The sequence below is a fragment of the Hemiscyllium ocellatum genome, unplaced genomic scaffold, assembly GCF_020745735.1.
Source record: "Hemiscyllium ocellatum isolate sHemOce1 unplaced genomic scaffold, sHemOce1.pat.X.cur. scaffold_278_pat_ctg1, whole genome shotgun sequence".
Classification (NCBI taxonomy): Eukaryota; Metazoa; Chordata; class Chondrichthyes; order Orectolobiformes; family Hemiscylliidae; genus Hemiscyllium; species Hemiscyllium ocellatum.
This window is the reverse complement of record NW_026868201.1, coordinates 596,988-669,076: the sequence shown is the minus strand read 5'-3', so window position 1 is coordinate 669,076 and position 72,089 is coordinate 596,988.

The following is a 72,089-nucleotide window of genomic DNA, read 5'->3' as shown; positions in this document are numbered from 1 at the left end:
ATCAGCTAGCCACAAAACGACACGACCAGCTATCTCTAGTAGCCATACACTCAGACAACCAGCAACATGAATTTGACTGGGAAAACACCCCTATCATAGGACAAGCCAGACAGAGAACAGCCAGAGAATTCCTAGAAGCATGGCATTCATCCCCAAACTCCATCAACAGACACATTGACCTGGACACCATATACAAACTACTACAGCTGAAACTGACACCGGAAGCGGCAAGAACAAACCGATATAAATACCGGAAGAAACATCAAAGCAGCGCTTCACACGAGGCTCCAACAGCACTGATGATGTTCCTAGCCAGGGAACGAAACGTTTGCAGCAAAAACTTCCAGCTCGGCGAGCAGAACCACAACAATTGATCATAATACATTTGTGGGAAAAACTAAGAACAAAAATGCCAGATTGTTTAGATGGAGCTTGTTGTTGCGGCCATTCAATCTGACAATTGTGCATGTGGAAGGTCGCGAAAGAGTGAAAGCTGATGAGTTATTGAGACGCGAATGAAATACGGAGGTGTTCGGTGGGGGTATATCACGGCCTGAATTTGAAAGGGTTTGTGCATGTTTGAATGTTTACTGTTAGCATAGTGTATCTGTCTGTTTTGAGACTACTAACTGGGTTTGAAGGGTTAAAAATGCAGCTATCTTTTAGCATTGATGGTTTTTTTTTTAGTGGGGGGAGACATGTCACAAAGCAAGTCCCTTATTTGTCAAAAAGCTGTTCCTTGGCTCAAGGAGACTCTATCCTTGGTTTTTTTCGCAGGGACAATAAAACGTGGCCAAGCTCCTATCAGTCTGGTTTGGTACAGAGATGAAAAGGATTTTTAGTTACCTTTTGTTTATATGGAAACAGATGAGACTTCAGGCCAAAGGGGTCATGCTTTATAAGCGACCAGTATAATGAACGGAGAGTGGTGAGCTCTTTTAGCTGAACTTGCTGAGCTGAATTGAGCTGAGAAGTTTTCAGTTGAGTTTTGAACTAGGAAGTTCATCTGGGAGCTGTGTGGAAACTCTCTCTCTTTTCTGACCTTCAATTTCAACCTGGAAGTATTTGTTCCGTTTGTACTGGTTTTAATTGGCAGTTTGATTATTGGGACAGTTGTGTTTGCTCGGAACAGCATAATTAGGTATAGTTGAATTAGGTTGAATTCCATCGTGATTCTTTATTCTGTTCTTTGTGTTTCATTGTGTAATTTAATGACTAAAGTTTTTGTCTGTTTTAAAATGTAGTAGTCATCCTAGCTAAATTACTCCTATTTCAATTCTCTTTCCCAGTCCCTTTCCAACATGGCCATCCTTGGTGTCCTCCATTGCCACAATGAACCAAACCATGATTTGGAAGAACAAGATCTCATCTGTCTCCTCTGCAGCCTACACCCCGGGGACTAAACACTGAATTCTCCAATTGCAAATAACCTCCCTTCCAATTCCCCGACTCCCTTCCCAGACACTCCCCTCCATTCCATTCCTCTAAGCAAGCTTTTGTCCAGCTACCTACCAACTGGACTCAGCCATCCCATCACCAACCCGCTGATACCCTTGATCTGTGTTCACTTATCCCCCACATCGTCACTCTGCCTCCTCCTCCCTCACCCGCCACTTTATCTATAGACTCCATTACTCCCATCCACAGTCCTGATGAATGGTTATATCCAAGGCGTTCACTTCTCAAGTATTGATGCTGCCTTCCTTATTTTGTTCTTCCAGCTTCCTGCGTGTGTATTTTGTATTCCAACATCTACTGTCTTTTTTTGAATTGTTTTCTTGTGTAATAGGCAGGAGTGAGTGAACGCATTGCGCCTCTTGTTATCCAACAGATCAGATGGGCGGAATGGCTTTCTTATATTACTGTGAAACCAGCTAGAGTTGCTGAAGGAGTTCCTCGTTCTTTTAACCATGGTAATATTTAATGTCCAACAGTGCTTTTGATCAATGTTACCTTTACGTTGGCAGCACAATCTTGAATGTTGTCCAGATTTGATACCTGAGTGCGTTAGGAGGTGACTCATTGTTCTAAACACTGTATAATCTTCACAGAACATCCGCACCTCTGATCGTATGACAGAGGGAAAGACATTGATGACGCAGCTGAAGATGGTTATGCCGAAGAAGCTACCCTGAGGATTGCCCACAGGGATATCCAGGGACTGGGAGGATTGATGTCCACCAGCCCCATTGTGTTCTGAATGATTCAACCAGTGGGGAGTTTACAACTAATTCCCATTAAGTTAAATTTTGTTCAGTCTCCTTGACATCTCGCTCAATCAAATACTGCCATGATATCAGGGCCAGTCACTTTAAGCTGTGTTCATATCTTCTATCCATTTCAATGAGCCAAGGTATATGTGTGGGGAGTGTTTCCTTCTCTCAGAGGGTAGTGACGGTTAGGACCAGACAGTTGGGGAGGCCAAAGCACTGAAATGTTTGGGGGGTGCGAGTGGGTGTCAGTGGATTTTGACCCGTCAGAGAGTCGAGGGCTACAAAGAATTGGGCATAAAAGAGTAATTGCGGCCGAGTACAGATCAGCCCTGACTTCCTGAATGGAAGTGCAGGTCTGATGGGCTATGTAGCCTGGTTTTATTCCAGTAAACCACATAGTCCAGTCACTTGGCGGCGTCTTCCATTTCCTGTGTTACTGACTTCAAGTAGCTGAATAGACTGATCCTGTTGCGGTGTAACTGGATACTGGTGCTGCATGATCTGGTTACAGTTTTATAGGCCCGGGGGTTTATTGGCCTCCTGTAATTGTATATCAGGCTCCAGGGGCTGAAAGGCCTCATTCTGTTCTGGTGTAATTGAAATCCATATTGACTTAATCTCCCGCCCTTGGAGAAAGTGAGTACGGCAGTTGCTGGAGATCAGTGTCGAAAAGTGTGGTACTGGAAAAACACGGTGGGACAGGCAGCATCACAGGAGCAGGAGAATCGATGTATTGGACGTTCCTGATGAAGGGCCTATGTCCGAAAGATACATCTCTTGCCCCTCAAATGCTGCCTGACCTGCTGTGTTTTTACAATATCACGTGTTTCGACGTCTACTGCCGCACACAATTCAATCTTCCTGGTCACTTCATCCAATTACATTAAGAAAATTGTCAAGCACAAACTTTCTCGCACAAAGCCGCACTTACTATTCCTAATCAAAGCCTGTCTTTCTACATGCATGTACATCTTATCCCTCAGAACCTTCTCAAGTAACTTACCTACCACGGATGTTAAACCTACTGACCCGTAGTTCCAAGGCTTTTTTTGTGCAGTTCTCCTTGAATAAGGGCATGGCATTTGCTACCCTCCAGTCTTCCTGGACGTCCACTGTGTTCAGTGATGATCAACATTATAGTCCAGGGTCGCCGAAAATTCTTCTGGAGCCACTTGAGGTGTTCTTGGATATATCGGGTAAGGACCATGAGATTTATCCACTTTCAAACATTCTAGTACGTCCAAATCTCCTCTACTATGATATGGATTGTCCCTAAGATATCACGACTAACTTCCTCAAGTTCTCAAGTCATCATGTCTTTCTCCACGGTAAACATAGAGTAGAAATATTCGTCGAGGATTTCACCCATCTCTTATAGTTCCACACATACTTCTCCACATTTGTCTTTGATGGGTCCTATTTTCTCTCCAGTTATTGCTTTTTCTTTTAATATATTTAAGTACCTTTTTGGATTCATCCTAATCTTCTCAGCCGAGGCTTTTTCTTGCTCCCTTTTCACCCGACTGATGTCCTTCTTCAGTAAAATCCTGTATCTCTTATATACCTCCAGGGATTCCCTTGATCCCAGCGGCCTAAAACTGAGCCAAGCCAGAAGTTCGAACATGAACCTGTTGACCAGTTTTGTCCCTCTCCATAACTATATGAAAACTAATAGAACTATGGTTACTGGTCCCAAAGTGCTCCTCCACTATTAATTCAGTCACCTGTCCAGCCCTATTTCCTAAGAAAAGTTCGAGTTATGCCCCTTCCCGAGTAGGACACTCTATATACTGCTTGAGGAAACGTTCCTGATGCATTTAACTGATTCTATGTCATCAAATCCCTTAATGCTCTGGCCGTTCCAGTCTGTGTTAGAAAAATTAAAATCCCCTAGTATGATAACCCTATTGCTCCTGCAGGTCTCCCCTCTCTCCCTGCATATTTGTTACTCCCATTCCTGTTGACTCTTTGGGGGCCTATATTACAACCCTAACACCTCACCATTCCATTCCTATTTCTTAACTCCACCCACAAAGCCTCATTGAGTGATCCATCAGTTATTTTATCTCTGATTACTGCTGTGTTACTCCCCTTCATCAGAAATGCAACTCCCCCTCCCCTCCTTCCACCATCTCTGTCTCACCTAAAGCACCTGTTCCCTAGCACATTAAGCTGTCAGTCCTTTCCATCACTTAGCCATATTTCTGTAATGGCTATAATATCCCAGTCCCACCTACCTATCCACACCCTGAGTTCATCGGCCTTACCTGTCAGCCCTCGTATATCGAAACAGATGCAATTTAATCCAAAAGGCACTACTTACTCTGTCGTTTTCCAGCCTAACCTTACTATTTCTGATTATTGCATCTCCTTCCACTTGCCTCCCTGCCCTTGAGGATATGACCACTTGCTAATCTAGTTTAAACCCTCCCTTGTAACCCGAGCAAAACTGGCCACCAAGATATTGGAATCCCCTTCAGTGCAAGTCTCTGACGTTAATCTCCCTCTCTGGAGATTATCACTGTCAAGGTATTTTTAAAGAATGATTCTCCAAGCCCTCTGTAGTTATGCTGCAGGACCTCATCCCTATTTCTACGGATATCATTTGTGCCAACGTGCATAATGATTTCTTCTGCTCACCCTCCCCCTTGAGAATGTTCTGCAGCCAATTGGAGACATCCTGGACCCTAGCACCTGGGAGGTAACACACCACCCTGGATTCCCGTTTGCGACCACAGAATCTTTGATCTGTCCCATTAACAATCGACCCTCTTAACTTTAACGCCCTGTTTACCTTTACACTTTTCCGCGGTGCCCAAGAGCCAGTGGTCGTACCACCAACCTGGCAACTGTTGCTTTCCCCTGAACGGACATTGCGCCCAACAATCCAAAATGGTCTACTTGTTTTCGAGGGTAATAGCCACAGGGGATTCCTGCAATCCCTGCCTACTCCCTTTGTCATTCCTGGTGGTCGCCCATCTACTCTCTGCCTGGAACATGATAGGAAGCAAGGAACGCCTGTTAGATTAAATTGTGTTCATTTAAATACAACAGGACTGACATATAAGGCTAATGAACTCAGGACGATGAAAGTTGGACTGAAATATTACAGTCATTAAAGAAACATAACTAGGGGCGTGTCTATGAATTTGTCAGTATCTCGGATGATCCTCAGTGCATCCTAGATTAGATTACCTACAGTGTGTAAACAGGCCCTTCGGTCCAACAAGTTCACACCTACCCACCGAAGAGCAGCCCACCCAGACCCACTCCCCTACACGCAACACTACGGGTAATTAAGCATGACCAATTCACCTAACCTGCACATCTTTGGACTGTGGGAGGAAACCAATGCAGACACAGGGAGAATGTGCAAACTCCACGCAGACAGTTGCCCGAGGCGGGATTTGAACCTTGATCACTGGTGCTCTGAGGTAGCTGTGCTAACCCATGATCCACCTTGCCGCCCAGCGTCGCTCCCTAACACGGTCTCCCAGGAGCTGATGCTGGGTGCAGTGCCCACATGTGTAGCCATCAGGGACGGTAGAAATCTCCCTGAGCGACCACATCTCACAAGATGGAGCGTGCAACTGCCGTAAATGCCATCTCGACTGCTGTAACAATAAAGTTAAAAGGACTTTATTTGAGTTTACTTGTACATTCTCCTGAGCTGAGCTGTCCGAAACCTCTCATGTCAAAGGCTTACTGCTTACTCCGCTACCAACGGCATGTCTCTCTACCCCTCCAAATTTAATCTTGGTCAGGGAAGGAAGGAGACACCACAGCGATGTAGTGTTTAGGCCTTCAGCACTCCTTGACACCTGGCCCCAGATTACCTGCTCCCCAGTGCAGGTCTGCTCTTGGCCTTGGAGGGTGTCTTGCTGAGGTCTTTCTTCTGGTAGTGGTGATTGTGTCGACGCAAATCCTCACCCTAACAGGCAATCCGTGTTGTTACAGTCCTGTCGTACTTTCAGTCTATTTGTATTGCGTTTATGAATTCCTTGAATCCCTCGATTGCATTCCAAACCGTGTCTCACTCTATAGTGAGAGAGGTTGATGTTCTTGTGAATACAGGGTTATTGGAAAAGAACACCATTAGACGTAGGGGCAACAATATGTCTGTCCGCTCACTGAGTCTGCTTTTCCTTCGATTAGGTTATATTTATTTTGTTAATCCCCCATTCCACTTTCCTGTGATTTCCCCGTAACGCTTATATAAAAATCTGTCTGTCTCAGCCTTGAAGATATTTAATGATCCAGCCTCAACAGTCCTCCGAATTTTCTACAATTGTTTCCCTCTCACTGATGTGAGACTTGATGGTCTTTAATCTGGTGATATGCCCGCTCCAGCTTGCATAAAATTCCAACTCTTCCTCAACTCCTGTATCAGTTTGCTCAAGGGTCAAACGGTCACTCTCCCTGAATCCAGGAACTGCTTCTCCAAACTGAAGACCGATTCGTAGGATATGTTTAACATATTCTCTGGCACTGTTAACAGGCTGTTCCCTTAGTCTCTAATACTCCCATTCTTTCCCGCATTATCCTCTTCCCCTTAATAAACCAAAGGAAAATGCCTGTGGATTCTTGCTAATCTTACCCGTTAATGTTTTATCAACCCTCCTTCTGCTCTTTCACTGATATTTTAAGTTTAGCCCTCCACTTGCTTTTTTTTTAGGGCCTTCATTGACCTGCTCACTTGGTACCAGATTTAAGCTTCTCTTTCCCTTTTCATCCTGTTCCGAATTTGTGTCGACATCTGAGGTTCTCTGGGTTTGTGTTCCTAAATTTATCTTCGGTGTAACATGTTGGCCGACACTGTCATCAATTCCATTTTCAACAAATGATTCCCCCAACCACCGCCCCACCTTGTTCTGCTACAGTTTCACCCAGACACAACTGCACTTTGGCCGTTTCCTGTCATTTGTTTCCATAAAATCTGTCTCCCCAATGCAAAAAGCCATTATTTATCTAACATTTTTGGGGTCTTTTCCTTCGCAAAGTCAAAATGTGTGACATCACGGTCACTGGTCCTAAAATGCTCTCCCACCTCTGCCTGGAACAGCTGACTGGCTTTGTTTCCCACAGTGAGGCCCAGCACTGCACTGCCTATTGTTGTATCTGCTCTGTGTTGATATAAGAAGCTCTCTGGAATAAATTTCAAAACACCTGCCCCTCTTAAAAATTTATCACTGACCAAATGAATGTTTGGAATTGAAATGCTTGAATGTAATTTTCCTATTATTGTTTTACACACCTCAATAACTTGGTTATATACTTGCACTCGTACTTTCCTTTATTGGGGGTCTATAATATATACCTAGCAGTGTTTCTGTCATGGTTTTGCTCCTGAGTTCTAACCACCAAGCCTCTTTAGAAGATCCTTTCAATATATTGTCCCTTCTTACGCCAATAATTAACTCCATAATTAATAAGGCAACGTCACCTCCTCTTTTACCCTCTCTTCTGTCCTGACTCTTGTTCTGGTTCTACAGAATATTGAGTTGTTAGCCCCGACCTCCCTCAAACACATCTCTGTAATCGAAAAAATGTCACATTTCCACATGTCACCTCGTTTCCTTATCATATCTGTCTGATAATATTACCAGCATTGAGGTAAAGCACATCCAAGCTGGAATATATCACCTGTAATACTCTCTACCTCGGAGTTCTTCAGTCATTCACTGTTCGTTATCAACCTGTCCAATTCATGAACCAAAACTGTAACTCTGGGACTGAATGAATATTTGTTGAATTTGAAATTCGTTTTTAGTAAATGTGTTCATCAAATAGAACTTTCCAGAACTGACCAGTCAGCTCCAGATACAATGAGTTTCTGCTGATTAGTTCCCTGCTCAGTGTGCAGAGGGGACAGCCCTCAGTGATGGAGAAAGTGAGGACTGGTGATCAGAGTCGAAAATTGTGGCGCTGGAAAAGAACAGCAGTCAGGCTGCATCTGGGCAGCAGCAGAATCAAAGCTTCCCATGTTTTCCATTCCATAATACAAAGGATATTGGGAACCATACTTGCTCAGGAAGGCAGCACTGTACAGATCCCTGAAATGGAAAGCTGTCAATCATTTGGTTGGATTGGGAGTAAACAAGTTGAGGTGAAATACAAACATTAGGATAGATAAATCCCTCGGCCAGGCGGAAACACTCTAGGTTACTAAAGGAAGAGAGGGAAGAGATTTCTGTGCCTTTGCGCCTTCACTCTCCATTGGAGTAGCGTCCATTGATTGGAGGGTGGCAAATGTAATCCCTTGTTCAGGCAAAGAAACAGGGATTTTCCTGAGAATGACAGACAATTCAGTCTTACATCAGTACTGGGCAAATTATTGGAGAGGATTCTGGAAAAACAAGGTTTGATTAGAAATAGTCAGCATGGATTTATGAGGGGCAGGTCATACTTCACAAGTCTTATTGGATTATTTGAGGATGGGATTAAACACACTGAAAAAGGTAGAGCAGTGAATGCGGAGTGCATGGATTTTACCAAGGTGTTTGATAAACGTCCCCGTCGTAGTTTCATTCAGAATGTAAGGAAGCATCGTATACAGGGAGACCTATCTGCCTGGATACAGAATTGGTTAACCCATAGAATACAAAGGGTGGTGGTAAATGGGAAGTATTCAGTGTGGAACTAGGTGAGCAGTGGTGTTCCTTAAGGATCGGTTCTGGGACCTCTGCCGTTTGTGATTTTGATAATGACTTGGATGATGAAGTGGAAGGGTAAGTTCGTAAGTTTGATGATGTAACACAGGTTGGTGGAACTGTGGATAGAGTGGAGGGCTATTGTAGTTTGCAACAGGAACATTGACAGGATGCAGTACCCAGCTGCGAAGTGGCAGATGGTGTTCAATATGGAAAGTGGGATACGATTCATTATGGAAAATCGAATTTGAATGCAGAATACAGGGTTAAAGGCAGGATTCTTCCATTGTGGAGTAACAGGGGGATCATGTGGTTCATGACATAGCTCCCACAAAGTTGCTCCCCATGTTAATGAGATTGTTTCGGATGTGTTTGATGTGTTCATTAGCCGAGAGATTGAGTTTAACAGCTGCGAGGTTATGCTGCTACTCTATGGAGCCCTTGTGAGACCAACTTAGAATATTGTGATCAGCTCTGGTTGCCTTGTTGTAGGAAAGATGTGGAAGCTTTGATGACCGTGCTGAGGTGATTTATCAAGATGCTGTCTGGACTGGAGGGCATGTCATACAAAGAAAATTTGAGGGAGCTAAGGTGTTTTCCTGATTGGAATGAAGAAGAATGGAAAGTGACTTGACAGGGGCGTTCAAAATGATGAGACACATAGATAGAGTGGATAGCCATTTACTTTCTGCCAGGGTGGAAAAGACTCTCGATGGGGTATGATTTTAAGGTAATTGAAGGAAGGTTTAGGGGTGATGTCAGAGGTAGGTTCTTTCACAGAGGGGTGGGTGTGTACAATGAACAGCCAGCAGTTGTAGTAAAGTCAACTATATTACTGATATATAATTGGATAGGCACACAAATGATAGTAAAATGAAATGTATGGAGGTTAGTTTGATCTTAGAGTAGGATCAAAGGTCAACAGAATGTCAAAGACCGAACGGTCTGTAGAGTGCTGCGTTGTTCTGTGTTTCCAGTTCCACCCAGCTTGTGGATTGTCATCAATTGTTGAATGTGTGAGGCAGTGATGTGTGAGATCAGGAAGCTTTGGAGGGGTGCAAGGCCAAAATCTCCAGTTATAGTGTGCATTGTTACAGTCACCTGAAAGCCAGTATAATATGTGTGGTTACTTAGACCAGACAGAATCCGTCAAGTTCAGTTATTAATGTGATTTTTGGATTGCCGTTTGCTGCTGGTTACTTCACATACGTTCTACTGTGTGATCCATGTAGTAATCTCTGACCATTCACAGAGATGTACAATTTTATTTTGATACTGGAGAATGTGAAGGTGCCATTTATTGGATATGGATTTAGAGGATTCTTTCTGAGGCACAAGACACTGTAATAGATTGTCAACTTGTTTACGTCTTCACCCGGGGTGCAGGTGTATGGAATCTTGGAGGCAGGTCAGATTTCATCACCATAAGTAACTTGTATGGTGTGATTCTGGCTCTCCATGTCAACACGTCTGCTCTCTGGGCCAGGTTCTGGCTGAAGATGAATTTTAAAACTTGATTGCTGGTCAGCCATTAGTATTTAACCTGGACAACATTTGTACCTACACTGAGACCAGTGATAGTCTGTTGACGGGTTCTCCCTCTACCCAAGGTGGATTCCAAATTACTTGTTTTGAAGAATTGTTTGACCGAACCAGGTTAGAAACTCAATGTACAGATTTTGGAAAAGGCAACTGAGTCTCTGTGTATCTCAGGCAGCTGTGAGGTCCAATAACAGTGTAAATGATTTCAGATATATTTGAAGCAATTTTCAGCATAACTCATTGCAAGGTGGTGAGTTTACTGAGCCGAACAATAGTCGGATGTTTGCTATATTCCATGAATTGGGCAAAAATAAGATGTGAACGATAATCATTCAACTGAACTAGAATCTCTTCAATCAATTCTGTTGATTCTATATTTATGGAACTAAAATATAAACTCCTGTCAAGATTTTCTAAGACAGAAATAAAGTATGTACATTTTATTTTATCAAGAATGAACATAACTCTTGTGGTGATCAGAATTAGAGATTCAATGTCAGGATTCAAAGCAATGTTTTGCCACTCCAATATTTTTAAAGTGGTTGGCTTCTGAATGATTACATGTTCAGAGTGAGCAAACGACTGAACATACAAATAGAATTAGCGTTCTTATACATTGATATATAATCAATCAGTTTAATTCTCACTGAAATGTACGATCTTCAGCTATTTGCCAGCAATTTAAAAATTGCAATAATTCACCATGGACTGTGAACATTAAACTAAATAAATTATTTGTGTTATCAAATTTTAGTGAATAATAATTAGAAAACTTCCAATTTTTAGAATGAATGATGTTTATTATGAAACGTGGAGAGTGAAAAAAAGCAACGAACATAATATTGTCTCAGTGAAAAGTCAAAGCTTTCCAAAGAGGTTTGTGACAAAGCAATGATATATTTGTTTTAGTAATGGGAATACAACATGTAAAATATGCATGTTATGAGTAATAATTAAACTTCATAATGAAGCTGACCTTGCAGAACTTGCATTTTAAATGTTTATGCTGCACCAAGTAATCAGATATTTGCGAGCATTTACACAGTGAAATAATTGGATACTGACTTTTATTCACAGCTGACACATGATAGAGTTCAAAACTTGAAAGTACAGGAGGAAGCCTTTGGCCATTATGTATGCATCAGTTCCAAAAATATCTCCCAAGCACCTCCCATTTGCCAGCCCTCTCTCTGTTGCCCGTTAAATTCATAATTTCCACATATATATCCAGTTCTCTTTTGAATCTTTATCCACAACTTTCCCAGCCGGTCAATTCCAATTCGTAACAACTCTCTAAATAAAGACGTTTTTTCTTATTTCACTTCTAGCTCTTTTACTGACAACCTTGAAATTAGAATTCCTTGATGCTATAATGCCTACTAATACAGTATTCTTTTTCTACTCTGCAACTTTTTTCATACTTTTGAGCACCGCAATAAATTCACATCTTTGTCTGTTCTGCTCCAGGAACAATAAGCCTTGCAAGAACTGTAACAAACACTACAACGGAAAAACAAGCAGAAAACTAGTCTCCAGGATATATGAACATCAACTGGCTACAAAAGACATGATCCCAATACGGATATCTTACGTACTGATGAGGAAGTACGCCACTTTGACTAGGTCTGCATATCCATCCTAGGACAGGCCAATCAGAGACAAGCACAAGAATTCCTGGAAACATGGCATTCCAACCAGAACTCCATCAACAAACACAGCAATTTTGAGTCCATCTACCATCCTCTGAGAAAAAAGGGCAGGAAATGACATAATCGACAGCAGAAATTACATTACCAACTCAAGGAAACAGAAACATTTAAATAGAAAGTGGGAGATAACAGCAGAATATCACTGGAGGCACACTTACTGAGTACAGTCAATGGAACAAACTAGGAACTGCCATTAGCTATTGCTTCAGAATATATCTGAGTGTTCGTGGCTGCCAGCACATAGAATAATTGAATGAAAATGCGAGCTTGCATCTCCAAGTGCATATCCAAAGGCTTTTTTTAAAAGTTTGTGAAATTACCTGATCAATCACCCGAATAGGAAATGCATTCCAGACACATGTTATTAGGGGCAGAAATACGGCTCAGTGGTTAGCACGCCTGCCTTAGAGCGCTGGGGACCCAGGTTTGATTCCAGCTTTGGGTGACTGCCTGTATGAATTTTGCACATTCCCCCCATATCCGCGTGGGTTTCCTGTAGGTACTCCGATTTCCTCCCACAATCCAAAGATGTTCAGGATAAGTGAATTGGCCATGCTAAATTGCCCAAAGTGTTCAGAGACATGTAGGTTAGGTACATTAGTCAGGGGTAAATATAGGAGGAATGTGTTTGTGTGGGTTACTCTTTGGAGGATCAGTGTGGACTTTGTGGGCCGAAGGGCCCATGTCCACACATAGGAACTTTATATTCTATATCTGTGCCACCCTCTCAGTTCAGTACAGACTCCAGAAATCCCCTCTCAATCTCCTGCCTTTCACTTTAAATATGTTTCCTTTAGTTTTTGACCGTTGGAGTAAGGGAAACAGCTGCTGTCTGTTCATCCTCTCCATACCCCTTATGCTCGTGTACACCTGTACCCTGTTCCCTCTTCAACCTTCCCTGCTGCAAAGAAAAAAGGAACAAGTTTAGCCATCGCTCTTCAAAGTTTGAGTACTCACTTGTCTTGTTAATTCAGATGTACATCATCTCACATTTATCAGTGTTAAACTTCATCGGCCATTAATCTGGACATAGAAATCATCTGTTTATATCGGCCTTAGCCTAACCCTGTCCTCCTGACTGTGAAGCACCCAACTAATCTTTGTGTCATCCCCAACATTAGTTATCATTCCATTTCCATCCATCTTCCACATTCTCACCATCATCATTTATGAATATCACAAACAAACCTTGATTTCCTTCCAGTTCTCCACATGTTATTTACGAAGCAATAATTAAGAATTCCAGTCTCTTGTTCTTATTTTGGGGAATTTACAGAGTGATGTAGATAACACCTATTATGAGGGAGCAGCAAATACCATTTTTGACACAAAGTTAAATTCACCTTTACACTCTGTCCCTCAGCATGTCTTATTCATAAAGTGTGTACCTAATTTAGGGTGAATTTCGGTTTGGCACCTTGCACTGGAACATTAGCCTTTTGTGTGGCACTGTCCTTTGTAACAATAGTGAAAACTGAAGAAATTTTTCATCTGCAGGATGGACACAGACTCATTGCTTGAATCAGCTAATGTGATGAGGATAAATATTCAATTAAATTCCATGTTATGGACAAACGGCAGGAGATCAAATCATATTCTCATGTCTACCTTGAAGTGGAAGCAAATACATACTGTTAAAAAAAATATTCAAAAATGTTGAGACACAACACCGGGCCGGGGTGGGGGGGGGGGGGGCGGATATGGGAGAAAAACACGTCACCTGCATTTGATGGAGATACAAAACTACAGAGTGAAAGTACAATCTGATAAACTAGCAAGTGATAGAAAAAGAAGCACATCAAATTTTAATTTTCAATGGAATCCGATCCCAATTTTCCTGAGCATTGGTGGTTTTCACCCAACCTCACTTTTTCACAAACAAGCTTTACCCAGTTACTAAAACTTCATTAGCCATTCTTCCTCCCCTTCCTACTCTTTCTTTACGCTCCTACTTCCCTTGCACTACCCCTTCTGTTGCCACATGCTCTTCCGCTGATAATATCTCTTCACATCTTTCTTCTGCCATTCCCACTGTAAGTTACACCAGTTCCCTAGTTACTCCCACTTCCACTGGCCTTCCCTTACCCTTTTTGCTTTCCACTGGGGTGATGGGAGCTGCTGGCTTCTGTGTTGCTATTGGTCATCAGTGAATGATGAGATTGAGATGTTCAATGCCCAATAGGAACAGACAATAGTGTAGGTCTGTCACTGTGTAATGTACCGTGAATAGGGTGATTTTTTCCCCATATAGAGTGGAACTGTTTTCTGTCTCTCTGTCACAGCGCTTCACCAAACAGCCTCATCCCAAATAGGAAACACCTCTCCTCAAAATCAGAAGTCCCTGCATCTGTTTGTCCTTAAACGTTGCGAGATCAGTGACTACGTTGTTCAAGTATGCCGTGTTCTACCCCTTTTCTCTTTAGTATTTTAACTGATTTTCCATTGTCAGTTGAGGTGCCATCAAAGTAGTATTTGACTCATGTAGCATCATTGACCCTCAGGAAACTGCGGTCAACGGGAATCGGAGGAAATTCTGTGCTGGTAATTTCCTCAATGAATAATGACACCTTCCCTAAAGCTATTGGGAATGACAAATAAACTCTGCGCTTGCTAGTGCCTTCCAAAACCATGGATGAATTTGTCTTATTAATAACATCAAGATACATTCAGTTTTCACACTTTGGTCTAAAATCTCAGAAAAGTAAGACTTAGCTGGTTGAGTGTCACCCCAATGATATCAGAGCATTACAATAAGATAATGATTCCGATTATTTTCAATCACTTACTTTCTGAGGACTTGTTATGCGGTGCCGTTGCCACTGAGATCAACATTTTCTCTGTTCAACAGCATCACATCGCATTGGATCAAGGCTGCACCATTCCCCAATTCTACTTCATTCTCCAGCTCATTTGCCGTGCTCACCAGATACACGAGGCCCACAAGATGGAATAACTTAGATATGCCTATGAGCCTCTGCAACCTGCCACACACCCATACCCTGCAATCTGAGTCTATCCCCTTCCCCAAGCCCACCTCCTGTCATGTATTCACCAGCCCTCCTAACCTTCCACGCACTAATGCTGAATGTTCTGTACTCGGCAAAGGTCTCAGTTTTATCCCTCTGTGTCCCACTTTAATGAATTTCAGGCACGGCATAATGTTGAACTCCTCTTCCACCGTCTTCTCTCAGTGTCCATTTCTTTGTGCAAGAGTACACACCCCATCCCATATACCATTCGCCCAGCTCCAACACTTTCCCTCCACCTGGACCCAATCCTCTGGCGTTTACTTGAACTCAATCTGTTGATTGAGAACGCTCCATGTGATTTTGGCTGTCTTAAATTCTCTGTATCCCCCTCACCCTATCCAACCTATTACCCTGTACACTGTATGCTTCGTTCCAACCCTGACTATGTTATTCAGCCTGTGCCGATTAGGGTGGTGCTGCTGTAGTCTAGTGGACTCATCTCTGCATTTCAGAGGCTGAGTGCCAGCTCTCAGATACCTCCACATTTCACCTGCTGGTCCATAACCCTGCCATGGTACATCAGGGTATTTTATTAACTAAGTATGACCACATTTCATCTGGAGATTCACACTCACTCGCCCCCCCACCCCCACCAAAAACACACACACTCACCCCCACCTAACAGTCCCGAAGCTGAAGGTCCTCTGATAGCAGAGTTTTCTTTTATCTCCTCCTGAAAATCCACAAACTGAACTGCCTGGGCAGACCCATTGCTTTAGCCTGTTCCTGCCATACAGAGGGGGTGCATGGATACATACGTGGGCCCATGTTATACCTGTTCCTTCATGGGGTACGTAGACCATTCCTTGTTCCAGTTCTATTCCAGCGCCCATCCACAACTCTTTCTCCAATACGTAGATGATACCATCGCTGCTGCTCCTCTCTCTTGCCCAGAATTGGAGAAGATCATAATTTCCAATTTGCACCTCTCTCTCACTTTCACCTGCTCTACCTTTGACTCCTCTCTTCCTTTCCTCGACATATCTACTTCTATTTCTGGGGATAGACCGGTCACTGATATCCAGTATTAAACAACTAACTCCAAGTATACATCCTCACACCCTGTTTCCTGCAAAGACTCTAGTCCATTCTCTCAGTTCCTCCGTCTCCACCACATTGCTTCTGATGATGTCAACTACAAAAACGTGGCCTCTGAAATGTCCACCTTCTTCCTCACCCGAGAATTCCCCAACTCTGTTATCGACGGGACAGTTCCGACCAGTTCCGACCCACCTCCTGCACTTCTACCCTCAGCCTCGTTCTTACATCCTGCAACAGCGTTAGAGTTCCCCTTGTCCTTACCTATCATCCCACCAGCATTCATATGCAGAGGATCATCAGTCTGAATTCCCCCACCTCCAGCGCAATGCCACCACCAGACATATATTAGCCTCCTCTCCCTTTTCCGCCTTCTGAAGGACAATTTCCTCCAGGACACCCTGGTCCGCTCTTTATTCTCGCCCAACACCTCGCCCCACCCCCCACCCCCACCACAGGTCCACTTAACGTTCCCCTGCCATAGTTGTTACACTTCCCATTTACCTCCTCCCTCTTCACTATCCAAGGGCCAAACATACCTCCCAGGTGAAGCAGCATCCTACAAACATTTCCCACCATCCGGTCTACTAAATTCGCTGCTCACATTGTAGTCTGCTTTACATTGAGGAAACTAAAGGTAGACTGGGTGACCACTACACAGAATATCCAAGACGTACCTATGCAAAAGACAATGTCTCACATTGGTTTTGTCTCACAACGCAATACATCATCGATATTTAGAGGACTATGAAACATAGGAACTTCGTAATTTCTCATTTAATGTCCATAATAAATTATTCGAGATTCAACTGAGATAGCAGCTTTGCTTATATCGTTCAGATCAGTCAATTTGTCACACTTCAGAACGAAAAAGTAATCGATAGATGGAAACTCAGCAGGTCTGGCACCCTCTGAGCAGAGATATACACAATTAAACTTTGATTTCAATATAACTTTTTCAGAACAGTGTCACATCTTATTTGATATATTAACTCTGTTTCTCTCTGCAATTACTTCCTCATCTGTTGCGTTTCTCCACCATTTTCTGTTGTATTTCATGATTCCGAATCACTATATTGCATGTTTCTTGTCAAGTGTACATGCTGAATTTGGTTATATATGAACAATGTCGTCCTTTCAAGTTCCTATTATAGTTGGTGTGTCTGGGACACCTGTGTTACGGCCGAAATGTGTTCCTTCTTTAAGATTCAAACGTAAGAAAGAATACTTTTTCTGAATATCTTGTAAATCTCAGGAACTCCACTTTGTTTGAAAAGACACTTCAGAGCCAGCTGTAATTTCATGAGATAATAGGAATAGATTATTGATGATGGAACACTCTGTATCCTTCATTGAACTAGCTTGTCTACCCCCTCTCCAAAGGCTTTGATTACATATCACAGAATTATTTACAGCAAAAGTGGGGGAAACTCAACCCATTGCCTCTTCCAGCTTGGAATAATTGTATTTCTACTGTTAGTCTCCTGTTTTGTCCCCATTGCCCTTCACAATTTGTTACGAGTGTCTGCTTTTAATTGTAAGTATCCTGTCTGATATGAACAATATGATCAAACTTAAACAAAAAAATAACAGAACTTAGAGGGCAAGCTCAGCAGGTCTGGCAGTATCTGTGAAGAGAAATCAAAATTAATGTTTCAGGTCCAGTGACTCTACTCAATCTGTATACCCAAAGATTAAATGGTGTGTATTTAAAATATTGCTCATTTTATCACATTTAAAATTATCCTGTTCATATCACATTGTCATTCAGCATTACATCTCCCAAATGTTGGCTGCTTCCCTGTTGTGTATTAGATTTAATTCTGTCTGTCAGAAAGAGTGATGATGACTGGGGAATATCATTGTATTCCCCATGCAGTCTCTGCAGCCACTGCCCCCATTCCGCCATCTCTCGCAGCCAATGTCAAGTTCATTCAAACCTGACTCATTAATTCATAAGTCTTAATGAATACGTTCATTGCAATTATCACATAGGTTTTGGAGTGAGGCCAAAATGTGTAAAAAATACTGTTTTACAGCAAATAAAACTGCATTTAGAAGTTTGTCAATTTGTATAAATTAATTACTGAAGCATATTCTCTATGGAAGTTCCAAATTTGCCTTATTAGAGCAGGGAGAGGAACGTTCAGAGAAGTCGACACTTCCTGTCTATGTTCAGGGTGACTGTGCCCAATGACAGTCTGTTCGCTAGCGTTTGTTCCCGTGGAGGAGAGATCAGCACAGTAACAACATCCTGATTGTGATTCATTTGGGGGGTGGAGGGATTTGGGGAGAGAGGTTACAGCAAAGTAAACGGACAACAGAGCAAGATCATTTCGCCTACGAAAAGATAACATCCATCATTCTCCCTCACAACTGACTTCACTAGAGCAATTGGTGATGGGAGATTTGACCAATAGCAAGCAATGTCAACACCTAGTCCAGTCAAGGTATATTGTAAACTGGATGTACTGTATTGAAAGCTGGGACTGTTTGCTCAGTGACTGTGATTAATGTCAGTCTCCATGCAATGTAACTGTGTCACTGGAGGATTTCCCCCTCCTATTGGTGAGCGGCTTCATTCACTGTGCTATCCCACTGTAGTAGCAGATGCATCAGCTCCCACAGTAACAGAGATCAACAGCTGTGTAGACAGAAAGAGGACAGATCTGAATCTGGGAATTGCAGACTGGAATATTACAACAATGGAGAGGACATTTTCCTTGAGACTTTTCAAGATTTCCCCCTATTAGGAATTTCTACCATATCGGATATCAGCAGTGCTGATGATTATTCTGGGCGGTGTGAAGGGTGTGCTGCTAACCTATTCTCGCTATTGTTGGTGTTCTCTATCTCTGTCCATTCATTAATTGTATAATCAAATTTGAACTTCTTGGCAATTTCTGTTATCTATAATTCTCAGAGAAAGAAACTATGCCTACAGTTTCAATTGCAGTTTCCATTCATTACCCATGAATGGCAGACGACTCCGTCACAAACATATGAGAACAAACCTGTGCACAACCTCGAGATCTCTTTTTGCCCTGAAATGGTTTATGTCTCTGTTCTCTCTGTCACTAAACCTGTCCACTACCAGCTCCTAATATCCCCGATCTTCATCTCTGAGTCAGTGCTGTTGCTGAACAAACCATTGGCTGCACGTTGGTAAAATTTAGACTTAATACTTCAAGCTCTCTTCTGGCCACTTTGTCATTTTCAAATACTTCAATCACAAAATTGTTCTTGCCTCGGACGTTACTTCATGATTAGGACAATGTATGAATGTAGGAATGTCGATGGATGTAATTCAGGAGCAAAGCTAATTAAACGAAAGATATTGTTTCAAATGATTTGTTTCAAGTCCTCCCACAGCTGATGACAGAACTTACATAAAAATGATAAGAATTGAAATAGAAGTGAATTTCATGAAAAACATCATAAAAGCAATCCATTTTGTCTGGAAACCTTCATGTTTCACTGATCACCGTCGGTAAAGGAATCTAACCTTATTACCCGGTCAGGGTTAATTGAGACTTCAGACCCATAACAATGTGCTTAACTTTATATTGGCTTGTGGAATGGCCTCAGAGTCAGGGCAATTAGTGATGGTACCAAATGCTGCCCTCAGCAGAGATGCCAACATCGCACGGAATAACAAAATTGAAGGTGAAATCAAATAAAGGATGATGCTGTCAATCTGAAATTATACAAAGAAATGCAAAGAAACTAACAGAAAGTGTTGGGGAACTTTCCTGAACTGAATGCAGCTGGAAAGGAGTGTGATTAATACCGTTGACTGGGAAATCTGCTTTGAAGGGGAGGGGGAATCAATAGAGAAAGAGAGATATAAAAGAAAAAGAGCAAACAAAGAGAATGATGAACAACTGGGGTGGAAATAAAATGTAAGATTCAGTTCATTTACTTTTCACTTATCCCATTATCCTGAATATCATGCTCACGTAGATATAGATATCGCCCACTTTTCAAAAGTTGACTTTTCACCACTTCCTTGTCCGAATGACCTACATTTGGACTTAGTTTCGCTAACCAAAAGAAATCTGAAGAGGATTTTCACTTTTACGAAGAGAGCTGAATTTTTTCCCATACAAATTAGTGCTACTGCACTTTACACCATATCAACTTGCGAACAGTTTCGTAGGAGCATTCTACTTTCTGATTCCGAGGGATACCTGTATATATCTAAGATCATGCTTAAATCGATTTGATACCTCTGTCTATCTTCCCTGAGTGTGGTCATTTTCTTATATTTGTTAATGGGTATCTCTGACTGTACCACCATTATTCACTTTCCAAGTTGCCCTTGAGAAGACCTTGAGCCCCTGCAGTCCACCTGTTTGATCTGATTTGATTTGATTTATTTTAGAAAAATGTACAAAATGGATATATTTGTTTTGCATGTAGTGCAGGCACATGATAGTAAACAAGAAAACAGAGATCATAGGGTACTTCGACGGAGTGAGGCATACATGGTTATAGCTTCACAGGAGGTGGGCAAAGCAAGATCGACATTAGCAAGGTTAATATTATTTGAAAAATGAGAGATGTCAATTCGTCAGTGTAATAATGGTAGGGAAGGAAGTGTTCCTGAGCATGCTGGTCCATGTTTTCAAGTCTCTGTATCTTCTCCCTGTTGGAAGACGTTGTACGAGATCATTACAGGTTTGGGAGAGATCTTTGATGTTGCCAGCCTTTCTGTGACAATGATAAGTATAAATGGATGGAAGGTTGTCTTCCGTGAAGGTCTGGGCTGCATACACAACCGTTTGCAGTATCTTATGGTCCTGGGCAGAGCCGTTACCATGTCAGGCCATTATACACGGCAATAGAATGCATTGAGTAGCCAGTATGCAGAGCACTGGGAGATGGGCAGTTCCAAAATATTTCGATGTTAACAATTGGCTGTTAAACGGATACCCACATTCTGATCGCTGTTTTGACAACAAATTTAAATTATGTCCACGATACCAAAACCCAGTTGAATTAATTGCATTGCCAACATCGACCCAATGAGCCATCAAATTCTTCAAACAAATAGATTAGTCATCACCATCACAACGAGGGAGAAAGAGACAGACACCGTAAGGAAGCAGAAAGAGAGAACACAGTGAGGCAAACAGATTGGCAGTAAGTCTAAGAGAGAAAGGAAGCAAAACAAGGAAATAGACAGTCACATGGGTAGGAAGAAGGGACGATAATAGGTTCAGGGAAAGAAGCAGAAGACAGGGAGAAGGAAAACAGAGGGAATCAGACAGTGTGAGAGAAACAGCGAGAGACAAAGGCCACGGGGAGCTGGGGGTGGGGTCACGGGGAGCTGGGAGTGGGAAATTGGAGGAGCGGGGGTGAGGACCAGGGAGAGCTGGGCGTGAGCACTGGAGGGAGCTGGAAGGAGGGAGGTGAGGATTTATTTTTATCTGTAGCAAGATATGCAGGCAGATCATAGTAAGCAAGGATGCACAGAACGACGGTTTTATAACATGTCTGAGACGCATATAGGTTACGCTGTGCAGGGCGTGCACCAGGCGAGATCAACATGAACAAGATCAGCATTATCTGAGATTCGAGAGTCCATTCATCAGTCTAAAAACAGGCATGAAGAAGCTGTTCCCGAACTTGTGGTTCTGTGTTTTCAAGCTTCTGTATCTTTTAGCCTGATGGAAGAGGTTGTGGGAGATCTTTACAGACATGTGATGGGTCTTTGTTAATGTTAGAACAAAAAGTATTCCAGTACAGGAACAGGCCATTTGATGGTCCAAGCCTGCGCCGATCCAAATCCTCTATCTAATCTTGTCGCCTATTTTCTAAGGGTCTGCATCCTTTTGTTCCCTGCCCATACATGTATCTTTCCAGATACATTTTAAGTAGAACACCACTGGTCACAGTTCTCCATTTCAAGCAACTCCCTTCCCCTACTACTCTCTGTCTCTTGTTGCCAAGCCAGTTCTTTATCCACATAGCGAGCACACCCTGGACCCCATGTGACTTCACTTTCCCCATAAGCCGACCATGGAAAAACTTATCAAATGACTTCCTGAACTCCAAGTACATGACATCCACATCCCCCCCTCATCAATTAAATTTGTCACTTCCTCAAATAATTCTATTAAGTTGGTAAGACATGACCTTCTCTGCACAAAACATGGTGACTGCCACTGACAAGACTTTATTCATCCAAATGAGAATAGATCCTATCCTTCAGTAACTGCTCTAGCAGCTTCCGTACCCCTGATAACAGGCTCACTGGTCTATAATTAACTGGATTATTCATGCTACTCTTCTTAAACAAGGGGATTAGCAATTTTCCAGTCCTTCAGAACCTCAGTTGTGTTCAAGGATGTTACAAAGATGTCTGTTAAGGCCCCAGCTATTTCCTCTCTCCCTTCACTCAGTAATCTGGGATAGAAGTTGGCAGTCTTTCTGCGACAACGAGCCGTGTAAATAGAGTCAATGGTTGGGAGGTTGGAGTCCGTCATAGTCTGGGCTGTGAACAAAATCTTCTGTAGTTTTTGATGGTCCTGGGCAGAGTGTTGCTGTACCAGGCCGTTGCGCACCTGGACAGTCCGCTGACAACAGTGCATCTGTAGAAGTAGTGCATGCTGAATTTCCTGAGTCACGTGAGAAAGCAGAGGCGTTGTTGAACCTTCCCGACGGTCAGACCTATGTGAGAAGTCCAGGGTAGGTTGCTAGTTATCGTCACTCCGAAGGAGTTGATGCCCTGCACCTCCCTCAACCGTTAGTGTAGTTGAGTGCGTGGTCCCCTCCTTTTGTTTTACTGAAGTCAGTGATCAGTTCCTTACTATTGCCGAATTTGAGAGAAAGGGTTATCATTACACCATGCCATCAGTGCAGTACAGTCCCTTCGGCCCTTGATGTTGTATCTACCTGTCGTACCAATCTGATGCCTAACTAACCTACACTATTCCATGTACGTCAATATGGTTGTCCAATGACGACTTAAATGTACTTAAAGTTAGCGAATCTACTACCATTGGAGGCAAAGCATTCTATAACCTTACTACTCTCTACGTAAAGAAACAACCTCTGACATCTGTCCTATATGTATCACCCCTCAATTTCTAGCTATGCCCCCTCGTGCTCGCCGTCATCATACTTGAAAAAAGGCTCTCCCTATCCAACCCTCTGATTATTTTATATGTCTCTATTACGTCAACATTGAACATTCTTCTCTCCAATGAAAACAGCCTCATGTTCCTCAGCCCTTCCTCCATACCAGGCAACATCCTAGTAAATCTCCTCTGCACGCTTTCCAAAGCTTCCACATCCTTCTTATAATGCAGTGACCAGAACTGTACACAATACTCCAAGCACGGCCACACCAGAGTTTTTTGTGCAGCTGTTATATAACGCCATGGTTCCGGAATTCGATCCCTCTTTTAATAAAAGCTAAAACACTGTATGCCTTTTAACAACACTGTCAACCTAAGTGGAAACTTTCAAGCAACTGTGTACCTGGACACCGAGGTCTCTCTACTCATCTACATGACCAAGGATCTTACCATTAGTCCATTACTTTGCATTCCGTTTATTCGAAGCAAGGCAATGTACCTCACACTTGTTCACATTAAACTCCATTTGCCACCTCTCTGCCCAATTCTGCAGCTTATCTATGTCTCTCTGTAAACTAAAACATTCTTCGTAACTATCCACAACTCCACTGACCTTAGTGTCATCTGCAAATTGACCAACTCAACTTTCTACGCCCTCATCCAGGTCTTTAATTAAACTGGCGAACAGCAGTAGATCCAACACCGACCCTTGCGGTACGCTACTAGTAACTGGACTCCAGGGTGAACATTTCCCATCAACCACCACCCTCTGTCTTCTTTTACCAAGCCAATTACTGATCCAAACTGGTAAAACTCCCACAATCACATTCCTCCACATTTTGTACAATAGTCTACTGTGGAGAACCTTATCGAACGACTTGATGAAATCCATATACAGAGCTGAAAATGTGTTGCTGGAAAAGCGCAGCAGGTCAGGCAGCATCCAATGACCAGGAAATTCGACGTTTCGGGCATGAGCCCTTCATCAGGAATGAAGAAAGTGTGTCCAGCAGGCTAAGATAAAAGGTAGGGAGGAGGGACTTGGGGGAGGGGCGATGGAGATGTGTTAGGTGGAAGGAGGTCAAGGTGAGGGTGATAGGCCGGAGTGGGGTGGGGACGGAGAGGTCAGGAAGAAGATTGCAGGTTAGGAGGGCGGTGCTGAGTTCGCGGGAATCGACTGAGACAAGGTGGGGGGAGGGGAAATGAGGAAACTGGAGAAATCTGAGTTCATCCCTTGTGGTTGGAGGGTTTCCAGGCGGAATATGAGGCGCTCATTCTCCAAGCGTCGTGTTGTTATGTTCTGGAGATAGAGGAGTCCAAGGACCTGCATGTCCTTGGTGGAGTGGGAGGGGGAGTTAAATTGTTGAGCCACCCAACCACCCCGTGGCTCACACCCGGCCCAACCAACCCAACCACCCCGCCCACGATATTGGTACCCCTCTGGTTCAGATGACGACCATCCTGCTTGTAGAGGTCCCACTTACCATAGAAAGACCCACAATTATCTAAGAATCCAAAACCCTCCCTCCAACACCATTCCTGTAGCCATGTGTTCAATTCCTCTCTCTCCTCTTCCTGCCTCACTAGCACGTGGCATGGGCAACAAACCAGAGATAACAACTCTGTTCGTCCTAGCACTAAGTTTCCATCCTAGCTCCCTGAATTTCTGCCTTAAATACCCATCTCGCTTCCTATCTATGTCTTGGTGCCTATGTGGCCCACGACTTGGGGCTGCTCCTACTCCATTTTTTGGATCCCAAAAACACGATCAGAGACATCACGAACCCTGGCACCTGAGAATCAGCCGTAAGTCTCTCTCGTCCCCACAGAACCTCCTGTCTGTCCCCCTAACTATGGAATCCCCAATGACTACTGCTCCGCTCTGCTTCCCCCTTCCCTTCTGAGCAGCAGGGACAGACTCTGTGACAGAGCCCTGTGCTCCACTGCATTCCCCTGGTATGTCGTTCCCACGCCCCAACAATATCCAAAATGGTATACTTATTGTTGGGGTGAAAAACCACAGGGGATTCCTGCACTGATTTCCCTTTCTATCCCCTGACTGTAACGCATTTGCCTTTTTCTTGTACCTGAGGAGTGACTACCTCCCTGTAACTCCTCTCAATAACTCCATCTGCCTCCCAAATGATCCAAAGCTCATGCACCTTCAGCTCCAGTTCCCGAAAGCGGTTTTTGAGGAGCTGGAGTTGGGTGCACCTCCCGCAGATGTAGTCAGCAGCGACAGTAGTGGTGACCCTTACTTCCCACATTCTGCAGGAGGAACATTCAACTGTCCTCAGCTCCATTCCTACTATTCTCAACTCCCAAAGAGACTTTTGAAAAATAAGGAATAAAAAATAAACTCGCTACTTTACCAATCTGGTGCACAGAAGTTTTGTTTTGGTTAGAGGAGGAGATGGGTGGGAGACACTACCCGAGTAGAATTTCGGGTAACGCAACCACACAAATATATGACTTCCCAGAAGTCGTTCGCTCCTCCCTTGCACCTCTCAGCAAACGGAGGCCCGACTCTCGAGGAAAGTCCCTTTAAAGTCTTTATATAGGTCTCGGCATGTCAAGGAACGGGCAAATATTGCTCTTTGGAACATATTAGGAAAATGTCCCTCTGTTTGAGCACAATGACGAGCTGACTGGAAAAACAGTGTATTATTTCAATGAATTTAGTTCGATGAATTATTTCCTTATTAGTGAGCCTTCGAGGAAGGGGAAGAGCTATTCTTTGTTTTCCTTTTCTGGACCCCGCATGTTGTTAAACAAGTTCAACTGGAGCCCCTCTCAGCCTTCTTTGCTTAGAAGTAAAATCAAGCAAATCCAGCCTCTCTTCAGTTTTTAGTACACTCTTGTCTTTTTTGCTTCTGAAATGTATCAGTGTTAAATTTCATTAGCGATTGATCTGTCCACCTGAACAACCGGTTTATGTCATCCTGTACCCTCACACGTTCCGCCTAATTGTGAACAACCAGCTCATCTTTCTGTCATCCAAAAAATTATTTATCATTCCCTCCAAACTCCATCTCTCCCTTTCTCATCATCGTCATTTATGAATTTCACAACGAAGCGTTGATTTTCTCCTGTTCTTCAGATGTTATTTACAGGGAAAGCATTGAGAATTCCATTCACTTGTTTTTCTTATTTTGGTGAATTTACAGTGTGATGCAGTTGAGTTATTTTTTACGAGGGAGCCACAAAATTTGTTTTGGACATGGAGCTGAATTCTCCTTCGTTACTATGCGTCTCTGTTAGTTTATTAATTAAGCTTGTACGCAATTAGTATTGAATCAGGTTTTGGTGGGTTTCACAGCAACATTTGTGTTCTACGTGGTCCTGGATAATTTTCATTGTGTCATTCCCTGCAATAGGCAGAGCTGAAGAAAATTTCCGTCTACAACAGGCACAAATTCATAATTTTGTTTGTAAGAGCTGGAGTGATGCGATTCAATCAAATTCTACACATAGACTCACAACAGGAGTTCAAATCATATCGGCAAGTTCACCTTGAGTTAGAAACACTTTATTAAAACAGACGCCCAATTTTCTTCATATTGTAAAAATAGTTTCAAAAAAATGTTCTTAGAGCAGCATGGATCTTACAGCTGCTCCTGGGATTGCAGGCAGTTAAATATTTACTGTAGTTAAATAGGTTTGCAGTTGATATTATATTTCATTAATTTAACATTATTTTTTCTATTTTGTTCTATTTACGTTCAAAACCAATCACAAATGCAAAACAAACTCACGGTTTTCTTTCAAACGAATATTTTTAAAAATAACTTCTTAAGGCAGGTTTACAAAAGAAAGGAAACAGTCAATTTATGTTTGAAATGGTTTTTTTATTACACGGTGAACGCTTTCTTTGTTTTGTAAAATTAATCAGTTTCTTTTTTAAAAAAAATAAGGAGTTATACCTTCCTTCCGAAAACTCCTACACATTTTCAGCTCCGGGGAAATGTGGAGCTCCGGGGAGACTACTTTCTTCTCGGAGTTTATTGAAGTGGAATATTTTTATTCATTTAATTAGCTAAATGGTTGATTTTGTATACATTTTCTATGTATGATAAGCATATGCATATTTTTTTTCAATTTTAACATTATTGTCTGTAGGTAATGAAAGTTAGCATAACGTGTCATAAAAAGTCCTGTATTCGGATAATATTACTAAGGTCACATATAAGAGACAGAGAGGATGGCTGGAAGATTTAGAAAAAAATGTTATCCAGCAAATCAGTCATATAGATGTGTGGCTGTCAGGAAAGATAAGAAAGTAGTTCAAATGTCTCCAGTGGCTATTCCCCTATCAAAATGATTTTCAGCATTTAGAACAGCAGAAGGGCGTTGTCTTTCTGAGGAAAATGGAAGAGCAATCAATTATTGGACAGTTGGAATTATTCTTATGTTTAGCAGCGTTTGAGAAGATTTTGTAGAATTGTGCATCAGTGGACGTTTCTATCTGGGGCATCAACAGGAGAATCTGGGGCAGTGACTATTAATTGAGGAGGGTTTGTTGCTTTCCCTGTGCCAGGATTAAGAATGTTTCGAAACATTTCAAGCACGTTGCTAAAGGTGAGATTGAGCAGCCAAACATTATTGTAGATACTGGCAGGCACGAGTGTTTTTAGGGAAAGATTAAAGCTGTCCAGAGTGAACTTATGAGGTGAGGTAGAATATTTAAAAAAAACCTTAAAGCAATACTTCCTGATTTACTCCCAATGCCAAACCCAGCTGGGAAGGAACAAAGGGTTAAAGGAGAAAAATCAACAGCTGAAGAGCTACTGTGTTGTTGAGGGATTTAGCCTTTTTTGGGAAATTGGAATCTATTTTAAAATAGAAATGACATGTTCAGAATGGATTGGTCTAACCTAAACTGTAAAGCAACGAACATCTTAGCAGGGAGATTTGCTCATTCTATGTCGCGAGACATTATATTGATAAAGATGGCAAGGGAGATATTCCAAGTAGCTGTACAAATGGTAGGATGGATAGAGAAGTTTATGAATATGAGAAGAGCACGTCAATTAGGAAAGGAAAACGAGAGAGTCAAGAGTATATTGTAATTCTGAAGCACAAAATTGCATTTATTTCAATGTAAGGAAGGGTTGGATGGTGAAGAATTTGTCAAATATGTTCACGAAAACATACTTCATCAATATGTGGATGATTCTAACAGAGAAGGAGCAAAACCATGCCTTCTTTTGTGCAAGAGGCAGGGCAAGTGACTGAAGTAAACAAGGGAATATTTTGGGTATTACAATCATAATTCTATTAGTTTCATAATGGTTATGGAAAAGAATAAGGCTTTCATTTTATTTCATTTAATTGGAGTACCATAAATGTTAATGACATGGGACAAGGACACAGCAAGTTTGATTGGAGTAGACTGTTGGCAGGTAAAACAATGTCTGACAAGTGGGAGGCGGTCAAAAGTCTGACGACTGGAGGTGAGAGGCGTTGTGTTCCAGTTAAAGTGAAGGGTTATGCTTGTAACATTAAGGAGCAATGGTCAAGTACAGTTATTGAACTTTTATTCCAGAATCAAAGGAAACCATACTTTATATATGGACAACTTTATTCAATTTAATCTCTTAGTCAATATAAAGAGTGTATGGCATTATTTCGAGAGAAATCAGGAAAGCAAGAATGCGATATGAGATAGTATGGGCAGATAAGGTTAAGGATAATCCAAAGATATTGTGCAACAACATTAACAGCAAAAGGGTAACCGTAGAGACGGTTAGGACTCTCAAAGATCATGAATGATATCGATGTTTTGAACCCAGGAGATGGGGATTAAAATCATCCCTTTCCTAGTGCATCAGCCAACAGCAAACACAAAATATTGCCTGACCCTCACATTCATCCAGCTTGACCTCTATCTGTTATTTGTCAGTCTATTGACCCGTTTCATCAAGATCATTTTGTATTCTTAGGAAGCTTTCTTCACTGTCCCCTCTGGCACCAGTTTTGGTGTCATCCACAAACTTACGAACCATGCCTTCGATATTCTCACGCAAATCATTTACATAAATGACCATGAAAACCTAGAACCAACCTCTGTGGAACACTGCTTGGCACAAGCATCCAGTCCAAAAGGCAACTGCCCACCATTACTCTCTGTCTCCTGCCATTGCAGCAATTGAAAGTGCTGGAGAGAAACCCAGCAGTTCAGGCAGTATCGTAGCAGAAAAAAATGGAATTAACTCTTTTTGAGTCCAACATAACTTGTTCAGAAGAGATTCATCTAAGACTTAATACATTAACTCTGTGTCTCTGCCCAGATCCTTCGTCATTTGTTGCATTTCTCCATCATTTTGCATTTGTATTTCAGATTTCCACTATCTCTAATATTTTGCTTTTTCGTGATTGGTGTGGATGTTGACCCCGATTATATTTGGGCAATATGCTACATTCCTGTACCTATCACTTGTGCCAGTGACGCATGTATTACACTGGAGTCTGTTTCTTCTTTAAGTTCTGAAAATAAATGCAGATCTCATCAAAGTGATTTTGATGCAAAGGACCTTTTAGAGACACCTACGGTTGATGGACAAATAGGAATAAAATATTAATTATGACATTGCCTGCGCGTTTTAAGTCTAATCTTGTCTCCTCAGTCTCTGAACATTTTCACTACATTTTTCTGAATAATTTCAGCAAAGATGGTTGCCATGCAGCCCATCATCTCTGTACCAGCTCAGTATGAGCTGGATCCTCATTGTTCCTCTGCTGTGGCCCACAGTAACCCAACACATTTTGTTATCTGTGTCTGTTTTTATTTCTGAATATCCCGTGCAGATATAAACAATCTTAACAACCTGTATAACCTGTGTTTTAACAGTCTGTATATATGATATAATCCTGCACAACACATGTATAATTGTCCTGTTCTATTCACACTGTTGTTCAGAACTCCATGTAACAACATTCATCTGTTATCTTGCTCTGCAGTAGATTTCAGTCCATTTGTCAGAAACAGTGATGGCTGAATACTCGTGACTGGGAGATATTACTGTACTCCCCTCAGGTCTCCTCAGTCACTGGCGGAAGCCCTTTCTGTCTCATAGCCATTATCATATTCATTCTGTCACTGACTCATTACTACATGACTGTTAATTATCAAGGTTATTGTACCTTGTTATGGACCAGGGCCAACCCCTCAAAACATTCTAAAACACGTTTCCCAGACCAAAATGTTGCCATTTGTTGAAGGTAAGTGTACAGCAGATATTTCCAGAGTGAGTTAACTGGTCCGACTGCCGACTTTTAAATAAACAGAATTTATTTACAAAAATAAGGTATGAAATACAACAAACTGAAAATATTGTACCTAAATAATTCATCCTATCCGAAACTGATAGGCAATCTGCAATTATTGATGCTAATCCAAATTACTTACAACAATGAAAATAATCAAACCCCTGAGCACAAAGAGTAAGCATTACAAAAAAAAAGTTTACATGTTATGAAGTCAGTGGGCTGAAGGAGGGGGAGTGTGTCCAGTTTCAACAGAGAACCTGACTCAACTAACCCTCTAATTGAACTGAAATTTGCAATTGGAGAGCTCGCTGCATCCCTTGATTACAACAGTTGTGGTTTTTTTAAGGCTTGAAAGCCTTCTTTCAGAGGCATTATCTGTTCGGTTCCAAAAAAAAGAACCTCAAAGACTCATTCAAAATTGAGACATTGTGAAACATTGGGCCATTTAGAGCTCTCTGAAAGCATTCAAAGATAACATAACCTTGTAAAGAGACCGCCTGTGTGACAACTCACTCAATATAAACTTGAATCTTCAATATCCAAAAATGGATTCAGTTTTTAAAACCTCCAAAAATAGTAGTTCGTACTCTCCAATGCGCACGTTCATTCATTTACTCTAAACATGCAAACATGCACAACTACATCCAGATTCAGTGTGTGGTGCTTCCATCACTGAGTGCCTCCAGTTGTCACTCAATTCTCAGCAATTCATTGGCAATCATGTTTTCAAGACCTGCCACGTGCACATTTTCCAAATTGAATGGCTGTAACAACAAGCTTCAGCTACACAGTCTCGCATTTTCGTCCTAAAATTTCTCCAAAATACTTCATTGAGTTTTGATCAGTGTAAATGGTTGTCGCTGATATGTTACTTGTAATATAAACAGTAAAATGTTGTCGTACCAACACAAAGCTCACTGTCTCGTTCTCAACTGTTGAATATTTCTACTAATGAACATTCAACGTTTTGGAGAAATACCCAGTAGGTCTCTCTGTTTTCTCGTCATCTTCCTGCAAGACCCCAACACCGATATCCACATCATTTGCATTTAAATCCACCTTGAATGTTTTTGCATAATCAGGTGTGTCTGATCATGGGTAGTGGTTAACACATATTTCAAATGCCGTCAAATGCCTTCTGAGAGTCCTCTGTCCACTGACACTTCTTGCCTTATTTTAACAATGCAGTGAGTGGAGCAGTCACACTGCGAAAATAAGGCACAGACATTCGATAAAATCCACTTAGTCCCAGGAATTGCTCCTTTTGTCAACACTATTGGAAATTCCCCAACTACCTTCACTTTTCAAGCTCATGGCATCGTTTATCTATGTCCAATAGCATAGCCAAGGAAGGTGACTTTTGCTTTGGCAAATTCACTTTTGTCTAGGTTTACCACCAAGCCTGCCTTCTGAAGTCGATCAAGCAAGTCCGACAGATGCTGTCGTGTTCCTTTCATGAGTCACTAAATATCACAAGGTCATTAGTGTACACCACAGGTTGGATTATCTGGCAGCTTGTTGATTAGTCCATGAAATGTGGCTGGCGCATTTTTCATACCAAATGTAATTTGCTAGTCCCACATTTTCAATGCAGTCTTCCAACCATGGAATTGGGTATACATCAATCTTTTAAACTGCATTGACGTTACAATAGTCCACACATAATCGTTGGCTAACATTTGGCTTTGGCAGCATGTCTATGGGTGATATCAAGTCACAGTAATGCACGTTGATTATGTCGTCTAAGGCATTCGATCAATCTCCTTCTGAACCTGTGTCAACTTTAGAGGATTATGCCCGAAAGGATGTTGCTTATTCGTAACAACATATCCTATAGCTGCATTATGCACAATTAGGTAAGTGTGTCCAAGTTATTATCTGCATATCTCCACACGTGATAATAATAACTTTCTGATCATTTCAATTTTCTCATGGAGGTTAATCAATAAATTATCCCAATTTTAGACAAGTTGCTTATTGTTCCCTTTAATTTGAGGAATTTCCAATTCAGAATCCTCTGAACTTGTATCTTCCTTCTATGCCATAATCATTCACACCTTCTCCTCTGGCTTTCCTTCCCTATCAAAGTACATTTTGAGCATTTTCATATGACATACAATGTGAGATTTCTTACTTTCTGGAGTCCCTATCAAGTACGTATCCTCACTCAATATCCGTTGTGTTTGATAAGGCCAACAAACCTGGATTTTCAAGGTTCACCTATAACTGGAAGTAAAAGTAATACCTTACCACCAATCGCACAGTTGCAATTTTTTGAGTTCTTGTCCGCTTCCTGTTTTATTGAATGCTGCAATACTTTTAACTGTCAGCCAACTCCCCAGCACTATTAATCGTTCCCTATAATTTGAGACCTAGTTCTAATGTGTGGCCTTTGAATTCTGATTTACTATTTTCTCCTTAATCAATATTAATGGTCCTCTTACTTAATGCCCAAAAAATAATTCAAATGGATTGAATTTGCTCTGTAAATTTGGTGCATCCCTGATCACAAAAAGCGCAAATGGAATTCCCTTATCCCAATGATCTGAATAATTCTGATCATAAGCCCTCAACATGGTCTTTCATGTTTAATGTCACCTTTCTCGTGTTTCCTGCAATTATGGATGACATGCAGTCGATTTGAATTGCTTTATTCCTAAGACTTCATAGTGAACAAATTAGATGTAAAGTTTGAACCTTGACCGCACTCTATCTCAATTGATAGTCCGTGTCTTTTTTTAAAAAAAGAGCAATTCCTTTGCAATTCCTTTTGTTGTGATACTGCACCTTGGGACAGCCTGTGAAAATCTAGTCAATGCATCCAGTATTGTTAACAAATACTAGTGCCCACCGTTTTGTTTTATTTCGGGGGCTTAGCCAATCAATTAAGAGTCTTGTAAAAGTCTCTTCAAATGCAGGAATAGTAAAGAAAGGCGGCGGTTTTATTATCACTTTTGTTTTTATCCAATTCTCTGCCATGTGTGACACGACTGACAAAACTTAACTACATCATGTTGCAATCCAGGCCAGTAAAAATGTGTTTCAGTCTGTGTTTTCCTCACTCCTAAATGACTTCTCGGTGGTAGCTCATGCACCATTCACATTACCTCTTTGCTGTATCCAATTGGCAATACGATTTGATGAACGTCTGCCCAATTATCATCTCCTTGAGTATGTGATAGTCTCCGTTTCCTCATTTGGACATCATTTTTAATGTAATAACATTCAGGGATACATTCAAAATTCCTAACGTATATGCTTTTTGATTAAACTTCTTTACCCTTTTTTCTTTCTGCTGTAAAGCAATTAGTTTAAATGAGCTAAAATATTTGCATGATGCCCTGTTTGTTCAATAGTGTTTTCACAACTATCTGATGGAACAAAGTCTCTGTAAATGCCACTTCAGCTTCCTTATCTTTACATTTTTGACACCTCCTGTTTCAACTGGTGACATTTGGGTTTCCTTACCCACACTCAGCAAACTTCCAGGATAAGACTCCTTCATTGCTTCAGTTGCCTGTGTCTCCACTGGCTTTTCAACCAGAGTAAGCAGCACTCCTATTGGTGAATCAGCTGTATTTTTTGCAAGGATAGATTGTATTCCTGGAGCTGAGAGTTTGTCCAATACTCATACCACAATTTCTCCACACGTTTCTGGATACTCTGTCCACACATTACATCATTATGCTTTTTGTCTCAAGGTGAATTCCCTTTAGTAGTATCCTTTCTGGAAATAGTCCTTCTGGAGTATATATCGCCTGGTCTTTCAGCATCACAGACTAAGTGGATCCTGTATCCCTTAATATTGCATCTTCTTTACATGCCCTATACCAGTAAACTTTCCATTTGCGGTATGTTTTCCAAGCAGATCTGCCACTACCTCCTTAACAAACCTCTGGTCAGCTTAGACACTGTTATGCAGCTTTCTAGCATCCACTGTGTTTTCTGTTACCACTCCAACAAAACTTCCAAGCTTATCCTATTTTCCTGCATCTATATTTTTGTTTCCTGAACCCACCAGCACAGTGTGTTCATGTGACATAATTTATTGCAATGAAAACACTGGAGCTTTTTAACTTCTTTGTTTCCTTCAAGTGTTTCCTTTTTAGCCTGTGCAAAGTTATCCTGACCATCTTCATTGCAATCTACATTTCCCTCCCAAGTAAAAATTTCTCTTTGTCCCAGTTTCTATCCCTCATGAACTGAAATTGATTCTAGAAGTCCAACCATGTTTTATGGACCAATTCATAATCATCAGCCACTTCAGCTGCCAGTCTTGCCGTTTTAACTCTCTGCTCTTCTAAATGTGTTTGCACTATGTCAGACAGTGAATCTTTGAATTCCTCCAAACTAAATGTATCTCTCAGAGCATCGTAGGTTTACTGTATTTTTAAAGCTCTTTTCCAGCTATCAAAATTACTCTGTTTGATCTTTTCAAACCCAATATAGGTTTGACCAGTATCCTTCCTTATATTCTTGAAACGTTTCAGGAATGTAAGGAGGGATCCTGGTCAAACCTATATTGAGTTTCAAAGGATCAAACAAAGTAATTTTGATAGCTGGGGAAGAGCTTTAAAAATACAATCAATCCATGCTCTGAGAGGTACAATTACTTTGGAGGAGTTTAAAGGTTCACTGCCTGACATAGTGCAAACACATTTGGAAGAGCAGAGAGTTAAAACTGAAGTGGCTGATGATTATGAATTGGTCTATAAAACATGGCTTGTCTATCTCTGAAGCACAAACCCTCTCTATTTTTCTTTCTCTCCTGCTAAGCACATTCATTGTTTTTTCTTTCCTCTGCTAAACCTATTCATTCTTTTTCTTTCTCTTCTGATTTTAACCGTAACTCAAACTGCTTCATTTTTGCTTTTAACTCAAGCTGCGTCATTTGCAATTGAGGTTTGCTCATCTCTACAGATCCTGCTGGAGTTTCCAGCAAATTAGAATGCTGAGCTACTGCTGCAATCATCTCATTTTTCCTCACGTTAGGAGGTAGCTTCAATGCAAGCTTGTCCACTAATTCCTGCAGCTTGGGCTTATGTGCATTCTATTAAAAACCCCAAGGTCAGTTCTTCCACCTCCAAAACATTCTTGTTTCCCGCAAGAGTCATTGTGATCTGAATCTCTGTGTCCCCACCAAATCAAAACACAAACTAGGAGACACTAATACTTGCCACTCGCTGTCTAAATCCAGTAATTAGCCCCCATTCTGTTATGGAACAGGCCCGACCCCACAGAACATTTTAAGCAGATAGTCCAGACCGTAACTTTGTTATTTCTTAAAAGTTAGAGTAGTGTGGATCTTCCCAGAGTGAATTAGCTGGTCAGCCTGCCGAGTTTTAAACAAATAACATTTATTTACCAAATTACTGAATAAAACACAAGAAACCAAAAATAGAATACCCGAATAAGTAATCCTATATAAACACGACAGGCTAGCCAGACTTAAGGATCCTGTTCCAAAATACTTGCAACAATCCCAATGAGCAAACCCTTTAGCACCAAGAGTAAAATTGACACAAAGGCTGACAGGTTATAAGGTCAGAAGGACAGAAGGAGGAGGAGGGCGTCCAGTTCGAACAGTGACCCTGACTTAACTAACCCCAGAACTAATCAGACCTGTCCAGTCAGAGAGTTGGCCACATCCTCTTGATTGTCCAAGTTTCTTATTAAATACTAAAAAAGCCTTCTGGCTGATGCATTACCTGTTAGATATAAACAAAAGGATACCAAAGAAACTGTCAAAGTTCAGACATGTTTGAATATTGGTTCATTTAGACTTCCTGTAAAAAAATAAGGACAACATAACCTTGTAAATGGACCGATTTTGTAACAACATGTCACATATGGCTTTGCACTGAATTCAGTAAATGTAAGTCTCACTGCTTTGAAGCCAATAAAGTGTTTTCAAGTGTTTGTGAGTTTACATATAACAAAGTTGAATCGTGTTATGCGTTGAAGGTTCAATATTGTTTTATTAGAGCTACGAGAGGAAAATCCAGACAGATCCACACTGTGTATGGTCAGGAAAAATTTGCCCAGTGAGAATCTATTGGCTGGCGTCTGGTCTAGTTGAGGAGAGATCAGCACTTTAACTACATCTAGATCGCGTATTTTGTGGGTGGCTGTGTTGGGGGTGGGGGTGGTGGGGTGTTCAGGTGGTTACAGCATTGCAAACGGACAACACAGCAGAATCATGTAGCCTATGATAAGGAAACATCCATCATTCTCCCTCAAAACTAACTTCACAAGAGCAATTGGTGATGGGAGATGTGACCAATAGTCAGCGATGTCAACATTCAATCAAGTCCAGTTGTTATTTGTACCATACTGAAAGGGGTTAACTGGATCTGTTTGTTCAGTGACTGTGATTGATGTCAGTCTCCATGGATCCTAATGATGTCGCTGGATGTTTTCTCTCTTCTATTAGAAAGGGGCTTCTTGCAATGACTTATCCCATTGTAGCAGCAGATGCATTACCTGCAACACTTACAAGAATCAGCAGTTGCAGAGACCGGGAGAGGAGAGGTCAGAATCTGAGAGTAGACTGGAATATTCTAACAATGGATCAGAACCTAAGAACAGTAGACTGGAATGTTTCAACAATGGATCAGAATTTGAGAACCCTAGGATGGAATGCTGTAACAATGGACAGGAGTTTATCCTGGGGTCTTTCCTATGTTTCCTGGAAAATATTATCATTTCGGATATACGGTGTACTGCTGATTATTCAGGCTGGTTACTATCCCATGCTTGCTATTGTTGGTGTTCCTGGTAAGTCTCCCCATCTCTATCTATTTATTAATCCCATAAGCCATTGTGAACTTCAGTGCTATTTCTGTAAACTATATTTGGCAAAGTTGGAAACTACTGTCTTCAGTTTCAATTGCAAATCCATTAATTACCACAAATTTCAAAACCGCCCAACCTCCACCCTCACACACATCTGAGAACAAGGTTGTTCACAATCCGGAAGTATCTATTTACCCTGAATTTATTTATGTCTTCACATTCTCTCCATCAACAAACAGACCCACCATCAGCTCCATGATATCCCCATTCCACAGCTTGACGTTTATTCAGTTGCTAAATACACCATTATATATGCCTTGGAAAATTGCAGACTTCATAGTTCCAGCTCACTTCTAATCACTCTTTCCATTACAATATTTCCATCATGACCTTGTTCTTGTCTCTAAAGTAACTTCATGTCAGGGACACTATGTCAAAATAGTAATGTTGCTGGCCACGTCATTCAGTGGTCCAGGTTACTACACTAAAGACACGGCTTCAAATCCTATCTCAGACGATGAGAGAACTTAAACTCAAATGACAGGAACTGGAAATAAAAGCGAATTTCACTAATATAACCCCACTAGCATTTTGTCAATAAGTTTATATATTTCGATGATGACCTTTGCTAAAAAAAATCTTACATTATTATCTGGTCTGGATAAGGACGACGTCAGGTCCACAGCAATGTGTTTTGCTCTATACTGCCTTAAGGAATGGCCTCATATTAAAGGGCATTTAGTGAGGTCAACAAACGGTGCCCTTAACAGCGATGCAGACATCCTATATAATGACAACACTAAAGTTTGGGGAAAATAAATGATGCGAGAGATCAGAAGAAATAGGAAGTGCCAGAGAAACTGATCAGATTTGGCAGCCTCGGATCGAGATAAAAATAGAGTTGGCATTTCGAGTCCAATGACCATCCATCAGAACTGTTCACAACTGGGAAATAATGTGATTGATGTTGGTGACAGGGATGTCTGTTGTGAAGTGGAGAAGGAGAGAATTGAACAAATAGAGAAAGAGAGATATAGAGAGAAAGAAGCAAATAGAGGGATTGTTGATGACCAGCTGGAATGGAAATAAAAATCAAGATTAATCTTATTATTTTTTCTCCTGTTGCCATATTAACGAAAATCCTGTCCATGCATGGTATACATCAACGCCACAATTTGAAGTGAGTTATGTCCCTTTGCCTCCCTTTCCTAAGAGTAATCATCTTTTTAAAAATTCAATAATGGGATGTTGGGACAGCATGAAATTGCCTTTCCACATTGTCCTTGAGAAGCTGTTGGTGAGCTGCCTTCCTGACCACTGCAGTCTGTGGGGTTTAAGCATTCAATGCTTAGTTCCGTCCTGATTAATTTCTTTGAGACTTTATAGTGAGTGATATAACTGAGTGGTTGGGCTTGGACATTTAAAATGGCAGCCGAGAGTTAACAACATTGCTATGTGTCTAGAGTCACATGTAAGCCAGATCAGGTGAAGATGATAGATTTTATTTCTTGATGGGCATCAGTGTGCCAGGTAGGTTTTTCTGACAATCGTTTAATTGTTTCTTCATTCATGATATTTTATTGAGCTCAACTTCCAATATTTGCTGTGGTGGGAATTGAATCTGTGCTCTGGGTCATTACCTGGGTGGCTGTATTAATAATCCTGAGATAATACAGCTAGGTCATCGCCTCTTCAGCATCTCCAAACATCTCCAATGGCAATACTGCTGATGCTGTTGGCATGGCTGTGCTGGAAGTATAGCGTGTTGCAAGGCAAACAAATGATTTGGAAAAACATACCATCCTTCTCATTTTGTATTTGTGAGAAGGTGAGATGATGGGAAGTGCTCTTGGTGAAAAGGAGCTGAATTCCCTTGATCATGAGTCACTGACAGAATTCATACAGAGCAGTAAGTAATCAGCACAGGATATTGTATAATGTCCTTCATTGAACAATGATTCATATATAGCCGTGAAGACACCTCCCTGCGGTTGTAGAGAGATATTGAGACAGCACGTGGGGCACTGTGAGCAGATTTTCTCTCCATAGAAAGGAATGATCTCCTTGCCACAGTGAGATAGTGTAAAGGAGTTTGACCAGACTAATCCCTGCAGTGATGGTACCACGAGGAGAGTGTGAAGGAAATGAGTGCTTAATCTGTTATGCTGCAAAAGATTAAATAGTGATTGCAATAAAACTTGAGCGTTTTGAACCAGTACTCGTTATTCACAAAACAAAACAATGATAGCGTGAAATATGACATGAGTTTTCCTTCAGTACATGTTTTCATATGTGTACAGATACATTGATAGGAAATGTTTAGCAGGATATGGGTCAAGTGCAGGGAAATGAAGTTAGCATGAATGGACATTTTGGTTGGCGTAGACAAATTTGGGCTAAAGGGCCTGACTCCCTGCAGTTGAACTCCATGACTGTCTCCGAGTTTACATTCTCTGTGGAGACGCCATGTTGGTTGCGAGAGCCCTGCAGTTTCTGAATGAACTCTCTCCATCTCAACAACAGTTGAACTGAGATCCTGCACTGAGCAACATGTTGTTCACAAACATGTCAGCAGCTACACTCTGATCGACTTGGCCATTCCCAAAAGTTTCTGATCTCCACACCGAAGACGAGCTTGTCTTCTCGGACATGGCAGATGCCTCCTTGCGACGTGGGACAAGCCATCGGTTGTGCTCCTCTCCATCAGCAAACCACATTAATGTAACACATGCGTAGCTATAGCAATGGAGCCAGGAGGAACAACTTGGACCAGTCTGTCTGTGCAGTTTCTGCTTCATTGGTTTGTCGTGTTGTAGCATCAATGACATCCTCCTATTTCAGTGTAACAGTTTGGAGGGCCGAATGGTTCTTCCTTTTCGTGTGTCAGCGTCTCGAAGGAGTTGCATGTTCTCCTCCTCATCCTAGGGAAGAGGTTCATTATCGGGTGACTTGTGGTAGCTGCTAGCCAGCGTGTTGTGCTGACTAGACTCCTTATCGTCCTGTGTAATAATAGACAAACAGGAGGCTGGAGAACACAACAAGCCAGGCAGCATCAGGAGGTGGAGAAGTCAACTTTTCCGGTATTACCGCTCTTCAGGATTGGGGGTTGTGGTAGGGAGACCTGCAGATAAAGAGAGAACGAAATGGTCGGGAGGGGGGAGGCAGTGGAAGGGGAATTGAAATGGGTGGTGACTGGCAGCTCACGTTGGTCCCTTTGGGCCGGCTGTGATGGTTGGGAAAATGTGTCCTTAATTTATGTTTCGTCTCCCCAATGTAGAGAAGACCACATCGGAAGCAGTTGATACAGTACACTAGGTTGGAAGGGAGGCAGGTGAATCTCTGCTCACATGGAGGGTATATTTGCGGCGCTGGATGGAGGTGAGGGAGATTGTGTGCCAGCAGGTGATACATCTTTTCCGTCTTTTAGGGCAGTTGTCAGTGGGTATTGGAGGGTTTGGTGAGGAGTGTGGCACGAATCAAAGATTAACGAAGGGAATGGTCCTTGTGGAAGATGTGCTAGGTATTGGGATCCAACCTAGTTTACTGTAACTGGTGGTCCCAATGTGGTCTTCTGTACTTGGTACTGTAAGTTTTACTCTGCTGTCAATTATTGTGCTGTTGTGACATTGTTTTATTATTTGTGTTATTCTGAAATCTTATTATTCATTAAATCCTTCGCTAGAAATCCCCTCATGTGAACGTCCTCCTGACTGCTTGAATTTGAATCAAGCTATTTTGTTTGGATTGATATTTTTGAGGCCGCTGCATTTCAGAGAACAGGAAGGGATGATGGATGATTGTGCAGTGTATGTCCTTGACTGGATCAGCCTGTCTTTCCAGGCACCTAAAGCTTTTATTGTGGGTCAGAGTACCTCAGAATTGTTACATCACAGAAGGAAGCTATTCGGCCCATTGTAGGTCCATGAACATAGAACATTACAGCACAGTACAGGCCCTTCGGGTCTCAATGTTGACCTGTGAAACCAATCTGAAGACCATCTAACCTACACTATTACAATTTCATCCTTATGTTTATTCAATACTCATTTAAATGGCCTTGAAGTTGGTGAGTCTACTATTGTTGGGCGGGCAGCACATTCCACGACCTTATTACTGTCTGAGTAAAGAAATTATTTCTGACATCTGTATCATCCCTCATTTTAAAAGTACATCCCCTCACGCTAGCCATCATCATCCAAAGAAAAGAGGTTCTCACTTTCCAAAATATCTAATCCTGTGATCATCTTGCATGTCTCTCAACCTTCTTCTCTTTAATGAAAACAGCCTCAAGTCCCTCATCCTTTCCTGTAAGACCTTCCCTGCATATCAGGCTACATCCTGGCAAATCTCCTCTTCACCTTTTCCAATGCATCCACATAGTTCCTATAATGCAGCGACCAGAACTGTACACATTGCTCAAAGTATGGCTGCACCAGAATTTGTACAGCTGCAGCATAACCTCATGGAGAAGGAAGCCTCCTTCTTCCTTTTGACAAGAGATGCAACTTATTCAGTAAACCACAGCACCCTCACTTGACCACTTCCTCCTTTTCTGACAGGTATAACCTTATCAAGGACACGCAATAGCTAGTATAATCGCATCATAATAGCCTTTCCCCCAGCTATAACACCTGTCCCTTTCCATCGTTAAAGTAAACACAACTGAATTGTAGTCAGTATCATCGAGGTGCTCACCTCCAATCTAACATCTGGTCTGGTTCATTACCCAGTACTAAATCCAATTTGGCCTCGTCCCTTGTTGGCCTATCGACATACTGTTTCAGCAAACCATTCCGTACAAATTTGAGAAAAACTGACCCATATAATTTACTTGAACTGTAGCGTTTCCCGTCAATATTTGGAAAGTTAAAGTTCGCCATAACAATTACTCTGTTATTTTCGTTCCAATCCAGTATCATCTTTGTAATCCTTTCCGCTACATCTCTGGAACGTTTCAGAGGTCTATAGAGAACTGACAACAGGGTGACCTCACCGTTTTTGTTTCTAACCTCTTCCTATACTTCCTCAGTAGACAAGTCTTCATCAAATATCCTTTCTACCACCGTAATACTGCCTCTGATTAACAATGGCATCCTCCCCCCTTTCAGTACCTTCCCTGTCTTAATGATGCATCTAAACCCGGGAACCTACAACAATCATTCCTGTCCCTGCTCTATCCATTTCTCCTAAATGGCCACACATTAAGCTGTGCTACTGCACAATTTGGAAACAGGGAGTGATTAGAAGGTTGCTTAGCAAGGGTCAGTTGGATAGATCAGAAGACATCATGAGGGGAGATAGACAGAAATAGTCAGAAAATGGAAGTTTTATTTAGAAATTCTCACAGACTGCAAGGCCTTTGTCTGATGTCATACCCTTTGAGCACCGTGCTGATACTGGCTGTGGTCCCAGATCATTTATCTTCAATAATATCACATAGCTGAGTTGATGACAGTTAAACAGAGACCATAAGGCTAAACGATTTTGTTTTTTTTTACCGGGAGAAAGTGGATTAATTTACATAGAACCAGTAGCAAGAACTGAAAACTTCCCTCGATACTGAGATACGATGCCAGTTAATCTCAGTGAGGTGGATCACTGATAGAGGGGGAATCAGCATCTCAGCTGTGGGTCAAATAATGATTGATATAGTTTGCACACCATTTCCATGGTTTTGTAATGCACATTTCAATTTAGTAGCTCAATATCATGAATATATTTTAACTATTTTATCTTCACATTTAGTATGGACAGAATATCACTTTGTCCCTGTATTTTGTGTTCAATAAACAAATATCAGTTCTCATTACTCATTTTAAATGTATCCTTGAATCTGTTCTTCATATGAGTTATAAATAGTAACATTCTAATACTGATGACTGGGGAATATTATGGTCCCTCCCTCCATTCTGAACTGCCATGTCCCCAATTCTCTCTGTTTTCTGTCTCCTCCACAATGCCATAATCACACTGTAATTGAACCCCAATAAGTGACACTTCCACACAGTTCATTAATATCGATAACATATTAATCGACCCTCATCGGCCCTCTCTGATCATGGAATATCAAACTGAATTGCATTTGTCACGTACAATTCTTTGTTAACATATTCATGCCATTTGTCTGTTATAACCCCACGTTGCCTCAGGCACACATTCCCCTCAGATCATCAACTATAAAAATTGTCTCAATGTTTTATTGAAATTATAATGCTTGGTCAGTAGTTACAGAATGTATGTTACCATTTATAAACTGAGAGGCATGTTTATATTCTGATAAACTTATGGTATTGCTCCTATGTCCAAGGCAGATTGAATGGTTACACTCAATTGATCTACCAGCCCCAACAGTTGCATATCAGTCACCCTCACATAGCTCATCAATAATGTAAAAATTAATCATTGTTTTGAATTTTAATAAAACAGCATTGAAATAAAAGGCATTGGTTGGAGCTATTTGTTCAGCGACTGTGATTGATGTCAGTCTCCGTGCATCCTAAATGTGTCACTGGAGGGAGTGCTCCTTCTATTAATTCGGGACTCCGTTTAACGTGTTATCCCATAGTAATGGCGGGAGTATCACCGACAGCACCAGCAGGGATCAGCAGCTCGAGACACGAGGAAGGAGATATCAGAATCTCAGAACATAAGATTGGAATGTTCCAGTAATGGATCAGCATCTCAGAACATTAGACAGGAATATTACAATAACAGACAGAAGTTTATGCTTGGTCTTTAGTATCTTTCTGAGCTTTGGGTATAATTAGCCTCACGGATCGAAGATATCCTTTGGATCATTCAAGGTGGTTACTATCCCATCCTCGCTATAGTTGGTGTTCCTGGTAAGTCATTCCATCGGACCATTAAACTGAGTTTAACTGAATTGCTGTTCACATATAAATTTTAGAATTTAGAAGTCATCATTTTCAGATCCAGTCAAAAATGTTATTCCTTGCAAATTATAACTGGCAAATTATTATTCACAACTTACTCAACAATATGGGTGGAGGAACCAGTCTGTTCGCAATCTCCATAATCTTTTTTCTCCATTCAGATTTACATTTCTACATATTCTCAACACTCACCAATCCTGCCCAAGACCACTATCAAGATATTTCAGTGTCCTTCTCAGACTCAGTGGAACTGTTGAATAATCCATGGCTTGTTTGTTACTTCGTTCACATGATTCTCGATGGCTTAAAAAGCTCTGAGAATGATCCTCTCACTCCACACAACTCCCCATTTCGATTGAGAAAGAGAGGGCCAGTTTTGACTAAACTTTTCCCACATTAATACAGTGTATTTGGTGTGTGATCATGCATCGAACTTCATCTTATCCACCATCCCGACAGGAGCCACAATACTTTCATTCTAAAACAGGTCACAATTCCCACCAGCTTCTGACCCCCACGGAAAACATGTGTCTGTCTTCGTGGAGATGGAAGATGCCTCCTTGACGCTTGACACAAAACATTTGGCTTCCTTCCTCACTGCTGGGAAAACAGGTTAAAGTATCAGTTGTTCCACAGGCAATGGAGCCAAGAGGAACATTGTGAGCAGTCTATGAGTGCATTCTCTGCTTCACTCGTTAAGGTTGGAGCATCAATGGTGCCCTCCTGTTCCTATATAAGTGTATCGAGGGGTGAATGGTCTCCTCCTGGTTCCATAGCACAGGTTTAGGGGTCTGATTGGGCTCTGCCTATGGCTGTTTAACAGACCAGAACCCTCATCTTTTTATGGAACATGCAGGATTATTGAATGGGCTGTCCCTCTTCTTGTTCAGTCGTTTTGATGGGCTGAATGGCCTCCACATATCCGGGTGTAACCAGCTTGAGATGCTGAATGAGCTCCTCTTTTAACTGTGGAAATGTGCAGTGCCTCGCAGCACTGTTACATGAATGTTACCGACACTTTAACAGCACAAACCTGAATGTTGTTTGGGTCTTGCTGCACATGGACACAGACTGGTTTAGGAGCTGAGGGGGGAAGAATGTTCAGAATATTGTGTGATCTTCAGTGATCACCCCGCTTCTGATCTTATGATGGATGCGGGGCACGGGGGTGGGAGCACGCAGTTGTTGACGAAGGAGCTGAAGATGTTTGTGCTGAGCAAGTTAATCTAAGGATCTTGTGAAGAGATGTCTCGGGACTGAGAAGATTGCCGGTCACCGACTACAGACATCTTCCTTTGTGCTCTGAAAGACCCCAACCAGTGGGGAGGTTAGACCTGATTTCAATTAAGCTCAAATAAGTAGATGATCCTGATGCCATCCTCAGTCAAATACTGCCTTGATATCACTCTTCCCTGAGCCCCTGTGGTCACCTCATTTTCATTTCAAGAGGTGACAGTGTATGTGTAGAGAGTGTTTTCCATTCACAGAGCGTAATCAAAGTCAGGAAATATCTGGCCTAGAGAGTTAGGGGAGTTACATCAGCGAACGTATTTAAAGAGGAGGTCTATGAATTTTGACCTGTCAGGTAGCTGAGGGATGTGAAGAACTTGGCATTAGGAGGAGTTAATGCTAACAGTAGATCAGCCATGATCGTATACAATGGCTGGACCGCCCAAATTAACCATTCATGTTCTTTATGTTTTCATTTTCTGAAATTTCAAAGTAAATGGTTGTAATTTTCCTGGACGTTCTGTTATTGAACGTTGCAATCAGAGAGAGCAAATCATTTTGAGTCATCTCTGAGTGAGTTATGAGGCTTTATTCACAATGAATCTTGGTCTAGACCAAGAGCAACAAATGAAACACAAGTTGCAGAGAGGAAACACTCTATAAAGAGACCCGAGGCATCTTTCAAACCCAGCCTGGATTTCCAAATAACATTTTCCATTCTGTACTAATCTGTGTGTGACAATTGTGAGGGATTAAATGAGATCAGGTATTTGGAGCAAGTGGTCCCTATCTGCACCTTGCAGGTGCTGTGAGAGGCTGAAAGCAACATAGTAACACGGGACTATGGAGCAAGAGTAGTTCATCAGACACTTTGTCAATGCTCTACCACGCACTATGATCTGATTAAGGTCTCAGCAGCACTTTTCTGTCAGTTCACTATTTTCCTTCATTCATTTGTCAGTCAAATGTTTAACACAGACAATTTTGAACAAATCGAAATATCCAGTCATCACAAACTTCTGGGGAAGGGAATTCGCATCGTACCAACACTTTGAAAATCTCTTGTTCGTGTTCTAACCAATATTGGAGGGTCACTCATGTACTTTCCCACTCCTCTATTGGTGAAAGCAGATTTTAAATGTAACCAGTTGAGTGCTGTGGCCAATGATATAGGTCTGAGACTGGGTAATTTTCTAGAACAATCTAAGACACAGAAAATTGATCTCTGAACAAATGGTGAAATGTTAGAGTGTCCCAAAATTTGTTCTGCCTTTGAAATTATTCTGCTCACTCAAGTGTCTGGGAATGCGGGTTTATTGCCGGAACCGTTGGATTTGGCTGAATTCCCTTTGCTGCGTCTTGTGCAGAGATTCCTATGAATCCTCATCAGGAATCCTCCACGAGTGGTAAATATGACTCGTCAATTTTCTGCTCTCACACCTTGTTTTCAGGCAGAACACAGTAAGAGAAAGAGACCGATTGACTGATCCTTCTGAGCCATGTAATGTTTTTCTCCGTCTCTGTGTGGGAATAAACAATAATGTCAACTGAACACCAAACTGGAACATGCACACTCTCCATGTACATTCTCTGGAATGGATGATAATTGACTGCATGTTGTATGCAGCATCATTGCTGTTGTTGTGCACAGTGCCTTTCATTAGCAAAAAAAAAGTGTCCTCTTTATAATTTGATGACATGTTTACATGTGTCTGCATAATTTTTAAAAGAAACTTGATACCTTCTTAATATTTGTGTTAATACCAATGCATTTCATTCAAAAAAATATTATTTAGCTTTAGTCTCCTTAACAAGTGAAAATATTTAGCCAGTCAAAGCACTTCTCTGAAAGTCGTGGTTCAATAAGATTTCTCATCTAAGATCTAAACAGATAATCCTTGATAACAAAAGGCCTTCATTTCAGGAATGAGTAAAGGGAAGCATCTTCGAACATATTTAAAAGGAATTGTATCCTTTTTTAGTTTAGAGGATCAAAACTGCACCCAGTGTATGTGATGTGCTTTCAGCAATGCCCCTGTACAGAGACAGTGAAACATTTCTGATTATACCCAATACCCGTTGCCACAAACAGCATCATTCCACTTACCCTCCAAATCACTTGCTGCATCTGCCGACAGACTTCATATGATTCAAGTACCAAGAAGATGAAAAACATCTGCATCGCAGAGTTCTGCAATCTCTCTCCATTTAAATTGTTTCCGACTGCAATAGATAACTCATATTATATTATATCTGCTGAAGGTATGCTACTAACCTTTCCTGTCTACATCATAATGCAGATTCACTACCTCCATTTGAAGATATATTGAATGATCATTTTGGTGTACAAGGTAGTTCAGCTTTGATCCATTCAGTTCCTTCATCCAGATATTTGACGTAGATTATTGATCTTTGCTGACCCTATAGTGATCTCTGAGGCAAAACTTGTTACAGTTTTGTTTTAAAAAATCATATATCTCTACTTTATATTTCCTGTTAATGACAGCATCCCTGTTCCTGTGCAGCAGTTCAGGCGGGTTGAATGACCTCCTCCTGGGCTGTGTAATGTACTCAACGAGCTGAATTACTACATTCTATATTCCTGCGTAATTCCTGAGAGGAGCAGAATGGTCTCCTCCCGTCTCATTATACCGATCCAGTCTGGCTGAATGGGATGGTCCTCTACCCTGTCATCGCATTGAGGGAACAATTCATGGTGCAGGGGCAGCAGTATATCTCTGTAACTGGATCGAAGGTGGAATGACGGAACAACACAAGGTGTAGGGGCAGCAGCATATCTCTGTATCAGACTCGAGGGCTGGATTGAGGGAACAACACATGGGTTAGGTTTAGCAGTATATCTCTGTAACGGCTGGGAGCATGGATTGAGGGAACAACACATGGGATAGGTGCAACAGTTGGCCATTTGGCGACAACACTCAGAATGCCCATGGCTGATACGAATGTTCTGACCATCTGTCTCTGGTCTGTTCCCAATAAACATTGACTCTCCTGTCCGGCAAAGATCAGTCAAGCTCAGCCTTGAATATCTTCAATAACCGAGTCTTCACTGCTCCCTGATGATGAGGACACCACAGATAGCACAACAGTAACGGGAAAGGGACATCCTTCTTTCATTGTGGGCCCCATAATTTAAAAACTGTGTTAACCTCATATCAAATCACTGTCCCTTTTCGGATATAGTGGTACAATAACCAAGAATAGACATTAAACATTCTGCCCTCCAATCTTTTCCCATATTACCACTGAGTCTTTCAATAAAATATGCTGCTGCTGCTGTCTCAGGAAGAGAATACCTGATAGCATAACACCACACGAGCATTAAAAAAAGGAGCAGAATTAGACCATTTGGCCTATCGAGTCTGATATGCCATGAAGTCATTTCTAATACGTTCCTCAACATCATTCCCCTAACTTCTCCCTCGCATCCTTGATCCCCTTATAAATCAAAATGTACTTATTTTTGTCTTAATGGCTCTCGTGTCTGTGTCTTAATCTGTATTTATGTGTGTGTGTGTGTGTGTGTGTGTGTGTCCATGTGCTTGTTATCAGTGTATTTGTGTGACTATGTCTGTCTGTCTTTGTATCAGCCTGTGTAATTCTATCTGTGTTTGTGTCTATTTGTGTGTGACTGTATATGTCTTTGTGTGCTTCTCCATGTGTGCATGCTTATCTCCTTGCATGCATTTTGCATGTTAATATATTGGGGCATTTACCAATACATCTGTGTATTTCACTGCCTGCATTTCTGTGCATCTGTTCTTCTGCGAGTGATAGAGATGAGGTTGGAACTGACAGTAGGTTTGAACTGAGAATTGCTCTTTACTGAACACTGCTCCTTATTCAGTTGGTGGGACGTGGATGTTTCAGAATCTCCACACAAGGCCTCCTGGTCCGCTTCGGTTCTCTCCAAGATCCTCCCCACATGTCAGGGTAGGGGGATGAGGGAACGGATATCTGGCACTCCATCACACGACTTGGCCTTTTCTCTCCTCTTCCAGGCTGTTTCTCCTGGAATAGGAGAAAGGGACGGAATGAGTGAGGGTGGGAGTGGATAACCCTGATGTTCGTGCTGAGGTAGGTAAGATGTGACATTGTGAGGTGGTCAGAGGGAGTCTGTCCACAGTGTTGTATCCATGTAGTGTTATTAGTGTGCGGGGCTATTGCATCAGGGACAGAAAATGCGGGGGCGGGAAGGTGCTGAATTCAACAGTGAGAGTGGTCGTGCTTGAGCCTTTTTTGGAGATAGAGCGTGAGCTTATGTCGAGGGTAGGTGCTATAAGAGCCATACAGTGAGTGTGAGGGAGCAGTGAGAATATACGGTGACACTTATCCTGACAGAGCGGGGTGGATATTGATGCTTGTCCTGTATTGCTGGACATTTCTTCAGACCATCTTAGCATCGAGGTAAGCCTCCCCGAATGCCTTAAGCAAGTCTATCACTAGTAACGACACAGGCCATGTCCCCCAGGATTCACAGAATCAGTTTGGGTGGGTCTTACAAATAGCAAGGAGCAGCAAACTTGGTGTATTATATATCTGAAACAAAACTGTCACGCAAATGCTTTGCATCATACTGTCTGGAAATTATATATGCAACTATATGCACAGGGAAGCTACGACTTACTGATATTATCGCTGGGCTCTTAATCCAGAGACCCAGGTAATGTTCTGGGGACACGGTTTCAAATCCTATCATAACAGATTGAGGAATTTGAATTCAATAAGTATCTGGAATCGAGGATTTATGATGATCAGGGATCCATTGTTGATTGTTGGAAAAACTCATCTGGTTCACTGATGTCATTTAGGGAAAGAAACGACTATTCTTACCTGGTCTGGCATGCATGTCACTCCAGACCAAAGGCAACGCTGTTGATTCTTAACTGCTGTTTGGCATGGCCAGTAAATGCTGATTATCCAGCGAAGCCCCCATCCTGTGAATGAGTAAAAAATAATCGTGGGTTCTGCAGTAATAATGGATGGTGTCAAGTTGCATCGAAACTGAGTTAACTAAGTGACTGCTAATGTTGTGAAAAATAAATTCCATTAGTGTATATCAGGTAGGTTGAAGAGTATGTTGTGAACCAAACGAGAGAGCAGATTATTTCGGATTTGGTGTTGTGTAGTCGGAAGGACTAATTACTAACCTTGCTCTGAAGCAGCTTTGGAGGAATAGTGACATTAATATGTTGTATTTTACACGGCATCTGCATACAATATGGAATGTTTGAACATTCTGGTCAGACATCATGGAAGCCCAGAGGCTAGAGTGTCAAGTTCGCTCCAGTGAATTGGGAAAGTACAATATAACATTCAGTAGGAGAACAATGGTTGTTGTACTCATAGAGTCTTACAGCACAGGACATTCGGCGCAAACTGGGACATGCTGAACAAAATGTCCATTCACGCTAACCCCATTTTCCTGTATCCTTCTAATCCTTTCCTATCCGTGTATTTGTCCAAATGTATTTTAAATTTTGTGAATGCACACGCCTCAACCACTTCTGCTGGCAGCTCATCCCATATGCATACCACCCTGTGCGTAAAAGAAATTGTCCCTCAGGTTCACTTTTACTCTTTCCCCTCTGACCTTAAATTGATGCCCCCAGTCCGTGATTACACAATCCTGGAGAAAAAAAAGACTGAGTGCAGAGACTCTCTTCATGCCTCCCATGATCTTATACACTACTATCACATCCCCCTCAGCCTCGTACATTCTAAAGTACAAACTCCTAGCTTGTTCAAACTCTCACTGTAACTCAGACCATTGGGTCTTGGCAAAATCCTTGTAAATTTCTTCTGCTCTCTTTCCAGTTAAATAAAGTCCTTCCTCGAGCAAAGTGAACAAAACTGAACATGACGCTACAAGTATGGACTCGCCAACATCTTGTATAATTGCTACATAACTCGCTAATTTTGATACTCAATGCTCTAAATGATGGAGGACAGTGTGCCAAATGCCTTTTTCACTGCCTTGTCGACCTGGGACTCCACTTACAGAGAATCGTGCACCTGAATTTCAAGGTCTCTCTGCTCCACTGCACCCCTTTAAGGCCCTGCCATTCACCATGAAACTCCTACCTTGATTTGACTTTTTAAAATGCAAGAACTTACACTTATCTGTATTACACTCCATTTGCCATTTCTCGGCCCACTTCCCCACCTGATCAAGATACTGCTATAATTTCAGAAATTTCTGACAACTTTCCTCACTGTCCACGATACCACCTATTTTAGTGTCACCTTGAAACTTCCAAATCATGCCTGTACATTCTCATCTAAATCATAGATATGTGTAATATATGTGTGTGTGTGTGTGTGTATGTGTGTGTGTGTGTGTGTGTGTGTACATATATATATATATATATATATACTTAAAACAAATAATAATGGTCCCAGCACCGACCCCTCAGGCATTCCACTCATCACAGGCCTCCAGTCCGACAAGCATCCTTCCAGGATTACCCTCTTCTTCCTATGATTCTGCCAATTTTGGGCCTAATTTTCCAGCTCCCCCTCAATTCCATCTGATCTAATCGTCCAGAGCAGCGTACCATATGGAATCTTATTGAAGGCCTTACTGAAATACATATAGACTATATACACAACTATGTCCTTGTCAAAGTTGCTGGTCACTTCATCAAAGCAGTCTAACAAATTTGTGAGCCATGATCCCCCATTCACAAAGCCCAGTCTTTTCAAATGCATGTATATCTTCTCTCTCAGAATCTTCTCAAGTAACTTGCCTGCTACAGATTTTAGGTTTACTGGTCTATAGTTCCCCGTTTCTTCTTTGTAGCCCTTTTTGAGTAAGGGCATAGCACTCACTACCCTCCAGGACCTCACCCGTTGGCTACCGATGATGCAAAATTATCAACCAGGGCCCCCGCTATTTCGTTCCTGTCCTCCTGCAGTGTTCCTGAATATATCTGCTCAGAACCAGGATATTTATAGAAATACTACAAAGTCTGAAAAGTAAGTCTATTTATTTCAGGTAAAACACCCATGAGTGAGAAAGTTCGTTAACAAAGATTGGCATAAAAAATAAAGATTATATTAATCGCAGGAAGTGACTTCAGAAGAATTACAGACATTGTGGAATCCTGAGAATTCTCAGAAATTTACGATCCATGAAACTGTTAAGGAAATCAAAAATCAAACATGCATGCAAACAAGCAGGATCACAAAAACAACATAAATCTATGATCTATATTTCAAAGGAAAAAAGAGTCAAATGTGGAAATCTGCAATCAGGAGAGATGAGTTTATTATGGATAACTGGGAAATGGCCAAGCAAATAGCCAGTTACTTTTGCACCTGTCTTCATGGAGGAAGATCCAGAAAATCACCCAGAAATGTGAAATGATCATCTCGGACTTGTGGCTTGAAAAACATAAAGTCAAGTTATATCACTAACAAGGCTTTACTTGAACATGCAGCTGGATTGAGCATTGCTAACCTTGACAAACCAGATGTACTTCATACCAGAATCTTCAGAAATAAACCACTAATAGAAGTATTAATTGCACTATCGATGACTGTGCTCTATTTTCCAGTGCATTCTGCATAGTCTGGAAGCCAATGTAGCTAAATGGACATTAGTAAATTGATCCAAGCATTATAGATGAACAATAGGGATTCTAGCATCTACAAAGGGAAGAAGAGATGTGTGGAGAACTGCAGAACAATTAACGTGACATTTGTGGGGAAACTGCTGGAATCTATTATATAGGATGTGATATTCGTTATTTAGAAATTAACAGCAACATTGGAGAGAATCGGTATGAATTTCTGAAAGGGAAATCATACTTGACACCTTTGGAATTATTTGAAGTTGATTCTTACAGCATAGATAATGGGGAACCAGTAGGATTGACACATTTTAGATTATCAGAAGGCTTTCTATAAGAACTCAAACAATGAGTTCGTAAATGCAATGAATGTGAAGCGTGTTAGGAGGAATATATGCAAGTGGTAAGTTAAAGTTTGGATTGCCTTGCTCTAAGAGTCAGAACACAGATGTAAAGACATGTTGAATCAGTTTAACTGCGTGTTGGTGAGTACTGTACCTGGAATATTGAGTAAAGTTTTGGTGACCAAATCTGAGAAATAATATACTGACCACAGAGGAAGTTCAATGGACATTCTCCAGATTCATCCCTCAGTTGGCGAGATTACGTGATGAGGAAACTCGGCCTGTGTTCTCTAGAGTTTCAAAGAATAAGTGGTGGGTCGCTGTGAAATTTATAAAATTCACAAAACATGTGACAGGTTGGAAATTAACAGGATATTTCTCCGGCTGTCTAATCCACATTCAAGTGAATTAATGGCAGGATAAAGCACGACCATTTAAGGCTGCAATAAGGAGGAAATTCTGCACGTGTAGGGGACTAACTAATACAGGGGCATGGATATCTGCTGGCAGGGCAAGTTAGGGAGAATTTCAAGATATTCTACAAGTGTGTCCAGCAGAATCAGAATAACCAGGGAACAGGTCGGACTCATTAGTGACTTGCCAAGTTGCATCCAAATGAACTTTAGTTGTAGGAGACAGAAGGTGGTGGTAGACGGCTGCTTGTGTGACTGGAGGCCAGTGTCCAATGGTATACCACAGGGATCAGTGCTGTGTCCCTTATTATTTGTGATTCGGAAATGCTGGGGTTTGACTAGGTGGACAATGCTAAAAATCGCATAACACCAGATTATAGTCCAGCAGGTTTATTCGGTGGCACTAGCTTTCGAAGTGCTGCTTCTTCATCAAAGCGCACAATCACCTGATGAAGAAGTAGCGCTTCGAAAGCTAGTGCCTTTGAACAACCTATTGGACTCTAACCTGATGATGTGTGATTTTCAACTTTAATATTTGTGGCACTCATAAATGATGTAGCTGTGAATATGGACGAGGGGTGGGGAGTGTGATAAGTAAGTTTGTGTTTAATACGTAGAATGGCCGGTTAGTTGGCACTGAGGAGGAAGGCCTTAAGTTATGGGAAGATGCAGATGGAATGGTCAGCTGGGAAGATCAATGGCAGATGAAATGTAATCCTGATAAATATGAGGTGATATACTTTGGAAGAAGGAACCAGACAGGGGAGGACTCAATGAATGGCAACATACTAGGAAGGTCAGAGGGTGCTTCTACACACATCCGTAAATGTGATAGACACGTTAATACACAATGTGGGAAAGCATAGGGGACTGTAAATATAACCTTGATTCATTGAGGAACATAAGAGCTATGCGGAACTTTGGTGAGGCCGAGATGGAATACTGTGTGTAGTTCTGGAAACCACATTACAAGAAGAATGTGATTGTACTGGAGGGGGTGCAGAGGAGACTCACCAGGATGTTCCCTGGGATGGGGCATATCAGCTATGGAAAGAAGCTGGATAAGCTTTGGTTGTTTAGATTGGAGGAGAGGAGGCTGAGGGTGACGTGATTCAGAAGGATAGGATTACGAGGAGCATAGCCAAGGTGGATGGACAGCAGCCGTTCCTTTTAGTCAAAGGGCCACACTTATAAAGTGAAGGGTTTGCGGTTTAGTGAGGATTTGAGGATTGCTTTTCACCCAGAGTGTGTTGGTGACTGAAATACAATTTTTGAGAGGGGAGTTGTCATTGTAAACTCAAAACCATTAGAAAATGCACGGTTATGCTCTTGAAATGCCTTAAAATTCATCTGTGATTGTATGGCTGTGGAAGACCAATCACTGGGCACCTTAAAATAGGAATTGATAGGTTTCTGAAGAATATATTAACAAAGTTCATAAGACAGAACTTGTAATATTTTCTGAAAATATGCCAATGGTAAAATGAAGAGAAATAAATGTGCAGCTTTCTTGCAGTTTGATACCCGATTCTTGAGGGCCGGGAAATAGGAGAACCATGGAGCAAATGCTTCAGTTATGCCTCCACAGTGGAAAACAAAACAAAAAAGAAAACTTCCTCGCAATACTAGGGATATTTAGTCTGGTGATAAAAAGAGAATATACTGAAATTAGCAACTAGCAAGTAGAACGAAGTCAGCATGTGAGTGGGTGAGGGGGATGTAAAAAAGGTCCAAAGAAATTGAGACAAATGAAATTACTGGGAAAATACGTGGCAGATGGAGACCAATGGGAGAGATGACATGCTGTGCACGTTGATGGGAACAATAAAATGGCAGCCTCTCATTTTAAATGGGCGTGGTTGAATCATGTTGCTCTAAAAGGAACTTAAGCTGCATTTTTGTTTATTTCTGCGCAGCTCTCTAGGTACATGGAGGGCAGTGAGTTCTGAAGCCAGAAGTCAATCCTGGGAATGGCATTGGCACGCTGACCAGTGTATATAGACCCAGCAAGTGGGGAACTGTAACTTTGAAATTAATCTGGATCTCCTTGTACACCAGTCACTGAAAGCAATATTGCAGGAGCAGAAAGCAGGTAGGCAGATAAATGGTGTATTCACCTTCATTTCAGGGGAATTGAGTACAGGAGTAAGAGTATCTTACTGCAGCTGTATCGGGCCTTAGTGAGACCCCATCTGTATTGTGTGCAGCTTTGGTCTCCTTACCCAGTAAAGGACAAACCTGAAATTGATGGAGAGTAGTGAAAGATGAGCAGACTGATCTCTGGGATACCAGGCTTGTTGTGGGAGCAGAGATTGGGGCGACTGGGCTTGTATTCCATGCCGTTTAGGAAAATGAGTGGTGATCACAGTGAAATATATAAAACTCTGATAGGGCGAGACAGATTGGAAGCAGGGATGGTAATTCCCTGGCGTGGACGTCTAAAACAAAGGACCACAGTATTAGGTACAGACAGACCACTTTGCATTGAGATGAGAATAAATGTCTGCACTCAGAGACTGGCGAACCAGGGATACTCTTTCCCAGATCAGGCTGTAGAAACCAAGGCACTGAATATAAATAAGGATTTCTGGAAATTATAGGGATAGGGAGAGAGCAGGAGTATCGTGTGAAGGTAGATCAGCTATCCGTCCATTTTGTTCTCCAATAACGCAGTAGCTGTGTTCCTGTGCACCACCGTGTTGTAGAAAATCGTGCAATATTAATAATGCGGTCTATGGGGAAAAGAGGATAAGGTACAAACCCCCAAATATATCAGCAAAACCAAAAATTAAGTTTAGTCTAGCACACACGAGCACAGTCTAAATACATACTTAAATCACATATTGTAATGAAACTGTCCTCCAAATGTAACACTTTCAAACTACAATCACTGACCACAGCAGTGTACCTGTCACCACATTCTTCTCCAGAAAGTGCATGGGGCTGACTGACCACGTGATGCCGATGGGGAAATTCCAGTTCTCCTCAAGATTATCCCCACAGTTTGAAATAAAGTTTTTTGTAAATGAAGACTACAATTCCCGGTTTCAGGCTCAGATTCAAGGCTTCCAGAGCGGATTGCATTCCTGTTTTAGCTGAACACATTGATCGTATATTTTGCAGACAGATGATCCTGAGGCTGGGTTTTGCTGTTCAGCTGGTTCCTGGCAAGGAATTGCGTCACAGTGAACGGGAGTTCGCTCTATGGAAAAAGGTTCACGAGTCACATTGCAGCCAAATTGTATTTAGTCGACACGTGTTATCTGAGAACTGCATGTATATTGAATGGAGGAGCAAAATTGATGGGCTGAAGGGACGACCGTAGTTCTTATTTTATATTTCACAATGTTTAAACATATTAAGGCGTATGAATATTGTATGGGTAAAACTGCATTAAGGAGATGTTCGGCCATTAACTAGCACAGGGAAAGCTCAATGTGTTGTGTGACGTACTCATTTCCTGATGATCCTGTGCAGTCTGTGGGAAAGCTCTGTAAATGTTGTCACAAACCGTCAGATGTTAGGAAGGAGGTCTCTGCATGGTCAACAGCACTATGTTCCTCGTTCCCTTTTCCAACACCAAGGTTGGGGCCGGGTGTTCTCTCCGGATATATCCTTGAAGAGCTCGGACCAGTTGATAAATAGAGTGTTTTGCTTGGCTGTTTCAGAGACCATTGAAGAGTCTATCACATGTCTGTGTGTCTGGAGTCACTTTTAGGCCAGACCAGGAAAGCACGGGAGATTCACTTCCTGTAAGTACATTGGGGAAGGCGATAGATGTTTACAATCAACATTGGACACAAGATCACTGTTACTGACACCTGATTTTAGATCTCAAAATGTTAATAATTGTTTTTATTATCCCACCAGCTGCCACCAGCTGCTCAAGCATTAGCCTGGTCTGTATTAGTAATCCAATGACAATTCCACGACAGCACTATCTCCGCATGGAGACCTATCAGAAACCATACTGAGCTGATTATTTCTGAGCTGCTTGACAACTCTGTTAAAAAAAAGAACTCCCACCAATTTGACTGTTGTGATGGGACTGATGGGGTGCTAATTGGTCAGATTGTATTTATACCTCTCTTAGAAAACTGAACATAGCTGAGTAAGTTTCCACATTGCCAGGGAGATGCCAGAGTTGGAGCTCGAATGAAACAGCTTCCCCAGGGACACGGCTTGTTGTGCAGCACAAGTCTTCAGTTCTATTGCAGGAATGGGTTCAGGGCGCATTGCCTTTGTCGTATCTACTGTGTTCAGCTGTTTCTTCTACAGCGAATCGAATTGGTTGAAGACTTTCATCTGTGATTCTGTGGGCATCATGATAGGGTGAGGTGGATCATTCACTCAACATGTCTAACTGAGGATAGTGCAGACACCACATACTTGACTTTTACACTGGTGTACAGGACTGTTCCATTATTTAGGATGGGAATATCTGTGGAGTCTTCTCCTCCAGTAAGTTGTTTAATGGTCCATCGACATTTATGCTTGGATTTGGCAGAATGACAGAGCCTAGATCAGATTTGTTAGTCGTTGGATCATTTCTGCCTCTGTACCAGATGTTAGTTCAGCTGTTTCGAATGTAACAAGACAATTGCGGTGGTTTTAATGGGTTGTCACCAAGTAAAGGTACCGATGGTACTGACCCTGGCATGTTCACCACACTCATCAGTGAACCATAGATCGGCTTGATGGTAATGGTGGACCGAGAGATTACCCTGAGCGAAAGGTTACAGATTGTCATTGAATACAATTCTGTTTCTACAGCATCAGATGATATCCCAGTTTAAGCTGCAATATCTACAATTCAATTCCACTGACTGTCCCCCAGTTCACACCGATCCATTCACCCAACAGCCCTGTATTCAGTGACCTACTCTGGTTTCTGATGCGGCAACCCTTCCATTTTCATAGTCTCATTCTGCTGCAATTCTTTCCTTGGTGTCATGCCTCCAATTTGTTAGTTTAACTCAATCAATTTAAGGTAGTACTCTGAATGTTTTCCTTTCGGTAACGCCATCTTCAGTATTTGAAGTGAATGTGTTTCCTTCTGTTTTTCTCCCTGGCGATGACTCAGAGCTCTGCAGTGTCAGTGATGCCAGCCTTCTGCAGTTTCAGAGTCAAGGAACTTATGCATTATCGTTCAGTTCCCAGTGTACGGCGCTCCATGTTGGACTGAATGTTTGGGCATCTTTAACATATGTCGTTGGAAGTTGTTCAAAAACAGAAATTGCTGAAGACGTTGCTGAAGATGTTGAAGCATTTTCTGGAGTGAATACAGATATAAACTTGAGGATCCAGTGAACCTTCTACAAAGCTCCCTGTTTCTCCGGCAATTTTTGGTACTTTATTTCCAGTATCGATCGTTATTTGTTTAATTGAAAATTTGTTCTGTGCCCCTATTCATTTCTGGATAAATTCAGCAGGTCTGTCAGCATCTGCAGAGAGACAGAAAGACAGAATTAGTGTTTCAAGTCTAGTGTGACACTTCTTCAGATTTGAAAATGATTGGAAAATGTGCTTTTAATCCGTAGCCAGAGATAGGGAATGGGTGACAGGGAAAGTAGGGTGTTCAAAAGATAAAAGAAGTTTATGTTAAACGAGTTTAAATTAAGAAGTGACTGGGAGAAATGGGTTTTCTCGATTGAGTGTGAGATAAGGAAGACACAAGCACACAAGGTCATAGGGAGACCAGGAGGGAGAATGTAGACTATATGGTATTTTTTTTAGATCTGGCCATAGATACGTTTTCATTGTCGAGATCATCACCTCCTTTAGACAAAGAAATTCAGGTGCTTGACGTCTTATTGGCACTCGTAAGTGTTTCATGCTGCTTCAGTATTGTAATATGGAGAAAGACAAATAACAGTATGAAGTTTGGGCTGAATATTATTTTACTGCCATGTTTAACATTGTTTCAAATTTGCAGTACTTATCTTGAAATGTATGTTCTTGAAGTTAGTGTCAGATGGAGGTTGTGGGGCTGACATTCCAGAAGTTTATGAAATCATGAGAGGTATGGATTGGGTGAATATCCAAATAAAAGATCTTACTCAAGCCAGAAGATCGTAGGATGATGGATGATGTATTAACATGCGATGGTGATTGGTTAACACATAGAAATCGGAGAGTCAGGATTAATGGATCTGTATGATAAATGTTTATCTGCTGGAGTACCACAGCTATGAGTCCGATGGCATCAGTTATTGACAATCTATACTGACAGCCTGAAAGAAGGAGTTGTGTGCAATATACATCCGAGTTTGTGGATGAAACTGAGAATCAAAAGGCAGGCTCTCCGTGTGCCATTATCCCTGATTCACCTGTCTATGGGCAATCAGGTGAAACCAAGCTCAATATAATATAAAGATTCAGCCATCCCAAACTTCTGGGAAAGAGAATTCCCGCTTGAATGAAATCCGAATGAATTTCTCCTAATTCCTGCTCTGACTGAGATTAGAGGGAGTCACTGTTTCTTTTTCTAGTCCCACTCCTCCACTGCTCCCAACAATTTTTAAATGTAACCAGGTTGGTGTATGGCCAATGATAAATGCCTCAGACTGGGTCAGGTTCAGTGGCAGGAACAAGTCAGGCAGATTTGTGTGTGCCTGACTAACGCGTGTGCATGGTGGATCTGTGATTAGCACTGCTACATCCCATCACCATGGAGCTGGGTTCAATTCCAAACTCGGGCGACGCTCTGTGTGGGGTTTCCTCACAATGCTCCAATTACCCCCACAGTCCAAAGATATGCAACTTATAGTGGATTGGCCATGCTAAATTTCCCATAGTGTCCAGGGATGGGTAGGTTAGTCATGGGAAATGCAGGGTTACATGGATAGTGAAAGGCAGGCAGGTCTGGGGGGATGCTGTTTGGAGGGACAGTGTGAACTTAATGGATGGGATCTCCTTGCTTCCACACTGAAGATATTCTTTAAAAATGACAATAAATTTGGACTATACCCAGTAGGTATCTATTTGATCCACTCTCCTCTCGGTCTTGTATGTTTCAATAAGATCACCTGTGTTTCCAAGAGTGACCTGTTAAAGCCTTCGTAATATCAGGTACACATTCCTGGAATACGTGAATTGAAACATCTCGAACTGCTTCCAATGTAATTATATCCTTCCTCAGATAAGGAGATAAAGAAAAATTAATCTCACACTCAGAGCTTGTGTTTTATTTTTGTTTTCTCAGTGCTGTGGGTCTTTGTAACTCTCTTCCCCACAAATCATTGAAGGCAAAGATATTGAATATTTTTGAGGCACAGACAGAAGGTTCATAAATAACAATGGAGTCGAGTATTATCGGGGATTGGCCCGAATGTACGATCTGTGGAAAATGTAGACAGTAGTACCAAATGACACGGCTCCAGAACATCCAGGAATATAATTCAAAACTGATGGAAGACCGATGGAAGCTCTATGTATATTCGAATGGCTTTATTTCATGAGAGCTCCAGGATTATGTTTTTTCAGGACTTTTCAGCGGTGGTGATACAGAAAATAAAATATTGTGATGACGTCAAGAGAAGAGTAATGGAATTCAGGATTCAGTATTCCTTACTGTTCCCAGCGGAGCTTCGTATTGCTTTGAATGGATCAATGAACTTGTCTGACTCTCCAGAGAAAGCAAAAACTTTGTGGACATTTTAAAGTATGTCTGGATGTTAAGATAATCATGTTTCTCTCTTAAAGAAATTTTGTTGGATTTTTCTACTATTAACCAGTGTTAAATTATAGTCGGGGATTGGTAGAATACTCACTTTTAACTTTTCCATACTATTACTGCACTTTTTCTCATTCTTTGCTTATGTCTGGGGTGTGGCTCAAGCTGGAGCGAGTTACAAATGTAGTTGTGATGACTAAGTGCCCACCTATTAATTGTTATTAATTGCCCTGGATGCCATATTGGAAGCGGGCAGAAGATAAAGTTTTGTGATATGTAAGCATCCCCATTGGGCGGGGTGGGGGGGGGAGGGAGTTGAGAAAACTCTATCAAGTGTCATTGGTACTTTGGATTTTGTTTCATTTTTTTTAATGTTTTTAGCTTTGCAAAGTTTTGAGAGCTTGTTAGTTGCAGTAGTTTTAGTTTGTACAGATTTAAGCTCGATGAGTCTTTTGTCATCAATGCTTAGCGATGTGTAATTCGATATGAAATTCTCTCGAGTTCAAATGTTGCTCCAGTATGTTATGGATAATGATGTGCTTAAACGGTGTACCTGGAACATTAAGGGGAGCCATTTGCCATTCAAGAGGGAAAATGTACTTTATCGTCTTACAAAAGAGAGAGTGAATGTTGTTCTATTGCAGGAGATGCACCTTGATTACAAGGAACGTTTGACGTTACAGCAGGGAGGGTTTGATCGGGTTTATTTCTCATGTTTTAATACTAAGAGTGGGGGAAAATCATAATGGATAGGAAGAATATTCCATTTAAATTACTAGATTATATGAAAAACCCAGGGAAGGATCGTAATCCTCAAAGCCTTGAACTATGGGAATTAATTTGAATGTTTATTGCCACCCGGTGCACCCTCTCAAGCTCCTGGAAGATGCCTTTCCCAAATTAAGTTATCTTGCATCGTGGCACATTATTGTAGAAGGAAATTTCGACTGTCTTATGGCACTACTGTGGACAGAATATCCAAAGGTCCCCCAACATCCTCGTTATAATGTAAGCAATTAGTGGATTTGTGTGCAGAACTAGAGCTGGTGGATGTCTGGAGGCAAATCTGCCTCACAAGTAGGGATTTTATTTTCTTCTTTAACCCGCAGAAATTGCACTCGAGGGTTGATCTCTTCCCCATCCCTGCAACAATCCTAGATTCGGTGGCATCCTGAGCAATTAGGAATATTATCCCAACATACCTGCCCAAGAAGTGGGATAGAAGTCACATAAGATTATGTTGTATGCAGATGGTCTTATGTTTTTGTCAAATCCCGCAATTTCGGTAGCTCACGTGATGCAATGCATTAATTCGCTTGTCACTTTTTCGGGCTTTAAGATTGATTTTACAAAGTTGGAGGCCATGCCTATGGGAGATATTGGGGAAATACGTGATGTTGAGGGCAAATCCTGGTTTCCTTTTAAATGGTCACGTGGGGGGAGGCGTAGGTTGGGGAAGGACCCTATTTCGGTATATTCATTACATCCGTCTTTTATTTAACGTGAACTATGTCGATTTGTTTAACAAAATTAAACAAGACCTTCAAAGATGGGAGGCAAATCCAATATACCCTAGCTAGGTCGGAAAGCTGTTCTTAAAATGAATGTCCTTCCTTATTTGCTATACCGCTTGTGAATGCTTCCTTTGATTAGATTAGACTTACAGTGTGGAAACCTTCGGCCCAACAAGTCCACACCGACCCGCCGAAGCGAAACCCACCCATACCCCTATACCCCTTACCTAACACTACGGGCAATTTAGCTGGCCAATTCACCTGATCTTTGGACTGTGGGAGGAAACCGGAGCACCCGGAGGAAACCCACGCAGACACGGGGAGAACGTGCAAACTCCACACAGTCAGTTGCCTGAGTCGGGATTTGAACCCGGGTCTTCAGGCGCTGTGAGGCAGCAGTGCTAACCACTGTGCCACCGTGTTGATGTTTCCCAGACAGATATTTAAGAGACTTTATGGCTGGTTTATCTATTTTATTTGGCACCATAAGCGACTTTTTATCAAGCTAACCAGATTGCAACTACCCCACAGATTGTGGGGAGTAGATCGCCCAGATAAAAGCTATCAATTAAGATATTTTTTATCCCATATTATTGCCTGGGACGCTGAGGACTCGGCGTAATACTGTGAGATATTGAAACCTCTCAGGCAAAGTGAACCCTAATTAGTCTGTTTTTCTTAGCTAAATTGACAACATTTAAGAAGTATTGTCATAACCCAATAATTATCAATACTGTTAAAGCATGAATGACAATGCATCAGATTGAGGGAAATACAGCCAAAACCATGTTTCTTACTCCTATAATTCGTATAACGGGTTGTCATCCTGGGATAATAGATTCAAGGTTTAAACTGTAGGCAGCAAGGGGTGGACCTTGCTTGAGTGATTTAGAATTCGTAGAATCCCTACAGTGTGGATACAAGCCCTGGGAACCAGCAAGTCCACTTCGACCCTCTGAAGAGTAACCCACCCAGACCCATTTCCCTACCAGCCTGTATTTACCCTGACGAACGCCCAAACCTACACATCCCTGAACACTATTGGTGATTTATCAATGGTTAATTCATTTAACCTGCACATCTTTGGACTGTGGGAGGAAACCCACACAGACATGGCGAGAATGTTAACTCTACGCAGCCAGTCACCCAAGACCAGAACCAAAGCTGGGACCCTGGTGCTGTGAGGCAGCAGCGCTAACCACTGAGTCACCACGTGTTATTTGATGGAGAAATAATGATATCATTTGATCAAATAACTCGTACGTATGGACTACCTAGTAGAGACCTCTTTTGTATTTTTTTTCAAGATCAGAGATTTGATTTTTAAAAAAGCAGATTTTTACCAGACTCTTACAGATCCGATGGAGGGAAGAGGGTGCCTATTGCTCAGAATACACTCTCTGTCAGTACCCTCTATCATTAGTTGGAGAGTGTCCCCTCAGACAAGACTCTGCAGCTTTGTGATGCCTGTGAGAGAGAGTTCAGAATACTTCGGAGACATGGGAGGATATTTGTGAAAATGCTCAAAGGATTTTGATCTGTAGTAGGACCCATTCCATGCAGTTGAAAATTCTTCATAGGATCTATCTGACCCCAAATTGTCTCTCAAAATGCAAAGTGGGATTACCTTCATGTCCTAAATGCTGAATGACTACAGGCACTCTTACTCATTGCTTGTGGTCCTGTTGCAGGCTTCATCTATATTTGAGCACTGTGGTAGGTGTGATAGAGTGGGTATTGAGGACTGAATTGGAGATGGACCTGGTTTCTGTTTTCCTGCTTCTGCCCAGGGTAGTTTCCACAGATAAACATGGGGAAAAATAAATATATCCTTACTTTCCGTACTTTCCATGCTAGGAAATATAGTCTGTTGGGTCGTCGTCAGCTCTTCATGGAGAATATCCCTTTCGAGTTTCTCACTGGTATGGTGCACCAAAAAACAAAGATTTATATGAGACATGGCAGCCCTTTTTGGATTACGGCAATACAGAGTTATCGGCCACTCCAAGAAGGGTTTTTATATAACCGTGATGCTATTGTCTAATGAATCTAATATCCATCGATGAAGAACCATGAACATAAAAAATGTATCAGTTAATGCTCTTAATGAACGAGAGCTATCGTTTTGTTGTGCTGAGCTGTATTGTTTATTCATTATTTATTGTTTAGTTTTGTTTTTCTTCTGTCTGTGTAGTGTTTTAACTTGTTTTGTATGTACATGCAACTGGATGTATTTTTTCAGTTATTTGAGTTGTGTTGTTATTGATTTATTATAATATCAAAAATCTCTTTTTCAATAAAATATTTTTGAAAATTAAAACGCTAACATTGATAGAATAGAGTCACAAAGTACTCTCATCAGAGAGACCACTCATGTTGGTTTCTCCTGAGGATCACCATACCTCGGGTGATGGGGTGAAGTTGAGAGAGCGTCCCTTTCATGGTAAACTCTGTAGGTGTGGGGAACCGAGTCTGCACTGTTGGCCTCCCTCTGTATCACAAACCAGCCGTCTGCCCAACTGAATGGGAGAACTGTGTAACTTATACAGACAGAAACAGTCTCAGACAAAGGGTAAAAGAAACATTCATAACAAGTAAAGTGGTACAATTCAGGTAACGGTCAAGATGACGGCTGAGGGTAAAAACGGTCTCTGCTCGAAATTGTATTTTATAACAAGACGTGTTTAGAAGCTGTCTTTGTTTTAATATCATTAAGGTGAGTCAAGTAAAATAACCAGAATTACTAAGTGTGATTGGATATCTATAACCATAAAGTAAGTGTAGATTTTTGTTTGGTCTGGGTTAAGCTGACCATTTCATGAAAGTATAAAGATGATGGAATATATTGTAAGGAGTGTCCATCCCCATGGGAAATGCCCTCAAACAGGCGCTTGAAAAAAAGGGGTAAAAGTGTCTGAGTGCTGTTTGGCCAATGACAGGAACCTCGGGAGTTGAATGACTCAAAGATCCCGTAACATGGAGCTGAGAAGACCATATTCCATGATTGTGTGGGATGTTCTGCAAAGGTGAGAGATAGAGAGCGAGAGAGTAAGCGTTGCATGCAGTTATGAGAGTGGGGGACCATGAGTCTTTTTCGGGGGTAGGTGCGATCACAGTTATACAGTGAGTGTGAGGGAGCAGAGAGAATACGGTGACACTTATCCTGAAAGAGCAGGGAAGGTGATTGATATTTGTCCTGTACTACTGGACATTTTTTCAGACCTCAGATACTGCACTGAGCTGGGCGGTGAACTCAGACCATGATTGGTGGGTCTAGTGGTGTGGCTCCCTCTGGGAAGAGAATGTTCTCCCTCTGTAGTAGACCATCTGATACGCCCGCCATACTCCGTCAACAAACCATGCTGTAATTGCCCCTTATCTGTCAATCTGCCATTTCCCTGCCTTTGCTCTGTATCCATCTAATCCTGTCCTATCTGTGTATTTGTCCAAATGTCTTTTCAATGTTGTTATTGTACCCACTTCAATCACTTCCCCTGGCAGCTCAGTCCATATGCGTACCACACGCTGTGTAGAAAAGATGACCCTCCAGTTCCTGTTTTATTTTTCCTCTCCAAACATGAACGGATGTCCTCTCGTCTTCGATTCCCCAACCTTGCAAAAAAAAAGTATTCACCCCAGGCATGCATCTTATAATTTGATAAAATCTATACTTCCATAAGAACCACCTCAGTTTCCTACTCTGTAAAGAAATAAGTTCTAACCTGTCCAAATTCTTCCTATAACTCAACCCTTTAGCCCAGGAAACATCTTGTAAATTTCTTCTACATTATTTTTTGTTCAATAATATCCTTTCTAGAGCAAGGTGAACAAAACTGTACACAATACTCCAACTGCAGCCTTACCAACATTCTGTACAACTGCAACATAACGTCCCAACTTCTATACTCAATGCCCTGATGTAGGCCAGTGTGCCAACAGCCTTCCTCATGGTCCTGTGTACCTGTGACCCAAATTTCAGATAACCGTGCACCTGATCTCCAACGTCGTTTTGTTCCACTACACTCCTTAAGTCCCTCTCATTCATCCTTAAACTCCTACCTGGATTTGACTTTCCAAAATGCAAGACGTCACACTTATCTATATTAAACTCCATTTGTTAATTCTCTGCCCACTTTCCCAGCTGGTCAAGGTATTGCTGCAATTTCTGATAATGTTCCTCTCTCTGAACGATGCCTCTAATTTTAGTGTCATCTGCAAACTTACTAACCTTGCGTTGTGCACTCTGATCCAAGTCATTGATATAGATAACAAACAGCAATGGGCCCAGGACCGACCCCTGAGGCACGCCAATTGTCACAGGCTTCCAGTCCGACAAGCATAACTCCACCATAGCCGTTTGCTGCATAATGTTAAGCCAGTTGTGTGGCCAATTTGCCAGTTCACCTTGGATTCTATGTGATATAATCTTCTAGAGTGGCCTACTATGTGGATCCTTATCAAAGGTCTTACTGAAATCGAAATAGAAGATGTCTACCACTGTGCCCTCGTCAACGTTCCTGGTCACTTCCTCACAAATCTCTAACAAACTTCGTAAGGCATGATCCGCCATGCACAATACGAAGCTGACTGCTTCAAATCAAACTTTGTATTTCCAAATGCATGCACATTTTATCTTTCAGAAGCTTCTCAAGTGGTTTAGCGAAAACAGGTGTGAATCTTACTGGTCTATATTTCCTGGCTTTTCTTTGTAGCCATTCTTGAATAAGGCACAACGTTTGCTGCTGCCCAGTCTTCCGGGATCTTGGCGCTTAAGCTTTATCTCTCGCTTCTTGCAGTGGTCCTGGACCTATCTGGTCAGGACCAAGAGATTTGTCTGACTTTGTTCATTCTAATATATCCAACAGCAATTCTACTGTGATATGGACAGTACAAAGATTTGACAACAAACCTCCTAAAGGTCACAGGTCTTCATGTCTTTCTTCATGGTAAACACAGAGGGGAAATTGAGGAATTCATCAATCTCTTGAGGTTTTACACATGCATGCCTATTTTGGATTTTAAAGCATCCTATTCTCTCCCTAGTTGTTCTTTATCTTTACTACACTGAATTTGGATTCTCTCTAAATTTCTCAGCCAAGGCTATCCCATACCCTATTTTCACCTTGCTGATTTCCTTCTTCACTAAACTCCTCTATCCCCTGTATACCTGCAGGGATTCCTTTGATCCGAGCTGCCTGAACCTGAGCCGCGCCTCCATTTTTTCTGGTCAGAGCCTGAATATCTCTTGACATCCCGGGTTCTCTCTTCCAGTCTCACTTTGCCTTCACCCTCACAGGAAAATGGAAACCTTGAACTCGAGCTCTCTCACTTTTAAAGCCATCCCACTTGCCTGAAATCCTTTTACCTCGAAACAAACAGCTCCAATCATTCCCTGCAATCCCCTGTCTAATTCCAACAACATACGCCTTGCCCCAATTTAGAAGTTGAATCTGTGGACCAATTTTGTCCCTCCCATAACTATTTTAAAATCAATACAACTCTAATCACTTTTCTCAAAATGCTCCTCCACTTTATCTCCTTCACCTATCCTGCCCTATTTCCCAACAGTAGGTCGAATTTGTTCCTTCCCGAGTAGGTTATTCTATATATTGATTGTGGAAACTTTCCTGAACACACTTAACGAATGACGTTCCATCTAAGTTCTCAACCATCTGGAAGTCCCAGTCTATGTTCGGAAAATTGAAATCACCTATTATAACAATCCTGTTACTCCTGCAAGTCTCCCCAGTCTCCCTGTATATTTCTTCCTCTAATTACCATTGTTGATTTGGAGGCTTACAGTGCAACCACTATAACATTACCATCCCCCTCTAACCACTTTGCACCATTCACAAAACCTCATTGGATATTATCTCAGTCATTTCAACTTTAAATACTGGTGTGATACTGGCCTTCATCAGTACTATTCGTATTTAAACTGTTTCCATTTACATCTCTCCATCGCAGTGATTTTCACATCATGGCACCCCTTGTCAAGGCACAGTGGAGATATGGAGCTGTAAATGGATGGGAGCTGCACATCCTGTCACTTTCAGCATTGTTTGCAAGTTTCCCCACATAGGGCTGCAATCTAACACAGTGTTACCGAACAATGCAATAGTCTGGGTCTCCCCACGCTGGACATTTACCCCATGATTATAGATCGAGCAGTGGTGTGGGCTGCACAGAGTTTCATTCTGGATATTGCTGGGTTGCATTCAGCAGTACGCTAGCCGGATCTACACAGTGCTCCATCGTGAACATATAATGGATGGAGTGGCTATGTGAATTGGATTGCGAATGTGAGAGAGCTAAACATCTGGCAATACCTTTATTATTTGTTTTCATTCTTGTGATTGGACCCTGTGTCCCAGTCTCGAGCAGTTGAATGATGGCCTTCTGTTCCTGTGTCCCAGTCTCGACCAGGTGAATAACTGCCTCCTGTTCCTGTGTCCCAGTATCGACCAGTTGAATAACTGCCTCCTGTTCCTATGTTCCAGTCTCGAGCAGTTGAGTAACTCCCTCCTGTTCCTGAGTCCCTGTCTCGAGCAGTAGAATGACTCCCCCCTGTTCCTGTGTCCCAGTCTCGAGCAGTTGAGTGACTGCCTCCTGTTCCTGTGTCGCAGTCCGAGCAGTTGAGTGACTGCGTCGTGTTCCTGTGTCCCAATCTCGAGCAGTTGAGTGACTGCCTTCTGTTGCTGTGTCCCAGTCTCGAGCAGTTGAGTGACTGTCGCCTAATCCAAGTTTTGTGAAAATAGATGTCCTCCTCCTGCTCCAGAATAACAGGCTCCAATAGCTCTGTGCTCAACTGCTGCTTCTGTGGAATGGAGTTGAGGGACTGAAGCCTCTTCACGTTCTTTACCGCTTTTCTTGAGTAAAAGCCCTTCTCCTGTTTCAGTAAAACACCAACAAAATCTGAATGATTTATTTTTGTATTTGACTGTCAGTAATTGAGCAAACAAGCTGACTGACAGTATTCAGAAGCTGAATAACCTCCTTCTGTTCCCATGTTAAACACTCAAGAGTCAATAGACTCTCAGAGATGTACAGCACAGAAAAAGATCCTGCGGTCTGGTCATCCATACAGACCAAATATCCTAAATTAATCTCGTTCCCCCTTGCCAGCAGTTGGCCCATCTCCCTCTAAACACTTCCCATGCGTGTATCCATCCAAATGCTTTTTAAAAGGTGTAACTGTACCTGCCCCCACTACCTCTTTTGGCTGTTCAATCCATACACACAGAAGTGTCTGTGTGAAAATGTTGTTTTAGCGTCCCTTTTTAAATCTTTCTCCTCTCACCTTAAACCTTTGTTATCTATATTTGGACTCGTCTATCGTGGGAAAAGACATTGACTGTTTACCTTATCTATGATCCTCATGATTTTATAAACCTCTTTAACGTCACCCCTCAGGCTCAATACTTGAAAATAGCCCCAGTCTATTCAAACTCTCCCTGTAACTGTAACCCTCCAACACCTGCAACATTCTTTTAAATCTCTTCTGCACCCTTTCAAGGTTGACAACATCTCCCCGACAGCAGGGAGACCAGAATAAAAGGCAATACTACAAAAGTGGCCAAATATCCTGTACAGATCCAACACGTCATGCAAGTGCTTAGAGTCAAAGCACACACCAATAAAGGGAAGATCAACAAGTGGCTTCTTCACTATGTTGTCTACCTGTGACGGCACTTTCAAGAACTGAGAACCTGCACCACAAGGTGCCTCACAGGACAGCGATCTGGGTTTAATTCCATCCCTGAATGACTGACTGTGTGTGTGTGTACATTCTCCCCGTGTCTGTGTGAGTTTCCTCCGGGTACTATGTTTTCCTCTGACAGTATAAAGATATACAGGTAAGGGTAGATTGACCATCCTAAATTGTGCATGGTACCCTGGGATGTGTGGGCGAGGTGGGTTAGCCATGGGAAATGCAGGCTCAGAGGGATAGGGTAGGGGTTTGTCCAGCGGGATACTGTTGGGAGGGTCGGTGTGGCCTCGATGGGTAGAATAGCCTGTTTCCTCACTGTAGGGATTCCATAATTTCTATGGAGTTATCCTTGATTGGCGACTTTCAACAGGACCCTACCTATATTTCTTACTCTGATATTTCTTGCCAAAATGCAACACCTCACATTTATCTCAAATAAACTCCATCTGCCACTCCTCAGCTCACCTAATCAACGTCTCATTAAATTCTGAGACATTATTTTTCACTGTCGACGTTACCACCAAATTTGGAATTATCTACAAACTTACTGACCATACTTCACTTACTCAAGTACAAATGATTTGCATAAGTAACAAAAGACTCACTATTCATCTTTGTGGCACGCCACTAGTCACAGGTCTCCCAAGTTCAATGAACAAACGTCCACTGTCACGCCCTATCTCCAATATTCAAGAACAAATTGGACCTAAATGACGAGCTCTCCAGGATTCCCGGCAGTCTAACCTTGATAACTAGTCTACCATGTAGAACATTTGGTTTTCTTACTGAATTGCATGAAGACAACATCCACTGTCCTGCCGTCATCAATCATCTTCTTCACTTCCTCAACAAATTCCACCCAGTCAGTGAGACGTGATCTCCAATGTACAAAGCCCTCTTCAGTCCTTGTCTTTCCAAATGCATATACATCCTTTCCATCAACTCCACCCCACACCCCCCCCCACCGCCAACAATTTAGTCACCATTGACGTCAGGCTCACTGATCTATAGTTAGCTGTATTTTCCGTACTTTCTTAAATAATGACACTATGTTAGCAGCCCTCCAGTCTTTTGACGCCTCACCAGTGTAAATCAATAATACAGATATATCAGCAAAAGGGTGAACAAACTCTTTCCGAGCTTCCCACAAACTTCTGGGATACAACTGATCAGGTCCCAGGGATTTGTTCACCTTTGTATGTTTTAAAATGTCCGATATCTCCTTGTAATATAGATACTATTCAAGATATCACTATATATTTCTTCCTTCTCTCACTGTTGTAAACTCCTCTACATTAAATACTGAGGAGAAATACTTGTTTAGTAACCCTTCCATCTCCTATGGTTTCGCACATAGGTAGCCTTACTGACCTGTAAGGTGCCC